Genomic DNA, 72,089 nt, shown 5'->3' on the forward strand with positions numbered 1-72,089 from the left:
GATACCTAAGGGACCGAAGGTGGCGATTTGTGTGCTTTTGTTGTACCTAAATTATTTTATGGTTTTGTTTCCCATGTCTCAAAACAGAGGTGAGTTTGTGGATATACTTTGGTTTTAATTGATTTAATTTATTTATGATTCCAACCAAGCGTGGCAAACCGGACGGGCTGGGCGGGTTAAGTTGACAAGTTAGAACGAGTTCGTGCCAATACAAGTCCTCAGCAAAAATTAGTTTGGGTCAAAATGAGTTGTTTTTAAAAATATGTTGATTTGGTTTGGATCAAAATGAGTTCAAGCCAAAATATGTTGAAATAGGTCGTTTTAGAAAGAGAGTATTAAAGTAGATTCATAATGCCCCGGTTGGACCGGGATTCGACCCTAACCAGTTCTATTGGTATGGGTTAAACCAACACCGGTTGAACTGCTGTCTTTTTACAAGTGGCGGTTTGATTGGTTGGTTTTGAATTTATTATTTTTTTTGTCAAAATTAATAAAAAAAATCATAACTCAAAATATAAATCAAAAACGAAAAATGTAAAAAAACAAAAACGTTTCCTTTGTAGTCCCAAGAAAAGGACCCGAAACCCGTTTTGACCCGTTCCGACCTTGACTCATTCCGACCCGGACCCATTCTGGCCCGAACCTGTTGCCCTAACCCGTTCCGCCCGAACCAAAACAACCATTTTTTAGTTGACTAATTCCAACCCTAACCTGTTCCGACCCATGACCTGTTTCGACCCAACCCGACTCATTTGCCACCCCTAGTTGTAACATTTGAAACCGGTACCTTTCGTACAATATGAAATTAATAAACTAATATTGCAGTTTCTGGTTAGTTATATTAAATTCATTTCTTTTCTTATTATACAAGTTGAATACTTTGATCACCCCTTTTTAGTTTTTAATATTCTTATTATACAAGTTGTTGACGTGGAAGTCGACGTTTTGACTCACAAAAAACAAATTATTTTTTCTTTTTAACAAACAACAAAAGACCGGCCACTCGGGTACGTTCACTGGCAAAAGTCCACCCACGCACACGATCGCAGACAGCGTTGGTGACCTGGCCTGCCATCAATTCAACTGGAAAAACACCGTCCGAAGGCCCACTTTGGTAAAACCCTAGCTCGCGTACGAGAATCTTTTATCACGAATGAGACTCGAACCGGCGACATTCCCTATAGCAAGTCACCATGGTACCACTAGAGGAAACGCATCGTCCGAAGGCCCACATTGGTCAAGCTCTAGCTGGCGTACGAGAATTTTTTATCACGAATAAGACTTGAACTGACAACATTCCCTAGAGAAAGTCACTGTGGTACCGCTAAAGCAGTGCTCCTTTGATGACTAAATCAGTGTAAAATCACTAAATCAGCAAAAAAAAACTAATTTTGGCTTAAGCTAACTCGCTCCTACAAAGTTTCGAGTTTAACTCGAGTCAATAAGATGTCTCTCCTTACCTTGTTTGAATATTAGATACCAAGTAAAAACTTGTATAAAAAAGCTTAGCCGTCTATAGGTGAGCTCACGTGACGAAAGCCAATTAAAATGCTTTATTCAACTCGATGTAAATTGTGAGACAGACTTCTCTCAGTTTTAACGAACCTTAATTTTAGTTGTTACACAACTACCTAAAGCGGCAACGAGATTGGTTGTTCACAACCTCCGTCTTCATTGGCCTCTTTCTAACCATTCCCTTTTAATGCAGCCCCAATGATCAATCCATCTACGCTCCTTTATCCCCGTTACCAAAAGGATATCAGTGTTGTATCTTATAGTTTCTTTCTACTCTATTCTCGTTTCAAGTTGCTCAGGTTCTTAACTCCCGTCTTCACGAACCACCACCAAGCGACCAAAACAATCATGCTGATTGGATTTTTTTTGTTTACCTTTTTTTTAAATAAAAATTAGGCCGTATGATTGAGTCATGAGTTGAATTGAGTTGTTTCAATTTACATGAAAACATTTACACATGAAAATCATTTTTTTTTATTTTTATATTATACAAAATTACTTCTTGGTTGATTATTATAAATTTTTGGCTTATTAATTTAAAGGTATACAAAACAATTGAAAACAAGTAAATATATTATTTTATAGATTATAAAAAAGGAAAAAGTAGCAACAAACGAAAGTGTTTTTCTGGCTTTGTCTTTCCATGAAAACCAGGAAAATGCTTTTATAATTATTATATCCAAACTTGCAATTACTAAATCTAGATTAAATGCTATAGTCACTTGTACAATTTGCTTTAGAATTTGTATTTTGCTTGATTAGCTCTTTAACTAAAAGATTGGGCCATGGGTCGCCTTTCATATTAATCATTATATTGGCCCAAAATATCCGTCCAAAACCGGGTTTTACTGGATTTTGGACATTTGGTCCCACCACTTATTCAGTTATTTGTGATTAGAGGTGCATAAAAAAACCTGAATTCGCAACTGGACATGGAAAAAAACCTAGAAATGGGTTCTTTTATACCCGAGTCCCAACCTGACTCTACCAGTAGGGTACAGACAAGGTTTGCATTTCAGTACTAAAACCCTTATTCGGAATCGGTCCTGATTTGTACCGGTAATACCCGAAAATCGGAACCGATTTTATACTCAGAACCAGGTTTTTCCAATACCCGAAACTGCAACCCCTTAAAAAACCAAAAAAAACAAATCTATATCTGAAAAATACCTAAAAAAAACTGAAAATAGAAATAGGGTTTTTTTCAATACCCAACAATATGGTATTCAAAACCCGAAAATAGGTTTTTCCAATACTCGGAATAGGGTATTCAAATATCAGGTTTTAGAATACTCGGTTCTATACCCGACACGAACATGATGCATAGGGTATAGCTTTTAGAGACAATATATGGATCCGGACCCGAACCCGAACCCAACCTGGGTATAGCCAATACCCAATTTTCAACACCCGCTCATATAGAAACCCGGCTCCATACCTGAAACCGGGTATTAGAAAAACCCGATTACATAGAATTTAAGAATAATCATAATGCTATTTTGTGAATTGGGATATCAAATGTATTTATTTTGTAATTTAAAGTATTATTTTATTTTGAAAAAAAAGGATAATTTGGAATTTGGGTTGTTTATTGGGTGTGCTTGTCTCTTGTTTTGATAGTACTTGGTGTTTTTATGTATATATATTCATCTTTTAGGGGTTTCCATCACTTTCTTTCAACCTTTTAGTTTATTTTTTCTTTTTCATATTTTCCTGGTTTGTATGTAGCTTTGGAACGAAGTTGTCCCCATTTTGTATATGAATCACATGGAATCCACGGAGAAAATAATTAAAATATCTATTCAATATTTATATATTTCACGTCTTATATATATATATATATATATAATGTTATAGATTTCTTAAAATATATAAAATTGAACTATTTTAGAAAAATACATTGATACGCTAAAGTTCACACACAAATAATTCTGTATGTCTACTTTATTTCACGTATCATCCATCATAAAAGACTCGAAAAATTTATGCACACCAAGTAGATTCATGAAAATAAACAAAAAGTAGGTTCAATATTGCATTCTTGAAAAAAAAGTTGACGCTAATTACACTTTCGTAGATCTACAAACTTATGTGTTTCACGGTATAATTACACTACCAGAAAAACTTAACACAATCATTAGTATAAAACTAAACTAACAAAATTTAAATTTTATAACATTTAATAATAATAATAATAGATACCTTTAATGATATAGTCCGTGACCTAAGAATGCTCCACGTGGGGTGGCAGAAGTGCCGATCTAAATAATATAAAATATAAATATTTAATAACTAATATTCTCATATTGCATGGAATTAAAGCATTTGATGGAATATGTTCCTTATTTATTCTCACAAAAAAGCCCCCGACAAGATTTGCATTTTATTAATTTATTAAAAAGCCTATATTTTAATCTCATTTAGAATATATCTATGAATGTTCCTATATTCTTTTGAACGGCTTAAATTTTATTAAAATCAACTACTGAAGAAACATTAACCGGACCCCGGGCAGATTACTGGTAACCTGGGGGTTAGATGTTTCCCACGAGGGGTTAGACCCTTGGAAGATGGTTCTTCTGATAACCTGCAAAACAGACACCGTGAGCTCGTCACTGAGAAGGGGGGGGGGTTCCTCCTTGTGACCACCCTCCGGCGTGAGAATCAGACTAGATTGCTCTTTAAATATAAAAGTATATTAAGAGATTGTTAGGGCAGATATCAGGTATATTATGATGATAATGTAGTAAGATATGATAAGATGAGATGGTCATACCATTTGTGGTATTTATAGCCGAAGGTAGGTTTCCAAAGAGGTATGGCCGGCTGCAACAGTGTTCCTGTTCCACCAACAGTAGCCTACGCACGTGCCCTGCTGGTAGTTGGTGGGTAGGTAGCGGCTGATAGCGACCAGGCCTGCTGTATACTATTCCTGTTCCACCAACTGACGGCTATGCACGTGGTATGGCAGTAGTTGGTGAGTAGGCAGCGGCTAATAGTGACATACAGTGCAGGAGCATGCTGCTCGCCATACTGTTGTCAATAAGCTGTCGTATCTTTAGTCAGATCTTTTTCCCATACCTCGTCAGGTACAGTACAGAAGATCTTCCTGTATCGTACGGACTGGCTTATTTGGGCGGGAGTATTCCCCCTCCCGCCCTTGTGCGGGATAGTTCCCGGCTTCGCTCATTCCTTCAGGTGACACTGAGTGAGTGAGAGCTAAGTGCCTTGTGCGTGTAGCCCTGCTGCGCGGGTGGCCTTCCCTGATGGCTTGTATCCGAGGCTGCGGGGACAGGCGGAGTCCTTCACCATCGGGAGGCATTTCCTGCGGGACCAGCTTGCGTACTGCGCGTAAGGACGTCACGTCTCTGAGCATGGTTGGTCCTGCGGATCCAGTTGGTTTCTGCGCAGACGTCCCTCTTCAAGGTGAGTCTTGCGGGTCCAACTAGGCTCTGCTGGGACCTACCTCTTCAAGTCCCCCCAGTCCAATGTTCTTCTCATGAGTGTTTAATAAAGTGAGGTGAACTTTTGGACTTTAAGCAGAGGGTTTTGAAAAGGGTTTTTTAAGGTTTTCCATGGGGATTCTTCCCGCGGATGTCCTTGTCACTTGCAGAAATTCCCGAGTTTCCTGCTTGGTCTTTGGGTATGATGCGGGTAGGCTGTAACCTCCTCGCAAGTCAGGAGCGTTGAGTCCCACTTGTGTGGATTCTCCATGAGGTTTTGGTAGTTTTGAACATAGTGATCAATTATGTTAAAACCACCAATTCCATCCTGGAGCTTCAAACAACGTAGTTCTCGACGTTCCCGCTATGCGGGGATGTTACTTCCGTTTCCGCAAGCATTGCCCAGAAGATCCTTCTTGGTTTCAATTCCCAGCGGAGCGCTAGGTATGTGAAGGGTTTTGCCTTAACACTGTACCTGCGCTCGTCTTACGGTTACTTTACTTCCAAGGTATTCCTGGCGTCAATTCCCTGCGGGTGCTAGGTATGTGAAGGGTTTTGCCTTTACACTGTACCCGCACCCGTCTTATAGTTACTTGGTTGCCGAGGTACTTGGCTTCAATTCCCTGCGGGTGCTAGGTATGTGAAGATTTTTGCCTTAACACTGTACCCGCATCCGTCTTACGGTTACTTGTTCGCCAAGGTTTTCTTGGCTTCAATTCCCTGCTGGTGCTAGGTATGTGAAGGGTTTTGCCTTAACACTGTACCCGCATCCGTCTTACGGTTACTTGTTCGCCAAGGTTTTCTTGGCTTCAATTCCCTGCGGGTGCTAGGTATGTGAAGGGTTTTGCCTTTACACTGTACCCGCATCCGTCTTACGGTTACTTGTTCGCCAAGGTAAGGGGGTATTTTCCCGCTTACTTTTTAATATTTTTAAATTTTGAATTTTGAAATTCGAAAGGTTGGTGGAAAGATAGGAACAGTCCAAACCTCTGAAACGTCGTGCGACAGTTTCTTCTGACTGTGTCAGGACGTGCAGGAAGTTATGGTGACGTGACATTATATGGTCATTCCAGACGCTTTTTACGGCGCGTGGGCGCGATTTTTCGGGCGCGTGGCCGCGAAATTACTGGCACACGTCCTGTCAACAGCTGTTGCCAGCCTGCTTTTTGCCACGTGTCATAGTTTCATTGCACCTTCGATTTCTCTCTCCTCCGCATTAAATTCACCGCATTAATTGCGATTAGTATATAAAGGGGGAGAGGCCTCTTTGTAATCCACACTTTCACCTTTCTTCTTCTTCTTAGTGATTTCCGGCAAATACTCCCCTTTTCAGGCAAGCATTTTCCCGAAATCACTTTCTTCTTTCTGCAAAATGTCTTCCCATGATGCTGAAGCTGTAGCCGATGATAGGAGTACTGCTGGCGAGTGCCAGTGTGCTCTACCTGTCGATCAGTACCTGTAACACCCCGACCAAAGGCGGATTATACATCGGGGCGCCACATATTGTTTCATTACTCGTGACACTATTGGGTGTCAATATTTAATAAATACATTCATTCGCGCACGCGCAGAGTAAACACAAGATAACATAAAACATCATAAATCAATATATTATAATCATAATATTCGAACAGCAAAAACTTGTCTTGATACATTTTAATCTAGGTCCAAAATAAAGAAAACTTCCTATGTGTCCACAAGCTCCAAAACAGCTACTGCAAACCTGAACATGTGTTAAAATAAACGTCAAACACTTGCGTGTTGGTGAGAAATCAAGTTTAATACAATACATAGATAACAATAAATCTGCGCGCAACACGTGTATGTCTGGTGTTTAACAAGGGTGCAATCAGATTGTGATCAAGCCTAGATAGATCATAGCTCATAGTTCATAGTTCAATCCGTGCTCCCAATTGAGCACAAAAACGAGGAAAACATCTGTGCAAGTGTAAACAAAGAAAACCGTAAACGATAGGTCTCCCGTGTTCATCTAATGGATCCATGAAAACTGCGGAATAGGCCGAACAAAGCGGTTAATGATACACACATACAAATAAACAGCCAAGTAAACGTCCTCAACACATGGGATACTGCGCGACTAAAGCTCATAAACAAGTTTAAGACTCTAAGTTTGTATGAACACATGAACATCCCAAAACATTAAAAGCAAAAAGGGATTAGGTACGAGATTACTCACTTGATAAACGATGCGGTGTAAGATAAAGCAAGAACCAACTTTAAACAAGCACAAGTTAACCTATAAATAAGATTATTGTTTTAATGATTTGTCTTGATTATAAGTTAGCATAAGTAAATTATTATATATAATATATATATTACCGGAAAAGTAGGACAGAACAGGGAGGAAGACGGAGGCAGAGAGGGAGGAGGCAGAGAGAGCAAGGAGAACAGGAGAGAGTAAGTGTTTTGTGTGTGTAGTGTTAGGAAAAATAATACTATTATTTATAGAGAAACTCTAGGGAACACAATCCCTAGAAAAAGGGGAAAAGATCTCAAAAAGCAAAAGGTTCCAAAAGCAAAAGATATCAAAAGATATGGCAGCAGGGAAAAAGAGAAAAAGCTGACAGGGAACAGTAAAAAGGCATGGGCAGTTCAGAAAAAGGTACTGGTCAAGCATGGAAAAAGCAGATCTCAAAAGATAATGTCAGTCACTTTTTCTGCCAACCAATGGGGTTGGTGCGCATGCTGCGCCAAAAGTGGCTTTTCAGACATAAAGCAGATTAGGTCAACAGCACAAAAGATAAGACAACACAAAAGCAAACGGCTAGATTAAACAGAAGAAAACTCAAAGGGTTTAGCGCGAGAAAGCTCGAGCGCGAAGGCAGACACAGAAGGTCAAGAGAGCGCGAGCGCGAAGGCAGACAGAACCAACCTTAACGCGTCGCGGAAAGAACTACATTTCTAAGCGCGCCGCGGGAAGAATCACATTTCTTAGCGCGCCGCGGGAGGAACTAAAATTCCTAGCGCGCCGCGGGAAGAACTATAATTCTTCGCGCGTCGAGGGATGAACTACGATTCTTAGCGCGCTGCGAGAAGAACTACAAATCCTTAGCGCGTCGCGGGAAGAACTACCGTTCTTAGCGCGCTGCGAGAAGAATTACAATTCTTAGCGCGCTGCGAGAAGAGTTCGTCTCGCGTATCGCTGAAACAGGTGGTCTTCACGCAGGATTCCTTGTAAGGGGTCTGGCGCGTGGAGCTGCGCAGACAACCTTAGGCGGGAAGGAACAAAGGACAAGCAAAGAGTTAGAAGAAAAAGAGGGAAACAAGGCGTAAGGGCGGGACGGCGACAATAGGGAAAAGAATGCGGAAAGAGAGGAGAGGGACGGGACGGCGGAAAGAAAGAGAGAGAAAGAGGCGGGAAGGAAAACATATATTATTATTAAAAGTAAAATATAAGTATAAATATTAAATTATAAAAGAAAGAGATCGGGTCAGAGAAACGGGTACCTGGGTCGGGTCGGATCGGGGCAGATGTCACAGTACCAGTACATCGTCAGGAAGTTCATGCTTGAGTCTCTTGAGCCTGAGTTTCCTGAATCCCACCAGACTGTGTACGATGCCCCCAGTGGCAAGATCGGGGTATATGCTGCATTCTTTGTCTATGGGAACCTTAGGTTTCCTTTGACAAAGTTTATGTAACGTGTCCTGGAGAGGCACGGTGTGCACCTGACCGAGGTGCATCCGATGGCGATTGCCAAGATCCGGCACTTCGAGTGGGTGTGCCGGATTCTGGGTATTGAGCCCTACGTGGACCGCCTGATGACCTTCTATACTTGGAGGTGCGTCCAGGGGTGGTACACCCTGACAACCCGTATTAAGGGTTTGAAGATCTGCGTGACCGAGCGCAGTCTCCGATCGTGGAAGCGGGAGTTCTTCTACATCTCTGCCCGCGCCATCCCCATTGCCATGAAGTTCAAGAAGGGTCAAGCGCTTCCGAGCCTTCACGCTTCCAGCTACCAGGAGGCGGAATGGTTCGCGAAGATATCCCGGGTCCAATCTCCGGTTTACCGGTTTGCGGAGTCCGGGATGGTGCTGCTGGGGATGAGCCGGGTATGGAAGGTGGCGTCTCGGTTTCCTATCCTTCTCGAATACGGTTTGAACTCTATTCCTTATGGTATGTCTTGTCTTTCTTGCTGATATTAGTTTATTTTCTAACTGTTTCTTTTCTTTCAGAGGGGAATAATTTGGAGTGGTATGTGAAGGTTCTCGTCGGCTAAACACTTCTTGAGATTGGATACATGGAACGTTGGATGCACATTACTGAGCGCGGGCGGCAGGTCAAGTCTGTAGGCAACTTTTCCTACACGCGCGAGAATCTTGAATGGACCAACATAACGAGGAGCAAGCTTACCTTTCTTCCCAAAGCGGACAACACCTTTCCAAGGCGACACTTTGAGGAGAACAAGATCACCAACTTGAAATTCGAGAGGCTTCCGCCTACGATCTGCGTAACTCTTCTGTCGGCTTCTGGCAGTCAGCAGATGATCACGGATCTTGGCGATTTTATCGGTTGTCTCTTGAACAAGTTCGGGTCCTGTGATTTGAGCTTCTCCCACTTCGTTCCAACAAATCGGGGAGCGGCACTTACGACCGTAAAGTGCTTCAAATGGGGCCATACCAATACTGGAATGATAGCTGTTATTATAAGAGAACTCGATCAAAGGCAGGTGTGAATCCCAATTACCTCCAAAATCAAGAACACAAGATCGGAGCATATCCTCAAGAGTTTGAATAGTTCGCTCAGACTGACCGTCAGTCTGAGGATGATATGCCGTACTCATGTCCAAGCGAGTTCCTAGCGCAGATTGGAGAGATTTCCAAAAGCGAGATATAAAACGGCCATCGCGATCGGATATGATGCTCAAAGGAGTACCATGGCGGCAGACAATTTCCTTGACATAAAGCTGCGCGAGTTGCTCAACACGGTAGTTTTCACGAATGGGCAGAAAGTGAGCAGACTTAGTCAAACGATCCACTATTACCCAAATGCTATCATGTTTGCTTGCTGTCAAAGGTAACTTGGTAATAAAGTCCATCGCTACACATTCCCATTTCCACGTAGGAATTTCTGGTTGTTCGAGCAAACCAGATGGGCGTTGGTGTTCAGCTTTTACCTTAGAACAAGTCAGGCATTTAGCTACGAACACAGCAATATCCTTTTTCATACCGGGCCACCAATAAGTAATGCGCAAATCCTTGTACATCTTATCAGCGCCGGGATGAATAGAATACCGAGATTTGTGCGCTTCACTCAGGATATCAGCGCGAAGATTCTCATCACAGGGAATCCAGATGCGATTAAGATAACAGAGAATTCCACTCAGATTAGGGACAAAGTGCGCTTCCGCGCCACACGCTAACTCGGCGCGAAGGTTACCATTACTGATGGATGCGCGCTGCGCGTCACGAATACGCGATTCAAGGTTGCTTTGAATCGGCGCAAAGTGAAGCTGGGTGCGCGGCAAGATACAGTTAAGCTGGCAGGGTTTTCGGCTGAGCGCATCGGCTACCACATTAGCCTTACCAGGATGATACCGGATCTCACAATCGTAATCGCTGATGAGTTCGTTCCATCGGCGTTGTCTCATGTTGAGTTCCTTTTGATCAAAGATATGCTGAAGGCTTTTATGGTCAGTGTAGAGGATGCACTTAGTACCATAAAGGTAGTGTCTCCAGATCTTCAAGGCAAAAACAATTGCACCAAGTTCGAGATCGTGAGTCGTATAATTCTTTTCATGAACCTTAAGTTGCCTTGATGCGTAAGCGATAACCTTGCCTCGTTGCATAAGAACACAACCGAGACCTTGGTTGGATGCATCGCAATACACGACAAAATCATCATTACCCTCAGGTAGCGCAAGAACAGGAGCTTCACACAACAAACGCTTGAGCGATAGAAAGGCTTCTTCTTGCTTCGAGCCCCAAATGTACGGTTTACCTTTGTGCGTTAGAGCTGTTAAAGGCAATGCGATCTTTGAGAAGTTCGAAATGAAGCGCCGGTAATAACCAGCTAAGCCCAGAAAGGAACGGATCTCGGTAGGAGAGGATGGCGTAATCCAGTTCTTGATTGCTTCAATTTTGGATGGGTCGACATGAATACCCATTTTGTTAACAACATGACCAAGAAACTGTACTTCATCAGACCAGAATTCACACTTGGAAAGCTTAGCATAGAGCTGCTCGGTTCGAAGCTTTTGCAACACCAACCGAAGATGTTGCTCATGCTCGGCCTTGGTCTTAGAATACACCAGAACATCATCGATAAACACAATCACGAATTTATCCAAGAAAGGCCTACACACCCGATTCATTAGATCCATGAAAACGGCGGGTGCGTTGGTTAAACCGAAGGACATGACCAAGAATTCAAAATGGCCATAACGAGTTCGAAAAGCAGTCTTCGGAACATCTTCATCGCGGATGCGCAACTGGTGATAGCCAGAGCGGAGATCAATCTTCAAGAAACAAGAGGCACCTTGGAGTTGATCAAAGAGGTCGTCAATACGCGGTAAGGGATACCGGTTTTTAATGGTGAGTTTGTTCAACTCGCGGTAATCAATACACATGCGAAACGATCCATCTTTCTTTTTAACGAACAACACCGGAGCACCCCAGGGCGAAGAGCTAGGGCGAATGAATCCTTTAGCAGTCAACTCTTGAAGTTGGCTTGCCAATTCTTGCATCTCAGCGGGCGCAAGACGGTAAGGAGATTTAGCTACGGGGGAAGCACCAGGGACAAGATCAATACGGAACTCGACTTCACGAGCGGGAGGGATACCAGGAAGATCATCAGGAAAAACTTCAGGAAAATCACGCACAACAGGGATATCGCGAAGCTTCTTTTCTTCAGCAGGTTTAACCACATGGGCTAAGAATGCAATACACCTTTTCAGCATGAGTCTTCGGGCTTCGGCGCAAGACATAAGTTTAAGACCGCGGGAGGGTTTCTCGCCGTAGATGTGAAGATCACCATTTTCTCGAGGAATGCGAATCATCTTCTTGGCGCAAATAACTTCGGCGCGATTATGCGTAAGCCAGTCCATACCAATAATAACATCAAAGCTTCCAAGGGGCATGGGGATGAGGTCGATCAGAAAATCGTTTTCGTTAAGGTTAAGCGTGCAATCTTTAATCACCGAGTTAATTAAAACAGTTTCGCCATTAGCCAATTCAACTGAAAAATTCTCTTTTAAATCGTTGCGCGGTCGCGCAAGCTTCTGCTCGAAGGCGCGAGAGATAAAACTTCGATCGGCGCCAGTATCAAAAAGTATAGAAGCATAAAATCCGTTAAGCAAAAATGTACCATTAACTACGTCATTATTCGCTTGCGCTTGGTGCGCGGTTATGTTAAAAGCTCGTCCGCGCGTTACTTGGTTTGAAATCTGGTTCACCGGATTCGCTTGCGTAATCTGAACTTGTAGTCTTGGGCACGCGTTCCGGAAATGACTGGGATCACCGCAGTTAAAGCACGATCTGGGTCGTGGGTTTTGGTAGGTTGGTTGTGGGTTCTGCGGGTAGACTGGTGGTGTTGGCGCAATTGGATTGGCGGGAAGGACTCTACAGTTTTCTGCAAGGTGACCAGCGCGGCCACATCGGGTACAAAGTCGACATGGGACTTGAGGTGGGTGGTGGAGTCTACATGTTGGGCAAAAGGGTTGATTTCCTGTGTAAGGTTTCTTAGGTGGCGGGGCAGGGAGTGCGGGATTGGTTAAGGCATAGTTGTGGACTACAGGAGGTGTTGGGTAGGTTGACAGTGGGTTAGGCGCGTAAACTGGAGGTTGATAAATGTGTTGCTGGACAATGGGCGGGTTGGTAAGCGCATAGGCCTTGCGCCTGCGCTTGAGGTTGTTACGGTTCGAGGGTTCAGGTTTGGTTTCTGTTGGTTCAGGGGCAGTCTTGGTGAGTTTGGTCTTTTCTGTTCCCCGCAGGAACAGGGTTCCTGCTCTGACATGGTTGTCGCTGAGCACAGCGGCCAACTCGATGGCGTCAGAGAGGGTTACTGGGTTTCTGGCCCATACAGAATCTTGAATTTCCATGGGGAGACCCCCAAGGAATTTCTCTATGGCTCGGCGGGAAGGGGTAACAAGGTGAGGGACAAGCAGGCTTAGTTCATGGAAGCGCGTCGCGTACTCGCGCGCTTCGCCACTGTATTGCTTAAGATTCCAAAATTCTTCCTCCAAGCGCTTAACTTCGTTGGGAGGGCAGAATTCTCGCGTCAGAATTTCCTTAAATTCCTCCCAGAGCATGTTGGAAGCAGTTTCTGTGCCACGCGCATGAGCTACTCCATTCCACCATGTAAGCGCTCTAGATTCCAGGACACTGGAAGCATATAGGGTTCGTCTGTCTGAGGGGCATTGGGTGTGGAGGAAAGTGTTTTCTATTTTCTCAAGCCACTGGAGCATCACGGTGGCTCCTTCAAGACCTGTGAACTTTGGAGGGTTAGCCGCGTTAAAGGATTTAATGTTGTAACCAGAGGTGTTGGTATTGTTTTGGCTCAAAGCTTGGGCTATTGCGGCGGCCATTTCCTGGGAACGTTGCTGCGAGCGTCTGCGCGCGGCTTCTTTCTTCTTGAGATGGCGAGCTGATAGCGGAGGCATTCTATAAAAGTTTTAATTTTAGTTAATATCTTGGTTTTAGCGCAAAGTATAACCTCGAAAAGCTTGGTTTCGCGGAGTCAGTTACTGTCAAAAGTTAAAGTAAAATAAATGACCCTAAATGCAGACTTAATAAAGGTAACAAATTCGAATCAAGAATCGACAATTCATGTATCACCATGACTTTCCGAATTCTCAATTTAAAATATACGAGCAAACGAGTATTGGAGATTGACGATTTATGTATCACCATGACTTTTCAATCTTCAATATAAAATACACAAGAAAATGAGTATTGGAAGTTGACAATTCATGTATCACCATGACTTTTCAAGTCTCCAACCTTAGAACATAATCGTAAATGGAAATTGAAAATCAACTATTCATGTATCACCATGACTTTTCGGATTTTCAAATCCAACAAACGAATATGTAAGTAAAATCAATAAAAATCGAAATTCAGCAAAAGTCGAAATATCGCGAAATAAATCATAAAATCATATACTGCGCAAGCGCGAGCATATTCTTAAATAACGAGTAATTAACAATAAGCGCGCAAACATGAGATTTCTCTCATGCGCGAGAAGGGACTCTTAGGTATTCTAGGCCGTTACGTCTAACCACCTATCCTAAAGTCAACGAGCTCTGATACCAATCTGTAACACCCCGACCAAAGGCGGATTATACATCGGGGCGCCACATATTGTTTCATTACTCGTGACACTATTGGGTGTCAATATTTAATAAATACATTCATTCGCGCACGCGCAGAGTAAACACAAGATAACATAAAACATCATAAATCAATATATTATAATCATAATATTCGAACAGCAAAAACTTGTCTTGATACATTTTAATCTAGGTCCAAAATAAAGAAAACTTCCTATGTGTCCACAAGCTCCAAAACAGCTACTGCAAACCTGAACATGTGTTAAAATAAACGTCAAACACTTGCGTGTTGGTGAGAAATCAAGTTTAATACAATACATAGATAACAATAAATCTGCGCGCAACACGTGTATGTCTGGTGTTTAACAAGGGTGCAATCAGATTGTGATCAAGCCTAGATAGATCATAGCTCATAGTTCATAGTTCAATCCGTGCTCCCAATTGAGCACAAAAACGAGAAAACATCTGTGCAAGTGTAAACAAAGAAAACCGTAAACGATAGGTCTCCCGTGTTCATCTAATGGATCCATGAAAACTGCGGAATAGGCCGAACAAAGCGGTTAATGATACACACATACAAATAAACAGCCAAGTAAACGTCCTCAACACATGGGATACTGCGCGACTAAAGCTCATAAACAAGTTTAAGACTCTAAGTTTGTATGAACACATGAACATCCCAAAACATTAAAAGCAAAAAGGGATTAGGTACGAGATTACTCACTTGATAAACGATGCGGTGTAAGATAAAGCAAGAACCAACTTTAAACAAGCACAAGTTAACCTATAAATAAGATTATTGTTTTAATGATTTGTCTTGATTATAAGTTAGCATAAGTAAATTATTATATATAATATATATATTACCGGAAAAGCAGGACAGAACAGGGAGGAAGACGGAGGCAGAGAGGGAGGCGGCAGAGAGAGCAAGGAGAACAGGAGAGGGTAAGTGTTTTGTGTGTGTAGTGTTAGGAAAAATAATACTATTATTTATAGAGAAACCCTAGGGAACACAATCCCTAGAAAAAGGGGAAAAGATCTCAAAAAGCAAAAGGTTCCAAAAGCAAAAGATATCAAAAGATATGGCAGCAGGGAAAAAGAGAAAAAGCTGACAGGGAACAGTAAAAAGGCATGGGCAGTTCAGAAAAAGGTACTGGTCAAGCATGGAAAAAGCAGATCTCAAAAGATAATGTCAGTCACTTTTTCTGCCAACCAATGGGGTTGGTGCGCATGCTGCGCCAAAAGTGGCTTTTCAGACATAAAGCAGATTAGGTCAACAACACAAAAGATAAGACAACACAAAAGCAAACGGCTAGATTAAACAGAAGAAAACTCAAAGGGTTTAGCGCGAGAAAGCTCGAGCGCGAAGGCAGACACAGAAGGTCAAGAGAGCGCGAGCGCGAAGGCAGACAGAACCAACCTTAACGCGTCGCGGAAAGAACTACATTTCTAAGCGCGCCGCGGGAAGAATCACATTTCTTAGCGCGCCGCGGGAGGAACTAAAATTCCTAGCGCGCCGCGGGAAGAACTATAATTCTTCGCGCGTCGAGGGATGAACTACGATTCTTAGCGCGCTGCGAGAATAACTACAAATCCTTAGCGCGTCGCGGGAAGAACTACCGTTCTTAGCGCGCTGCGAGAAGAATTACAATTCTTAGCGCGCTGCGAGAAGAGTTCGTCTCGCGTATCGCTGAAACAGGTGGTCTTCACGCAGGATTCCTTGTAAGGGGTCTGGCGCGTGGAGCTGCGCAGACAACCTTAGGCGGGAAGGAACAAAGGACAAGCAAAGAGTTAGAAGAAAAAGAGGGAAACAAGGCGTAAGGGCGGGACGGCGACAATAGGGAAAAGAATGCGGAAAGAGAGGAGAGGGACGGGACGGCGGAAAGAAAGAGAGAGAAAGAGGCGGGAAGGAAAACATATATTATTATTAAAAGTAAAATATAAGTATAAATATTAAATTATAAAAGAAAGAGATCGGGTCAGAGAAACGGGTACCTGGGTCGGGTCGGATCGGGGCAGATGTCACAGTACCAGTACATCGTCAGGAAGTTCATGCTTGAGTCTCTTGAGCCTGAGTTTCCTGAATCCCACCAGACTGTGTACGATGCCCCCAGTGGCAAGATCGGGGTATATGCTGCATTCTTTGTCTATGGGAACCTTAGGTTTCCTTTGACAAAGTTTATGTAACGTGTCCTGGAGAGGCACGGTGTGCACCTGACCGAGGTGCATCCGATGGCGATTGCCAAGATCCGGCACTTCGAGTGGGTGTGCCGGATTCTGGGTATTGAGCCCTACGTGGACCGCCTGATGACCTTCTATACTTGGAGGTGCGTCCAGGGGTGGTACACCCTGACAACCCGTATTAAGGGTTTGAAGATCTGCGTGACCGAGCGCAGTCTCCGATCGTGGAAGCGGGAGTTCTTCTACATCTCTGCCCGCGCCATCCCCATTGCCATGAAGTTCAAGAAGGGTCAAGCGCTTCCGAGCCTTCACGCTTCCAGCTACCAGGAGGCGGAATGGTTCGCGAAGATATCCCGGGTCCAATCTCCGGTTTACCGGTTTGCGGAGTCCGGGATGGTGCTGCTGGGGATGAGTCGGGTATGGAAGGTGGCGTCTCGGTTTCCTATCCTTCTCGAATACGGTTTGAACTCTATTCCTTATGGTATGTCTTGTCTTTCTTGCTGATATTAGTTTATTTTCTAACTGTTTCTTTTCTTTCAGAGGGGAATAATTTGGAGTCGCTCCTGTTCCCGCGGGAAGCTGACGGTCCCGTGCGGGTGGGCACTCGTGCTCTGGACGACAATGAGTTGCCCATCCTGGAGCAAACGGCGGATCGGTTTGTGGAGGTCTATCCGCCGGGCCAAGAGATCCTGAGCCACCGGCGGCCAGGTAAGGCGATATTCTATCCTCAACCCCTCAATGCTGTACCCGCTGCTGGATTTCCTTACATCCTGTCTTCTTCTGAGGAATCCGCAGATGGTCCTCCCCTTGTGCGGAAGAAGAAGGCTGCCGGAGGGAAAGGAAAGGAGAAGGTGGCCTCCACGGCTGATCCGGTGCTTCTATCTGACACCGAGTCAGATAGTGAAGAGGTGGCGGGGAACCCCGGTGGTGAGAAGACCACTGCTCCGGAGGCTACGACTGTTACCTCCGGAGAACCAATGACGACGACGGTGACCGGCGTCAAGAGACCGGCCCCATCGGGCTTGTCCCCGCCCCTCCGTACGTTCAGGCTCAAGAAAACCCGTAAGTACAAACATTCTTTTTGTAGATTTATCATACTTCATAAATTTATTAACACTTATCTTCTTGTGCAGGCGTGGATGTTGACGCATTCCAGGGTGAAGTACCGAGTAGTACCTCTCCGCCGATGACGGTAGGCTTGGTCAGCCTACCTGAGGCGTCGACCCAGGCGCCTGCGCCTGGTCCCGCTGGTTCAGTTGCTCACTCTGAGCCGACTGTTCCAGCCGAGTTTACGCCATCGCCGGCCGTGAGTGCGATTTTTACGGCGTCCTTCACCGAGCCGGCGGTTACGATTGCTGCAGATTCTGCGGCAGCGACTGCGGCGGCTGCCACCATGCCCCCGCCACCGGCACCGATGGCCGGCCCATCAGGTACGCATGGGAGTACTCGCCAGTCTTTGCCACCTTCCCATCTGCCTGACCTTTTGGATGGGTTTCCTTTGGGTTCAGGTGATGGGTTCGGCGGTTATCGGCCTGTTATAGACCCTACAGGTGCGTAGGGTTCCTTTGGCCCTTTTTCACTTAATTTTTTTTTTTATCATCTTTTTCCTAACTGCTTTTTTGTTTTTTGCAGTGTCGGATTCCGATGAAGTGTATGTTCCGCGATGGAACATACGCCGAGGAACGACCCTTCGTACCCCTGTGGAGTGCGTGGACTGGGCTCGCCACGCTGCTCCTCATGGTGCGTTGGGGGAAGCCATGGCTAGCTACCAGGAGGGTAGGCTAACCAATGAGCTTCGGGTTCTCCAGGCCCGGATGCAGCCGCGCGTCGAGCTGCTTTGTCGTGAAAACGACAAGTTGAAAGCAGCTCGCGCCAAGGACGTATCTCAGGCGCGTGCTCTTCGGGAGGAGAACCAACGATTGACCGCAGCTGCTGCGGAGAAGGAGAAGGCCTTCAAGGCCCTCGAGGTTGAAGTTCAAGCGCGACTCGAGGCCCGCTCCAAGGCTGCCCAAGCTGTTAACGAACAGCTTCGGCTGGCTAAGGAGACTGCGAGGAACGCGACTGAGAGGGCTACCAAGGCTGAAGCCGTTGCTGAGCCTTTACGCATGGAGAACGAGGAGCTCAAGGCCCAATTAGAGGCTCTCCAACGTGCTCATGATGCCTTGGCCATGGAAGATGCCAAGAAGCTCCAAGAGATCCTGGACCAGAGGGGCGTGCTTGACCACACCGAGCGGAAGCTTAAGGGCGTTGAAGAGGCTGCTGCAAAGGAAGTGCAACTTGCCAACCTCAATAAAAGCGAAGCCGAACGCGCCTGCACCCAAGCCCTGGTTGCCAAGGAATGGCTTCTTCGAGAAGCGTTGCCTCAGGTATTTTAGCTTTACGTCTTCACGCTTTCCTTTGTACATAGAAAATGTGTTTGACACTTGTATTTTCTTTGTAGGTTGTGCATCGGGTCTTCTCAGAGACATCCTACGACGATGCTATGAGTGCAGCCCTCAATGCTTCTCACGAGGATGGGGAACGGGCTGGCTTCCTGCTTGGTCTAGGGTTCGTTGAGAAAGGCTTCCCGCCTTCCAACTTCCCTTTGTACAATGTTGATACTGAAGCCATATATGACCAGGCAGTAAATCAATATGCCGCCTTCCCGCATCCAGTGGTGGAGAAGGTGAACCAAGTAGCTGCTGCTGATGATGGGTTAGCTGTCCTTAAAGCCTTCCTCGAACCGCCTCGTTCTTCTGATGGAGCGGGTCCAAGTGGAGGCGGCCCTGAGGCTTGATCCTGAAGATCCCTTCCCATTGCTAGGATAGTCTTGTACGGATGTATTTATTTTTCTTTTCGTAGGCGGGTAGTTACCCGGCCATTCTTGTAATAATTCATTTGTGAAATATTAATCTTTTTGCGTATGAGATTGTTATTTCCTTCTTTGGGTTCCTTGCTTTATAAACTTATGACTTGCATACTTAGTTTAAATTAGCAATTTTCCAAGTGTTTAGAATAAGTTAACCTGTTGAACGTGGTTGATAATGGGTTAAAGTTTTGCTTCCTCTTTCGTGATTGTGCGGGTAGAACCGTCACTTGCACTTAGTAGGATGGCTAAACTTTAACCTTCATCTGACCTGCGTGTAGGTTTTCCTCATCTTTTGAGGATAAGTTAACCTTTGAACGTGGTTGATAATAGGTGTGAAGTTTTGCTTCCTCTTTCGTGATTGTGCGGGTAGAACCGTCACTTGCACTTAGTAGGATGGCAAAACTTTACCCTTATCTGACCTGCGTGTAGGTTTTCCTCATCCTTTGAGGATAAGTTAACCTTTGAACGTGGTTGATAATAGGTGTGAAGTTTTGCTTCCTCTTTCGTGATTGTGCGGGTAGAACCGTCACTTGCACTTAGTAGGATGGCAAAACTTTACCCTTATCTGACCTGCGTGTAGGTTTTCCTCATCCTTTTGAGGATAAGTTAACCTTTGAACGTGGTTGATAATAGGTGTGAAGTTTTGCTTCCTCTTTCGTGATTGTGCGGGTAGAACCGTCACTTGCACTTAGTAGGATGGCAAAACTTTACCCTTATCTGACCTGCGTGTAGGTTTTCCTCATCCTTTTAAGGATTTTGTTTTGAACCGTTCGACGCGCGGTTGTCAATAGGTTAGTGTTCAGTTTCCTTTAATGATTCATGCGGATAGACCGGCACTTTCATTTAATGGGATAATTGAACTCTTCCCCTTCAACTGACCTGCGTGAAGGTTTGCCACGTTATTGGGTTCGTGCGGGTAGGACCGCCTTCCCACGCAACGACTTCACGTAATGTGAATGCCGTCACCGGTGTTGCATAGTTTAACCGTTCGACGCGCGGTTGTTGATAGGTTACTATTCAGTTTCCTCGTTATGATTGGTGCGGATAGACCGACACTTTCATTTTTGGGTGCTGAACTTTTTTCCCCTTCAACTGACCTGCGTGAAGGTTTGTCACGTTATTGGGTTCGTGCGGGTAGGACCGCCTTCCCACGCAATGACTTCACGTAATTATGCGGTGAAAACCGGCATATTAGTGTTCAGAAAAGTATAAATGTAAAATCATCAGCTTCGATGTTCTTAAAGAGAATCATTTCCATTAGAAGTGGCTCTTGGCCTTTTCTTTACAAATTGGAATTGATTTACATGCAAACTGTGTGAATGAGCTCCCTTCCACGTTGGGATGGGAGTGCCATCGAGCCGATACGCACCTGGTTCGGGATCTCGTTCTTTACGCAGCATGTAGTCTCGATATTGAAGCTGGAATTTTGATTCGTGTTTTCCCCAGCTGGGGTTCTACACGCACCCGCCTGCTCAGCCTTTATTGCGCCACGAGGTGCGCGAGCGTCCCATCTCTGACGAATGCTTCAACCATGTCTTTTACGTCTGTGCATTCTTCAGTGTTGTGGCCTTTTGTCTTGTGAAAGTCACAGTATTTGCTCCGATCAGCATCGTGACGATGTCTTATTATTGGAGGCTTTGGCCACGGGAGCTCTTCAGTGGCGAATATCTCAGTGACGCTTTTGCTGAGTGGCGTCCATCTGGAGTTCCGGTGCGGCTGTGCATTATCCCTTCCGCCCAATCGATGTTGCAAGCCGGATGAGGTGTCAAAGTTTACCCTTGACTGCCAAATGCCTTGCTTCCGCTTTTTATTTAGTCGGGCGGTGAGGACGTTGTCTTCTCTCGTCTTCTGAGTGTAGAGGTTTGTGCTCTGTGGGAGATCTCTACCCAGTTGCTTCTCCGTTTCCGCATAGCGTTTTGCTGCTGTCATGATGGCATCCCATGTGGATGGCATGCCATCTTTACCCGTTAGGGTGCGGATGAGCTCTGGGTCATGCGCGCCCTGGATGAAGGCAGCGCGAACAAGATCTTCGCTGATATTGCCCAAACTTAGCTTCTTTGAGTTGAAACGAGTGATGAAGTTTGGCAGAGATTCATCCTCTTCTCGTATGCATTTGAGGATTGTCCATTGCTCCTCGGTATACTTTCGTTGCTGGCTGAAGTGTTGGCTAAACTTCTGCTGGAAGTCTGCCCAGTCGTAGATGTGGTTGACCGGTAGACGATCAAACCAAGCTCTAGCAGCCCCAACAAGCGTCATTTGGAACATGTAGCACCACGTGGGTTCCGTCCAATTGCTGACGGTTGCCCCCGCTATGAACCTGTTCAAATGATCGTCTGGATCGGATATACCGTCATATGTGCCTATGTTAGGCATTTGTTTGGCACTCTTTGGGGCGATTGCTTCCGCAATGTCCCTTGCAAACTTGGACGTTCCTGCATTTGCAATGTTTGGTCTGAACGTTTTGGAGAAGTCTCGTGGACTTCTACCTGTGCTTTTTGGTTTGAAGGCTTGTCCAAAATGCCTTTTCGGTTGGGATTCCATTTCCTTACGCTTCCCTTTTGCCCTATGGCGACGGTTCGCGTCGGAGTCGGATTCCTCCGAGTCATCCAAGTAATCTTCGAATTCGTCAGCCTGTTGGACGGAACGCAGGCGTTCGTCCAACTCAGCCTGGAATTCCTTTTGTCGTGCCTCCGCCCATGTCTTGACTTCATCGAGAGTTTGGCGGGGGAGTCTTCGTCTCTCAAGCTGGGTATCAGTGGATCCCAGTAGGCGATCATTTACTGCACTTGCCCCAGCTTGAGTAACTGGGGTAGTGTTCGTAAAATTTACTTCACTTGTCCCGGCTTGGGTAACCGGGGTAGTGTTTGTAAAAACTGTGTTACCGGTGTTCACCCCAGTAGCTGGGGTTGTGGTTACCGGAATTTCTCTAACCATCTTTTGTAGAAAGTTTGAAAAAACTGGAGAGATAAAGTTCTAGCTTTATGCACGGATGGCGCCAATGAAGAAACACTAACCGGACCCCGGGCAGATTACTGGTAACCTGGGGGTTAGATAGATGTTTCCCACGAGGGGTTAGACCCTTGGAAGATGGTTCTTCTGATAACCTGCAAAACAGACACCGTGAGCTCGTCACTGAGAAGGGGGGGGGGGTTCCTCCTTGTGACCACCCTCCGGCGTGAGAATCAGACTAGATTGCTCTTTAAATATAAAAGTATATTAAGAGATTGCTAGGGCAGATATCAGGTATATTATGATGATAATGTAGTAAGATATGATAAGATGAGATGGTCATACCATTTGTGGTATTTATAGCCGAAGGTAGGTTTCCAAAGAGGTATGGCCGGCTGCAACAGTGTCCCTGTTCCACCAACAGTAGCCTACGCACGTGCCCTGCTGGTAGTTGGTGGGTAGGTAGCGGCTGATAGCGACCAGGCCTGCTGTATACTATTCCTGTTCCACCAACTGACGGCTATGCACGTGGTATGGCAGTAGTTGGTGAGTAGGCAGCGGCTAATAGTGACATACAGTGCAGGAGCATGCTGCTCGCCATACTGTTGTCAATAAGCTGTCGTATCTTTAGTCAGATCTTTTTCCCATACCTCGTCAGGTACAGTACAGAAGATCTTCCTGTATCGTACGGACTGGCTTATTTGGGCGGGAGTATTCCCCCTCCCGCCCTTGTGCGGGATAGTTCCCGGCTTCGCTCATTCCTTCAGGTGACACTGAGTGAGTGAGAGCTAAGTGCCTTGTGCGTGTATCCCTGCTGCGCGGGTGGCCTTCCCTGACGGCTTGTATCCGAGGCTGCGGGGACAGGCGGAGTCCTTCACCATCGGGAGGCATTTCCTGCGGGACCAGCTTGCGTACTGCGCGTAAGGACGTCACGTCTCTGAGCATGGTTGGTCCTGCGGATCCAGTTGGTTTCTGCGCAGACGTCCCTCTTCAAGGTGAGTCTTGCGGGTCCAACTAGGCTCTGCTGGGACCTACCTCTTCAACTACTAATATAGATTAAAAGTTGTGGTTGTATAATGATTGCAACTACTAATATAGATTAAATATTTATGGAAGTGTAGGGGTGAGTCAGTACAATAATCATTTAACGTATATTAGGTACGTGAAAACATTTAAGATTAAAACTTAAAACGTTCAAGGTTATAACCTTTAAATGTTCAAAGTTAAAACCTAAGACCTTCAAAGTTAAAACCTAAAACGTTCAATGTTAAAACCTAATAGTTTCAAGGTTAAAATCAATTATGTTCAAGCAAAAAATTGATTTGATTTAAGATTCAGATGTATTTGTTTAGATGAATTGATGAGTAATTGGATCAATTTCAAAGTTTAATTGATTAATTGCTTAAAAAAACCTACAAACAAAAGAAAGCATATGTTTTTTGGGCAAGAAAAAGTAAAAGTAGTTATAAGCATTTAACTTCTTTAAAAGAAAATGAACCAAAATCACTTTCCAATAAAAATTTGAATCTCAAATTTTTATTTTATTTTTTTTTTAAATTGTATCATTAAATCCAACACTTTATACTTTTTTTCGCTATAAAATCTCTCAAATCTTACACATATAAATATTTAAATTCATAATAGTTTTATAAAAGGAATATCATATCACTAAACCAATAAGTTATGAGTTAAACTTTATACCCTTACTAGATTTTATCCCCCCGTATTACAGAGGTTGTTTTACATTATTCGTTTTTAATATTTATATATGTATATTTGGATTTTAATTCTATTTATTGTAAGAAAGTTAATAATTAATATACTTGAGGTTTGATGATAAAATGGTTTCACAAATAAATGATATGTTATAATCCGGTTTAAAAGCTATCTGGGTTTGGTGATACCCATTACCTGTTTATTTTCTTTATTATAAAATTGTTTCTTAATTATAAATAATATCTTTTTTTTTAAATAAAATAGGATATTAATTTTTAGTATAACCCTATTTTATAGGATTTTCATATCAAATATTTTATGAGATTAATTTTTAATATAATGAGATGTTATAACCCGTTTAAGAGCTATCTGGGTTTGGTGAGACATTTACCCGTGAATTCGGGTCAAATGCGTGAGAAACCTGCATTTACAAATAAAGCAATCTGATGGCTTGAGATAATGGTTGTTTTACATTTTTCGTTTTTTAATATTTATTTTTTGGATTTTAATTTTCTTTATTATAAGAAAGTTAATAATATACTTAGGGTTTGATGATTAAAGGGTTTCATAAATAAATGACATGTTATAACCCGTTTAAAAGCTATCTGAATTTGGTGACCCATGACCCGCTTATGTTTTTTACTATAAAATTGTTTAACTATAAATAATATATTTTTTTAAAATTGGATATTAAATTTTAGTATATCCCTATTTTATAGGATTTTCATATCAAATAATTGGTAAGATTAATTTTTAATTTAATGAGATGTTATAATCCGTTTAAGAGATATCTGGTTTTGGTAAGACTCCTGTCCATAATTTGGGTTAAATCAATGAGATGCCTCCATTTAAAAATCAAGTAATCTGGTGGCTTCCATAAAAAAGGGGGAGCGACCACATCACGACATGTAAAATTTTAGGGGTTTTGTTTATATAGATTATAGATACAAGCCTTACTCTATGAAAAATTTCAAAATAAAGCTTTTTATTATTATTGCGCACCACACTATACAATACAACAATGATCAACCAACTACATATTTATCATACATAGTTTGTGTTTGGTAGATAAAATTTTCCCAAGTTATATATATTTTTTCTAATATTAAAAACCATTGGGATAAGCATGTGCTAAACATTAGCAGATCATATTGCCCCACATCTATAAATAAACACAATTTAGATCTAAATCTTGGCACTAAACAATAATTAATTTCCATTCTTCTATCTCTTCTTTTCATTTTTTAAGTCTTATTTATGATGCAAAGATAAAACAATTCACCGGGATTAGGGTTAATTCTTTGGCATCTTTTATGACCAAATCTTCCTTTTCAAATCTATATATCCACCACAATACATAAAATCACCCTTTTTAACCAAAGTAATAATAATAATTAATTAATTATGTGTTAGGTAAAAATATAAACAAAAGCTGATGGTTTGATTTTGGTTTTGGTTTTGCATGTAATAAACATTGAAAAAACCGAACCGGATTTTCATATTTCCATTTTTAATTTTAATTAATTTTCATTAACTTAATAAATATGTAAATAAACTATTTTAGCCTTGATTTGTAATAATCAATTAGTTTTAAATTAATGAAATGATTTATGCCAAAATTCATTGTTTTGTGTTATTTTCTTTTTGGATTTTACATGATAGATTTTCAAGCTCAAATGACAAAATTAAAAAAACCAAACTAACAGGTTTTCAAAAATCCAAAAATCAAAGTTTCGGTTTTAGCCAAAACCGACTCAAGCCGACCCGTGTACACCCTACAGTTCGACCTAATTGAATTTTATATTAATCATGATATTCAACAATGGCCATTTTGTTAGTTGAATTAATTGTTTGGTTGATCTATGTGGTTTATACTTTTTACATACTTGATCCTCCCAATTCATTAGTTACAAAATTGCTTATTGGTAGAGTCGTTAAAAATACTATACTTTTTTTCTAATATAAGTGGTTGAATTTGAAACTTAATTGTTTTTCTTTACATTTGGATTAATAAAATAAATAAATAAATAAAAGGTGTGAAACATAGATTTGTGATAAAAGACATCTAGGCTGTCTTTGTCTATTGGTTCAAAGCCAAATTCAAGTACTTATCAATGAAATAAGCCTAAAATATAGTAACATGGGGTATGAACCCCCCTCTCTTTTGTTGTGGGTTGTTTGGGTGGTGACCACACTACATATACATTTTATGGTCATTGGACCACCACACCATTTGGCTTATTTAAGCTTTCATAATTTCATTTACAAACAAAAACATACCATATCAAACTGGACCATTATTCCCATGATATTCACAAGATTTATCGTATCGGTTCGTTCTTGTTAAGCTGCGATGATATCAACGTGGGCACGATTCGTGATTTTGTTTAGATAAAGGAAACGAGGGTTAGAGGAGGTTAGGAGGCCAGATGATCTGATTGAATATGTTATATGAGTTTAGGCAACATAAATTTCGTTAAGTATTTAAATTGATGTTATAAAATTAGCTACTACACTAATTGTACGAGTCAGAATTCATGTTTTCATGTGTCCTTTTCTTATTGTTATTATTTTTCCTTTTGACTCCTTTAATCAATTTAATTAAAAATTAGTGGTGCGAGGGGCTACCAGTAGGCAGCCCCTCATGTATGAATACGAATTCCATCATTGTATATTTTATTATACTGGTTAACATTGCATTGATGAGACTGCAAATTTTCAGATAATGAGTTCTTCACGATTTTTGGTGTGCAAGAAACCGATAAAACAGATCCAAAAATCAAAAAGCCGAAAAAACCAAACTGAAACAAACACTGACGGTTTGATTTTATGTTTTTGTAAAATCCGAACTAACGGTTCGGTTTTGGTTTTGCATGTAATAAAAACTGAACCGTACCGAATTCCTAAATTTTTATTTTTTATGTTATATTGTAAGTAATTTATAAGAATTTAATAAATATGTAACTCGTATATTTTTGGTCAAATGTATAACAGTCTATTAGTTAACGATTAATAAAATTATTTATACATGAATTCATTATTTTTTGCCAATTTTTTTTGGACTAAAATTTTCAAACTCCAATTGCAAAAACCGAAACCGAACTAAAACCACAATGAAAACCGAAAAACCGAAACTGAAAAAATCGAAACCGAACGGTTTCGAAGAAATCCAAAAATCGTAGTTTTGGTTTTAGTCCAAACCCGTACTGAACCATACCACACACACCTCGTTCACGTTGAACAAAAATTAAACTTTATGGAAATTTAAATGGAAATTATATAGGAATTTGAGAATTGAAGTAAAAAACATAGTGGGGGTCATTGAACTACATGTCTATTGCTGACATTTACTTCCCATGGAAACTATGCAAGAAAAGATACCAAACCCCTACATTAACATGCATAAAGCTAAGTGCCAGAATACCTTTAATTTTCATGACATAAAAGGTAAAAAAAATTACACACATATCCACCTTTTAGTAACTTTCATAACATTTAATAAAGGTACATCACATTTGGTGTAAATTTTAATAATAGAAAAGTTACTCTTTATAATGTATTAAACGGTTTTCCAAAAATTAACCTCAACTTATAACTTTTTTTTAACAATAGTCGCCGATTAATCCCTATTCAGCCAAAACTGAAAACTTATATATAAACTTTAGTGTGTGTGTGTAATGTATATTTGAAAAGTAACATGTATATTGCAATCCAATTAATCCCAATAATCGTTAGTCCCTACCTCGCCGTCCAACTAACGCCTAACGAGTTCTACAACGTAAAAACTAATTCATAAGCAACATTGGTTATCAAAATAGTAAGATATATCAACAACCATTTAGAACAAAATTCTAAACTTATTGATTTTGGTGGACGATCATGTTTGTCTTAACCATTAACACTACTAGAAAACAGGTTAATTTGCGATAACAGTTCATAGCCACAATTTTCCGAAAAAGCAGGTTTGTGATAAGAAAAAAAAGCCGTGAAAAATCTAGTTTCTGACAATTTTGCTACAATTTTTGCTACATATTTACGACAAATATCGGTTATCTTAATAATTGTAAACGAACGACCATAAACAAACATTTTTAACATAAAGAAACACCCGCACCACGTGTTAACCAATATAAACTATATACTAACTTTTCAATTTGTGTACAAGCCTAACATGCTACACACACCACTTTATAATACAAAATCATTAAAAGATAGAGTAAGTTGTAATTTAAATATTGGATAGTAAAGAAAACAAAACATATAAAAACACAAGTGCAATGTGATCTAGATCTCTTCTTCCACAATCCTTCTATATACAAAACATACCTCAACAATCCCCATAAACACACAACTCTTCTCTTCTCTTCAATCCAATAGCACCAATGCATGCACCCTTAAGAAACCCTAATAATAATATTATTATTATCACCATTACTTCAATCCTCTTCTTCATCTTCACATTCCCAAATCTTTCTTATGCCATTGAGACACAAGGCCAAGCTCTTATCCAATGGAAGACCACTTTAACCACTCCAACAAATGTTTTAAACTCATGGAACCCATTAGACTCAACCCCATGCAATTGGGTTGGTATTACATGCAACTCAAATTCCGATGTTGTAAGTATTCATTTAAATAATATGAATATTCATGGGCCATTGCCTTCCAACCTACACTCATTAAATTATTTAAATTCAATAACCCTTTCGTCCTCGAATCTCACTGGGAACATCCCGAAGGAGTTCGGGGACTTTCTTGAGCTTACGGAAATTGATATTTCCGATAACTCGATTACTGGATCAATCCCGAGCGAAATTTGTAGGTTGTCAAAGCTCGAAACGTTTGCGGTTAGCACGAATGCTATCGAAGGTGAGATCCCGGGTTCGATTGGGAATCTTTCGAGTCTTAAGAACTTGATTCTCTACGATAATCAGTTGTCCGGTGAGATTCCTACGAGTATTGGCAAATTAAGGAATCTTGAAGTGATTCGGGCGGGCGGGAACAAGAATTTGAAAGGAGAGATCCCGGAGGAAATCGGGAATTGTAGTAATTTAGTTACGTTAGGGCTGGCGGAAACCAGCATTTCTGGCCAGCTTCCCAAAAGCATCGGGAAGCTGGCACGGGTCCAGACAATAGCAATCTACACATCACTATTGTCTGGACCAATTCCCGACGAGCTCGGGAACTGTTCCAATTTAAGGAATATTTATTTGTACCAGAACTCGATTTCCGGGTCAATCCCGAGCTCACTCGGGAACCTCAAAAGGCTAGAAAGCTTATTACTGTGGCAAAATATTTTAGTCGGGTCAATTCCGAGTGAGCTCGGGACCTGTCCCGAGCTCATAACAATTGACTTATCCGAAAACTCGTTAACCGGAAACATTCCAACAAGTTTTGGGACCCTGGCCTACCTCCAGGAGCTGCAACTATCCGTCAATAAATTAACCGGTGAAATTCCGGATTCGCTCACGAAATGTGTTTCGATTACTCATTTCGAAATCGACAACAATCAACTCGCCGGCGAGGTTCCGAAATCCATCGGAAACTTACAAAACATGTCCATATTTTTTGCATGGAATAATAATATTACTGGCAACATTCCAACATCTTTGTATAAATGTCACAATTTGCAAGCAATTGATCTTTCATATAACCAACTGTACGGATCAATCCCAAGACAGTTATTTTCCCTCCAAAATCTAACCAAATTGTTGTTGATTTCCAACGGGTTAACGGGTTTTATCCCGCGGGAGATTGGAGGCTGCAAGAGCTTGTATCGATTGCGAGTTAACAATAACCGACTTTCGGGTATCATTCCATTGGAAATTGGGAGTTTAAAGAGCTTAAACTTTGTTGATTTGAGTAACAATAAGCTCGTCGGATCGATTCCAACAACCCTTTCAGGTTGTCGGAATCTTGAGTTTCTTGATGCGCATTCAAACGCGTTATCTGGTGGGTTCTTGGGTCAATTTCCTTCAAGTTTAAAGTTTTTAGACGTGTCTGATAATGGGCTCACGGGCCCGTTGGGCTCGGGTATCGGGTCGTTGACCGAGTTGACTAAACTTAATTTGGGGAAGAATGGGTTTTCGGGCGAGTTTCCGCCCGAGATTCGGTTTTGTAAGAAGCTACAAATGTTGGATGTTGGGGATAATGGGTTTTCGGGTGAGATACCGAAAGCGTTCGGTCAGATTCCGTCGTTGGAAATCGCTTTGAATCTAAGTTGCAGTCAGTTTACCGGCGAACTCCCGCTGGAGTTCGCCGGGCTGAGCAAGCTAGCAAGTCTAGATCTCTCCCAGAATAAGTTATCCGGGGAGTTAACCATTCTCACAAGGCTTCAAAACCTAGTATCGTTAAATGTGTCCGGTAACGACTTCACTGGGAAGTTACCGGACACTCCATTTTTCTGGAACCTTCCAGCTTCTGACCTCGTTGGAAACCGTAACCTTTACGTTTCTAATGCAGTCGTGAACCCAGCTGACAAACTGGGGTCCACTGGCCATGCCAGATCATCAGCCAGACTGGCAATGTCAATCCTAGTCAGCATTTGCGCGGTCCTCACCCTTCTTGGAATCTACATTTTGGTCAGAACCCGTTTAGAAAAAAGAGAAATACTAAACGAAAAATGGGAAGTTACATTTTTCCAAAAAATGGACGTTTACATCGACGAAATCGTTCATTGTTTAACGTCAGCGAACGTTATCGGGACCGGTAGCTCGGGAGTCGTGTATAAAGTGACGACTGTAAAAGGTGAAACATTTGCTGTTAAAAAAATGTGGGCAGGGGACGAATCGGGCCCATTTAGGTCTGAAATCGAGACGTTGGGCTCGATTCGACATAAAAACATTGTTAGATTGTTGGGGTGGGCTTCTAACCAAAGGGTTAAACTTATGTTTTATGATTATTATTGTAATGGAAGCTTGAGTTCATTACTACATGGTATTGGAAAACATAAAGTAGAATGGGAGACTAGATATGAAGTTGTACTAAATGTGGCTCATGCTCTTGCTTATTTACACCATGATTGTGTGCCATCAATTGTGCATGGTGATGTGAAGGCTATGAATGTGTTATTGGACCAAAAGTTGCAACCTTTTCTTGGGGATTTTGGGCTTGCAAGACTTGTTACAAAGGATGGAAGTGATGGGTTGGGTCGAGCCCGCAGACCGCAGTTAGCGGGTTCTTATGGATATATGGCGCCCGGTAATAAACCCTTTATTTTTTTTAGTGTGTAAATTTATGATATGACACGAACCTATCATGAACAGTGTAGGTTTGAGTTTAATCTAAATGGATACAGGTCAAACCCATGAGCATGCTTAGGTAAACGGGTTCGAGTTGACCTGACAGGTTCACGGGGTGGAATGCTTAACTCATTAACTTTTTTGTGTTTTTCGGTCTTACTTAAATAAGTTGGGCGGGTTTTTTATATCAAAATTTACAAATGAAAATAGAAACTTATATCAGCTTTATAATTAAAACGTATTTTTTAATATATTTGTATTTTTTGTTTATAAATTTTATATTTAAAGTATCTCTACGCATAATTAATTCGGGTGAAATGGGCTGTGTTTGTGTCAAACAACAAATATTTATGCCGCGTTTAGGTTCTTGTGTCTAACATGATTTTTTGGTTGGTGTTGGATTTGACTTGTGAATTCACAAAAACGACCCGCTTGTCACCCTTTTACTTCTTGCCTTTTTAGTTTATGTCAACTTTAGCTGATATTGTTACTTATATACAGGTCGATTTTGAGTTATATTTTACCAAATAGCGATGTATCTTACCACATTAGGTTGTTTTAACTATTGTTGCTAACCGGGTATATGTTTTATATTTTAATCAGAGCATGCGTCGGCTCGATGTATCACCGAAAAAAGTGATGTATACAGTTTTGGAGTAGTCCTATTAGAGGTATTAACTGGAAGACATCCACTAGATCCAACTCTACCTGGTGGTGCACACTTGGTTCAATGGGTACGAGACCACCTACACGCCAAAAAGGACCCGATCGACACCCTTGATCACAACCTCAAAGGACGTGCCAATCCTCAAATGCACGAAATGCTCCAAACACTTGCGGTTTCATTTCTTTGTGTGAGCCCACGGCCCAATGACCGCCCAACCATGACCGATGTGGTTACAATGCTCAAAGAGATCCGACATGATGATTCTGTGATACCAGACGCCAATCTAAAAGGGAAACTTTTGGCTAATCCTCCGTCCCCGCCTCCTACAACACAGATGGTTTTACAAGGCTCTTCGAATTGCTCATACGCGTTCTCTGATGGATCCGTCTAACTTTTAGATGTTTGTTTTAGATAACCAACTTACTTTGTACTAGAAAAAAAAATTAAAAGTATATTAACTTTCAAAAAAAAAATTGTACTATGTTTTTAGAAGTTTATAATAAGTACATATTTTAGGTTCTTCTAATATTTTTGTACAAGTATATGTTTGGATGTATATATTATTATTATTATTAGAAGTTAATGCAAAATGATCTGGATATCCACATCAGTCACACTTCAAGGCATATTAGCACATGGGCCCAAGGCTCCTATCACATGCCCATGTGACCTTTACAGGTTACAGCAATGCAATAAAGTTATGTACACACACATGAATCACATGACATCTACATACATAATACATGTATGTATATAACTAAAGTTATATGCACAAATGACATATACATCATACATGCATGCATGTATATACTATATAGTTTATGATTCTTTAGCCACATGAATATGGGTTGAGTGTGGATTAATAACATTAATAATTATTGTTATAAGTTAAGAGGTTTAAGTTAAATATGATTTTTGTGTATGACTTTGGAATATCAGGATTTATTATTAATCTATATAAAAATGTTTGTTTTGATTCTTTAAAACACATAAATTAAACACGCATATTTGGTTGTCATGATAGAAGACAGTATTGGAGCTTTATACACCATCATGGATCTTTACACACCATCTTTCGCTTATGTGGCTGGTATTGGGCAATACAGGCCGTATAGGACCTAAGTTGTTGAAGACCTACGCGGTTTGTATAAGGCTATACGGGCCGTACAAGACCTGAAAGATTTACAAGCCGCAAGAAGCTCGAACGTACAAATAAAGAAAATGGACATACATCGAGCTAAAAGCCTTTACAAACTGCTTAAATAAGAAAATTAACGAAATTAAACTTGCACAATTTCTCCCACCCCAAACCCGCATGTTTTCCCTACGCTTCAACCAAAGGGAGCCGTCTTGATGCCATTCACCAAATTTACCATCGAGAATGGTTTGTTATTAAAAATCATACCATTTCAGGCTCTCTAAAACATCCAACACGTAACTAACGAAATGAGGGCTGTAAATGAACCGAACGAACACGAACAAGGTTTTGTTCATGTTCGTTCGTTAAGAAAATAATGTGTTCACGAACGGTTCACGAACACTTACCGCATGAGATTTTATGTTCGTGTTCGTTCATTAAGGAAATTAATGTGTTCACGAACGGTTCACGAACACAATCGAACACAAATAAAATCGACAGAACCTAGAGTTGAGACCGATATATTCATCAATGTGAAAAATGAAAGCCTATAAACGAATAGAATGAACACGAACAAGGGCATGCTTGTGCTCGTTCATTTAACTTTAAAAGAACACAGACACTTAATCGAACAAATATTTATGTTCATATTTGTTTGTTTAAATGGGCATTTGTATTCGTTTGTTTAAAATCTAAACGAACATAACTGAACAAAGATAAACAAAAATGTATGAACAAATGTAAATGAACACAAATATAAACGAACTTAAATGAACACAAATTAACAAATATAAAACCTTTAAGCAGATGACCTATCCATATAATATTTAATTATTTTCTATTAATACATAAACGAACATAAATAAACAGACATAAACGAACGTTCATGAACAAAAATCAACGAATGGAACATGTGTTCATGTTCGTTCGTTTAATTAAATGAGCACAAATTTTTTGTTCATGTTCGTTCGTTTATTAAATAAACAAACATAAACGAACTTCCCGTCGAACGGTTCACGAATAGTTCACCGAACGTTCGGTTCGTTCACAGGCCTAAACGAAATTGCTTGGATTGCTTCCCGCTCCTTGTTATTCTTATGTTTATTTGGATACTCCAATATGTCCCTCACGATGCCAAAGTTATCGGGCATGGGTAATTTAATCCAATCGTGAATAATCGACCAAACCCAATTAGCCACCCGACAATGAACCATAAGATGCTCCGACGACTCTGGAAACATATTACACAACCCACACGTATTGTTTCCAACGTTAATACCTAGTGTTAATAGTGCAACTTTTGTAGCAATCCGATCAAGAAGTATCTCGTTAACATGTCATTTTACTATTTTACCCTTTTACTTGACTACCATAATAAGTTCCAAATAAATATCATAGAAGAGTAAAACATACTTCAAACTTTGTTGATGATACATCAAATTACAAATGTAATAATATAGGAAAATAAATTACAAATGTGGCATGCTTTATAAAAACAAACTAGAGAGATTCTCATGCTGCAAATCTCCTCTTGGCGGTATCTGCGATGGTAGTCGAAAAAAATCAAGGGCTATGCAATACAAAAAAACTAAAAACAATAACGAAAATGAATGTGAAAATAAACAAGTGTGTATGTAGGACGTTTGATCGCTCAAGGTTGAACCATGAATTTTCCTCGAGGAGTAGAACGACTCCTTATAAACTTAGGAACCGAGGCATTGCTACCTTCGTTCGCATTCTTTGAGGATTTATTTTCATTTCTTCCAGGTTCCCTGTAGTAGACAAACATAGGGGTCAGGTGGGTTAAATTCGGTGTAAACGAGTTGGGCTGCACGTGAGCTACTCGAGCTCCGCTCGCTAAAACTTGAACCAAGCCAACTTAAACGAGCTCGAGCCCGAGGTTGAGCATTTATTGAGGCTCATCTAATAAACGGGCTCGAGCAGCTAGCCAGCCTAAACGGGCCTATTATTTATAAAAGTTTTATTTAATATATTTATATAACAGCTATTATTATATACAAAACTATGATAAAGATAATCAAATAATATATATTATATTATATATATATAATTTATAATTATAAATTTTTAGATAAAATAATAAAATAATTAATAAATAATAAAAGAGCCGACCTCAAACTTGAGAAATAAAACGTTAAACAAGCCAAGCCCAAGCCCTCTTAAGTTAAACGAGCCGAGCTCGAGCCCAAACGAACTCAGGTTTGGCTCAACTTGTTACACTTAAGTTTTGTTTCTTCATTTTTGTTTGTATCCTTGTGCTTAATGGGCTCTGGCTACTTGCGGGAGTTCCTTTGGGTTTTTCTTTTTTTAATATAATTTGGCCTTTTAAAAAAATGCCTAAAAATGTTATACTATTGCAAAAATAATCTAATTTTTGGAATAAAATAATGGGCAAAACTCGGAAAACTATGGACTTCTATTTGACCAAAAATACTCTTAGGGTAACTTTTGATATGTTTTGACACTTTGACTTGCTATCGATAAAACACAATAACCCGCATAAGCCCAGTTATATAAAAACGGGTCAAAAGCGACACCTTTAAGGCTCTAAATTATTAATTAAAGTACCTGATTTCCACAGTATGCAAATTTCTTGAAGAGCTTCGTTGCAGCTTTTTAGGCCCAACTGGAATATGCAACCTAACCGAACAATGCTCACTTTCTGGCTCCGAAAAATCGCTTCTTTGACCTTCTTCAACAGTTTGACCAGCATCCATATCAGAAAACACTGTCTGCTTAACTGAGTGTTGACTTTTTGCTTTGACCTGACTATTCTTGACCTTAAGCATTTGCTTAAACTGTTCTTCTTCTTGCTCTTGATTATTAACTTTCCTAGAACTAACTCTTGTATGATTATGTAATGCCTCAGAAAAGTTATCTTGTGAACTTAAATACCCTTTTTTGTTATCGGTGGAGGGTAAATTCGGTAATGTGGCTAGAGACCTGTTGACGAAAGCCCGTGTAGGATATTGTGGTTTTGTGATCGGAGGGTTAGTGATTGTGTCGGGCTTAATCTTGGTTTTTATGACGTCCCCTCTATCGGTAGATATTGATTTTCTTAAAGGAGGAGATGGTGATCTTTCTTCAGCTAGTAGGGGCATTTTGGGAATATAATCTTTGTCTGTGAACTTCAAAGGGAAGCGAGCCCGCCTTTGCCTACCAGATGAACAGCTTCTAACCTGCTATGAATATATAAAAAAAAGAACTTAATATTAAACAACCGAAACGAAACATAACAATATTAACATTTAAAATTATGGGAGGTGATGTGCACAACAACAAAAACGTAGCGTAAAGGGTAAAACGGTCAAAAAAATAATATTTCGATGGTGTACAGTGTACACATCAGAAAAGATGATGGGTTGCATTTTGCTTCAAATGGGCCAGATAAAAAATAGCTGAAAAAGTAACGGGTCAAACGGGTTGAAAGTCAACCTAAAGTCTGTTTCCAGTGCATCCTTCCCAAATCATTTATTTAAAGATTTACATTTTCAGAACAATACCTGTTTCCCTTAATTATTAATAAAATGGTTTAAAATATGAAGAAAAATGTTTGAAAGGTCAACCCGACCCGGCTTGTTTTGACCCATATTGTAAAAATAACCTCTAGGACCAACCTCGGGAAGCTTATTATCATCAACAAAGCTCTGACTATTATCGGGTCTCAAATTGTTTGTATGATTAAATCTTGGCATGCGAACGGGTGAAACAGCAACTCTTGCATTCCCACTTCTTAACTGCTCCAGCTCAGCCTCTTTTTTCTCCAACAATAGCTTCATATTGGATATCTGAGTGAACAAAGAAAACAGGTCGTAAAAACACGATTTTTTTAGCAAGTTAAAACATGATAATCATACCACCAACTTAAGTATGCTGATATAAAAGAATAGATAAAAGCGAATGTTAAACCTCTTCTTTCATCTCTCTGATTTCACCGGTTTCTTTATTAGATTTAGCAGCACCTAATTCTATTGAGGCAACCCTTTCAGCAAACTTTAAGGTGCTAATTGTCTCTCCAAGTGCATTACTCTCGGGATTTATATGCACGAACATAAGCGTTTTAGCATGCCCGCCTACAAAGACGAATAAATAACAAGTTAAATATGTTACAAAACAATACGGTTATCATCTAAATATAATTGTATGCATAAAAAATAGACTTTGGACGTCTTCGATCCCATAAAACACAACCTGAATCTACTCGTTTAAATAAGTAGACTGAAAGTAAACTCTTACCCAAAGAATCTTGCAACACTTGAGTAAGTTTACTATTTCTGTAAGGAATGTGCGTGCTCTTCTGCGCAAGAGCCGAAATGACATCTCCGAGTGCAGACAGGGATTTATTAATATGTTGAGCTTCTTTTAGTCGGTCTCCAGTGGCCTCCGATTTGTCCACGCGCTCACTGCCAGCTAGATCTACTAAATGAAGGCAACCCTTTAAGGTTGATCCAGAAACTAGTTCTTTTCCTCGGATATGAACCGTTAGAACACTGTCAGGATATTAAGAAACTTATTAAACTCGATATTTTTGAGATGCAAACAAATGGGTCTAAAATGTCAGATGTGATTCTGTAAAATAAAAGAAAACGCACATTACCTATGTGAACGGCTACTTCGTTCGTTTAAAGCAGTAGCGCCAACTGCACGATTTCTTTGGCCAATTTTCATTAGATCAAGAACATCTTGAGTGCATTTAACAGAAACTAAAGATGCATCAGGCACATTGAGACCGTTTAGTTGGGAATTATTTCGTATATCCAATGTTTTAGTTGTCAAGGTGTAGCAGGGGGCAATTTAGTAAATTCACAAGAAGATGCACTTGCATCGGTCTAAAGAAGCATTTTATCACATTATGAGATATAAATATAGTAAACTTGACGGGTCGGGTGCCGTTTCAAATTGGGTTACTTTATGTCCAAATTTTTTGTGCCAACTCAAAACACTTTTTGTCCAAAAAACTTAGAACTCCATAAATAATTAGCGTGCTAAATACGATTATATTATAATTTTTTAAGTAAAAAACTAATGATTTGAATAAAAATATTACGCGTTTATGCTTTATAAATACATTTTGGACAACTTGCAACCCATTTGACCCGTTAGAGAAAAATAATAATAAGCATTAATAAATAAGTAGTGGTAGTAGTAGTAGTAGTAGTAGTAGTAGTAGTAGTAGTAGTAAGGATATCTTCTGTTGGAGCCATCAACCACCAAGAGATCTCTCACTTGTTCATTATAAATTTCAATCATTTGAACTCCAACTTCATACTTTATAAAATCCTTCCTTGTTTCCGTTAACTGAAACAGATCTCGTAGGGCCCGGTAGTTCACGCCCCACGTTTCCTTTGTTGTTATGTCAGGGCCACTCTACACTTATGAAAAAGATAATATGTTAGTGTCAGTCTCATGTAAATGCAAAAAACATGAAAATGTTAACAAACTTAACCGATTATTATCTTACCATTGTGTATGTCTTCCCTGAGCCAGTCTGGCCATATGCAAAGATACACACATTATAGCCATCAAGCACAGATCTAACCAATGGCTGTGTATCTACATATATTTGCTCTGCATTTAAGTTGGAAATACATTAAAAGTCATATTTGGCCATTTTTATGTAAGTTGAATATGCATTAGAATATAATGATGATTAACTTACCTTGAGTTGTTTTTCCTCCAAAAACCTTATTAAACGCGAACATTTTCCTAGAATCTTTGCCTTGCTTATTACGGTTAACAATCATAATATTTCCATTTTCTCCTATGTAATCAACCGTTGATTGTTCATCAGATTGCTCAGGCTGAAATGGTTTCACTCTGCAGTATACTCTTATTGCTCCTGCAATAAAAAAAATGGCCTGTTTACTTATAAATGCTTGAGATTGTAACCTCTAATGATGACTAAGAACAAAATAACTGACCTTTTAAATCTTGAACTTGATTGTAAAGCTGTCGGTTTTCTTCCAAAACCTTGTGGTATGAAGAAGATGCCACTTCAAGATCCTTAGTGTGATGCACTGAGAAAGATAAAAATGTTAGTTTTTCCTGGTCTTAAGAATAAAAATGTAGTAGCTTTAAAATAATAATAATAATAATAATAATAATAATAATAATAATAATAATAATAATCTATTATAATAATAATGATATGTAGAAAGTAGTCGAAGAACGCACCAAGTTTCTTAAGTTCTTGTTCCCAAGCTAAATGAGCTTGTTGGACTTCTAGTTTTGTCAAATGAAAGCTAGCTTTTAACTCCTGTGAAACATTCAAGACATATATTTGATGGCACATAATAAGATAAAAATCCAAACTACAACTTTAATCCCGCAATTACGTGAAAACTGCAGATTTTATCCAAACCAAATTCAGTTGCAGTGTTAGTCCAAATAGTTTATATCACATCATGAAGTCCCTCCTTCATTAATATTGACAATTTTCATACTTTTTGTTTAGCTAAACGAATTGAAAATGTTTTAAGGGCATTTTCGTCTTTTTGCCTTCCAACACTCGTTTTCTTCAACATCATTTTCATGTACTTAAAGTTTTTTTTTTTTGTAAAAAATCCAAAATGAAAATCCAATAATACCAAGAGTGACATTTACCTCAAGTTGCTTTTGTTGAAAATCCAATATATTTGTATTCTCACATGAGTAATCAATATTATTCCACATGCTTTTACTCTTGCCACCACATATGCAAAACTTTGAGAAATCATTTGATACAAAACCAGATCTTTGGTCTATATATTTCGAAATGGCTTCTAGAAATTCATGCTTCAGTAACGGTTTGCAGTTACTCTTTAACATGTTCTTCAAAAAACTACCAAGCTGAAAAATCAGAAAGTGATCCATTTAGTGATTAATTTATATTTGATAATCAAGATTTTGGTTTCAATGCAAAATGCAAATAAACTTTTTGCATATTACCTGATTTCCCTGAGAAATAAGCAGTCCCGAGAGATCTTTAACGGCCTTCTTGAGTACTATATCGATAACCTATAATAAATTACCAAACAAATTAACATTATCCAAGAAAATTATTACAAAGCAACAGAAATAACCGTTTTCAACCTATTTGGTTAAGAAGTGGGTTGACTCCTATTATTTTTATCGCTAACGGGTCAAACACAAAAAAATAAATATGTTGGTTAAAAACGGAACATTGAAAGTCGCCCAAAGTGTAATAATCCATAGAACTCCTAACTTTAGTAGACTATAACTTATACTTCAAATTCTTTTTCATGAAAATGGGCCCTTGAATACTAGTGCCTTGTCATATGTATTTCAGGTCAACCTGAACTGACCCGTAGCAAAAATTGACGATAGAGACGTTTAAAATAAATATGGAACAAACAAATACATAATGAAGCTTACCTACCATTGAATTCAAAGGGAAATCATCAAGTTCATTAGTCTCGGTTAGATACACTTGTAAAAGCCCGATACCAAAACGGTCAAACAGGAAACTAAATGCAGTCAACACTTTCGATTCTTCAACAGCTACTTCACTTGATAAATGTAAATACTCCAGTAATTCTTCAAACTGTGACGACTCGGACTCGTCTAAAGATTCATCAGCACTTTCACTGCCAATTAAAGAAGAAGGTGATCCTTTTGGGAAGGATGTGATTCTCACGGTCCCACCGTATTTCCATACACCAACCCCGCCTGATTCCCGCCACTCGTGATAACCTTTTAAACATAAAATGCAGTCTACAACTTTGCCAGATGACCCGCCCTGCAAACACCACCAAAGTTTGTTAATTTAGTTATAAAGATATTTTAAATAGGTCAAGTAAACAAGAATATTTCAAATGGCTTGAAAGTCACTCAAAAGTTTATATTTGATGCATACAGTCTCCTAAATTATATTTGTCCAAAGATTTAACTTAAGATAGTAATATCTTGTTTTTGTAATCATATTTACACATTAACTATGAGTGATGACCAACATTTTCTTTATTCAATAGGTAGTTTATACCTTTTGATACTTAATTATACAAGCTGGTTGCATTATTTAAATTAAAGTACATTGTAAAAGTATAAGTTACAACTAGAATAGGAATCCTTTGCAACTAGGGGTGTAAACGAGCCGAGCTGCTCGTGAGCTACTCGTTAAAAACTCAAATCTAGCCGAGCTTAAACAAGCCCAAGCATCACATGTCGAGCTCAAGCCGGCTCCCAAGACTAAACAAGCTTTAATTTATATAATTTTTATTAATGTATCTCTCTATATATATAAACTTATGATTAAAGAATAATTAAAAGATACATATTATGTTATATATAAAAACTATAATTATAAACATATATGTAAATAATTATAAAAATATATAAATAAAATAATCAAATAATTAAAAAAATAATAAGCAATCCCAGCCTGAGCCTAGCTCGAACTTGACAAATTACTCACGAACCGAGCTCGAGCTCGAGCTTTAGAAATACAACTCTAAATGAGCCGAGCTCGAGCTTTAAAAATACAACACCTAAACGAGCCAAGCTTGAGTCTTCTTAAGTTAAAACGAGCTCAGCTCGAGCCCAAACGAGCTCGGGTCAGCTCGGCTCGTTTACACCCCTAACTACATCATGAGTAGTTTGTCAAGCTCGGGCTTGGCTTGGGCTGAGATTGTTTATCATTTATTAATTATTTGATTATCTTATTTATATATTTTTATGTGCAAAGATTAAAATATGTAATTAAATTACAAGTTTTGTGTTATTAAATACAAGGAAGAATTCAAGAACATAATAAAAGACAGAAATAACAAATTAAAAGACAAACAAACCTTTTCAAGATCAGAAACCTCAAAGGTAAGAAGCTTCATTCTCCCAACAGCAACTAAAAAATTCCTCATATTCTCAAAATACTGTATTGCTGTTTGGGCTGCCCCCTCTGTATCTATTACTGGAATCTCCACCACCTTAACAATTCCACCAAACCATCAACAAATAATAATAATAATAATAATAATAATAATAATAATAATAATAATAATAATAATAATATGTTCATATGTTGTTACTTTATTTCAAAGATTTAAAAAAAAAAGAGTTGCATTAAGTGTACTAATAATAATAATAATAATAATTAGTATTATTATTATTATAATAAATAATAATAATTACTTAACTATTATCTGTTAATAATAATGTAACAAAAAAAATGAGAGTAACTGATAGGGGTGAGCAGAAAACCGAATTAACCGAATCGAAACGAACAAAATGAAAAGACCGAACCAAAAAAAACCGAACCAAAGCATTAACCGATGGTTAATTTTTTAGTTTTTTGAAAAACCGATTTTTCGGTTTAGGTTCGGTTATCCATTTTAAAAAAACCGAACCGAACCGATTAACCTGACACGGTATGAATCAACGGTTTTACAAAATTCTAATGTGTATGGTCAACAATTTGAGACTTTGATTGAAAAGTTGGAGAACATAGAAATTGGTAATAATGTTTATTTACGACGTGTTTTGACTGTTCAATATTTACTTAAATATTAATACAATTGTACGCGTTTTTTTAGATGTTATGACCGGAAACAAAACTCCAAAAGACACTACCATTGACGGTGATGAAGATTATGAAGATGATGACGATTGGGTCTAAACACTTTGAAGATGACTAAGATAATGAATGAAGATTCAAACCAAACTTTTAGTGTTTTTTTATTAAGAACTTTGTTTATTTTGTTTAATTTTAAATTCTACTACTCAAGAAACTTTGTATTTGTTTGGTTCCACGTAACACGTGCCTATTTTTGTATTTTGAATTCAATATATATGTGATAATCTATTTTTGTGATTTTTTTTGCAACGTCTACATGCAATACAAAAACCGAAAATAACCGAAACCGAAAATAACCGAAAACCGAATAACCGAATAACCGAAGAACTGAAAACCGATTGGTTGGTATTATAAAATAACCGATGGCTTTGGTTTCGGTTTGGGTTTCACCCAATAACCGAACCGAACCGAACCGAGCCGTGCTCACCCCTAGTAACTGACCTTTGGTATTGCACCAGGGTTGACTTTGTTGAGGACATTGCAGAGGATGAGACCGTTGCGAAGTGACTGACAGAAGTGTTCCTCGGACGGTTCGGTTGGTAACAGTTCTGCTGCACCCTGGTCCATTTGTCTTAGCCATTCTGCTGCTTGGTTCCTCCTTGCAGCTGTAACAGATGTTCACAGATTTTGAATATAACTAGTATACAAAGATTTGCATTGGACTCTTTAACGGTATAACTAGTTTTAGCTCAAATAATTTAAAACTCATAATCTTTACATTAAAAACCAAGTCTTGGCTGCGACAAATGTTAAACAGACTGGTAGATTTATTTTGGAACGGTCAGCAATGCCCGGTCATCCGGGTACACACACTCATGGGCAAAAGGCCACCTTCACCCGTGATTGCAGACAGCCTGAAGGTCACTGTAGTAAAACCCCGCATGGCAATTTGTCAACGAGACTCAAACTAGCAACTTCCGATAAAAGCCATTGGGCTACCATTGGTTACAATAATAAAAGGTTAAAAGGTCACGGAAATGGTTAGCCCGTTGATGTGTTAACGGGAAGGCGTGACCGGTTTTTTTTTGTCTTTTTTAATAGCTTTTATCTTTTTTTTTTCAGCAACCTTGTAATTCTTTTTTAGTTTGCAGTTTCTTTCGTCTGTTTCGTTGATGTCATAGGGGTTCTACATAGAAGTGATAGTTTTCGTGATATGTTTGTCTTCGCGTTAAGGTTTTGGTTCTTTTCAAATATTTCAAGCATGTTAATATTTTTCATGATTTAATGCGTCACAACGGGCACGGGTGAAGATCTTTGCTTATAATAAGTAAAAATTGCATATAAGATAAAATCATGAAATAATAATATTATTCATTGGTAACTCTCAAATTTTAATAAAGCTCTAAAATGTTATAGTATTATGGTGTTTTTATAAATCATTAAACTGAATAAAACATTCGTTATCATTTAATAATTTTGTTCCGTTTATGGTTAAATGTAAAGAAATAATCATGAACGGGAAAGTTAATGTACAAATTAAATTAACTTGCTATACAAGTAGTGTAATTATGTAATTACATCGTAGTGTAATTACAATATGTTATAATTAAACTACACTATGTTGTATATATAATTAAACCACTTGATTTGCATAGTTAGCACGTTAATATAATTTGTATTTGATCCAGACCCTAATCATGAAATAGTAATATTATTTTAACGGTAATATGAAATAATAACTCACATTTTTTTATATTTTAGAAAAATAATCACAATATAAGATTAAGAACTATTATATATATGTCACTTTTTTACCAATAACATATACTTTCAATATACATTTATTTTATATTGATAATAATAATAATGGCTATGTATCTTACTTTTTTTTTAAAGAAAAATATAATGAGGCCATTAGGGTGAATGTGTACGATTTCAAAGTCTAGTATTGGGCCTCTTGATGGATATCACAAACGGCCAGGCCTCACGGGAGTGTCGGGAGCTGAACAAGATAATTCAAGACTTTTTTTATAAGCAAAAACCCTACGTTGTCAATATGGGCCTGGCCATTATTTTCCAAAGAAATTGTGAACCAACAAAAATCAACTTTTGTAATTTGATAGTCATTCTTGTCTTGAGAAGGCCCATAAATGTGTTTCAAATTTGTGATTATCCAATATTAATTAGAAGCTTGGTTCCGATAATTTTATGATAAAAAAAATTAGTTTTAAATTTTATTACAAAATCTTAAATATATATATCAAAATCTTTAAAATCTCTTTGGTTGTTCCCTAAATTCTCTTAAGCCAACAGATTGCTTTATTTGTAAATTGAGACTTCTCATGCTTTTGACCCGAATTCACAGGTTTGGCTCACACCAAACCCAGATAGTCCTTAAACGAGTTATAATATCTCATTAAACTACAAACTAATCTCACTAAATATTTGATACTAAAATCCTATAAAATAGGGATTTACTAAAAATTAAAATCCGATTTTTTTTAAATATTATTTATGATTATTATTTAAAAAAAAAAACGCGTCATGGTCTCACTAAACCCATATAGCTTTTAAACTGGGTTATAACATCTCATTTATCTTTGAAACTATTTCATCATCAAATATTATTAACTTCGTTACAATAAATAAAATTAAAAACAAAAATATATATATATATATATATTATAAACGAATAACTTAAAACAACCCCATAATACTGGGAGTATATGTATATGTATATGTAGTTCACACGGATGTAAATGTTACTACATTGGATTCTTGTTACACAAAAGCTATTTAAAGAAGCAATCAAATCAACAATATGGTGGGCTGTTTGACATCACACCAGAGATTTTTTTATAAAAAATGTATAAAATAGTTAGCATTTTAATTTAGTCAATCCATTATACAAAAATAACAAATAAAATAAGGTAAAAGTAAACGAGTCTAAATGTGATAACGATTACGATTTTCTACTAAAAAACAAGCATCGCGGCGATAAGATCACAAGTTTGCATCACACAACCCTCTATAACGATAATTCTTGAAAGACAAACTTAAAATTATGTTCATTTTGAAAGGGGGTTGGCTTGACTTTTAGTAGGTTTGACTTTGCTATTCAAAAGGGGGTTGTGGCGCAGCTTTATTATAATCATTTTGAGTTTAATAAAAGTTGATTGAGTTTGGTTTTGAATAAATTACGTTAACATAAAGATGTCTATAAAATTAAAAATATTACCGTTCATATATTTACATTTAGTATCATGATAATGATTAGCTGTCCATTAAAAGAGACAAACTTTTTCTTTTAGATTTATTCTGGGCCGGGTCTAACGGGTATTTTCCTCTAAATGTTAACATTCGACTTTATTAAAGCAACGATCATTATGAAAATTGGTCCTCTTAAGCATTAAGCATCATCTAATCAAGTGTGTTTTGCTACTTTAATACAAAGAGTGCTTAGTGATGGGCCTGGGTTGGGCCCACTATAAGAATGATCACCCTCTAACTCATTATGCGTACCCATTCTTTTACCATTGTTATGTTACTTATGTTATATGAATTTTATTGTTTATATGTTTAATAGCATAAACATGTATAATGCTTTAATAGAATATGTATATATGCATTCAAATAAAATCCTATTAATACTTAATTTTATTAAAATTAAACCTCAAACCAATTGACACTCAAGTTCATTCTAGTCGATTTATATAATAAATAGGAATCGTGTAGTTTTCAGCATACTATTGATTATGTTTATAAGCGTCCCTCTTAGATATTATTTGAAGATATTACAAACAACTATTGCATAAATTTTATGTAACTAGAGAAAATTAAGAACACTAAATCTTAATTAAATTTGCTTATATAAAACCTGCACTTTTTTAATCCCTCTCAAAAGAAAAAAATAATGTAATTTTATTTTTTTTATTTATTTATTCTGTTTTTTTTTTAATGTAATTTTAATAAATGAGAAAAAAATGAATGACTACATTTTTCATGATTTTTATAGCTACATAAATACATTATATGCCATAATTATAAAAAGATAAATAATATTTAAAACTGACAAGATCTATGATTTTCTGCTTATATATATATTTTAATATCCGTCCAAGAATTTTGTTTTATATAAGCAACAAGAACGATTAAAAACAAAAAGAAATTTAAGTTTCCTGTTATCATCGATCTAAAGTATTAAATTATTAATATATTTTAAACAAATTATTGACAGGCTCTGCATTTTTTATGATTTCCACAATGCCAATTCAGATATGCAGAAAGATAATTGCAAAATAATAATAGTAATAATAATAAGGGGCAAGTTTATTGTATAAATGACGCTTAACGTACAAATTCTTAAATATAAGTTGTGTAATTATTAACACAGATTGCGTGCTTATGTTATAAGTTGCATAACCTTTTATTGCGTAATTTATACGCGTAATTTATTTACTTCATGCGTAAATAAATAAATAAATACTTACCAGCTTCTTCAGCTTTTCGCTGTGCTAACTCACGATCATCAATAAACTCTTCATTGCCATTTGTAAACGAATTTAGGGCTTTAAGTCCTCTTGAATTCTTGCTAGGTGTGTTTAATATCACCAGATTTGAACTAATTTCTTGTGGCATTATATCCGCCTGCACACCGAAACTTCAAATTACAAAGATTAAGAGAAGTAGGGTATAAATGAGCCAGCAGAAAAGGCTTGAATATCAAGCTTATATATAAGTTTGCTTAGTAAACGAGCCTGAACTCAAGCCTGCTTGGGAACCTAAAAATGAGCATATTCTTTATATCATTTCATTTAATATTTATTTATTTAATAATCACTATTATATATAAAAATTATAATAAAAACTACTAAATAATATATACTTGCTATATAAATTTATACTTTAAACATATATATATATATATATAATTATTTTATTATATATAATAATTACAAACTTTGGTGCCGCTAAGTGCCGATTGGGGCACCGTATTGGTTCTTGGATTTTTTTTTGTTTTAGTTTCACCATGACAACATAACGGAACCCGAATTAATTCTCATACACTCACTGCATTTTGTTTTAATTTCGGTACCATAACCATCACAATCAACCGAATTTGCGTAGACTCACCGCCTCAACCTCCGGAATCGGCAATGCTCGGATCTTCCCAACGCCCGAGTGTTACCGACTGACGCCACTCAATTGATCCACATCAAATTTTAAACACGTTTTTGTTTTATTTTGGTTTTTCGTTCCGGTATTATAATCCACTTAACCGAAACCGACCGAATATGCGTCGACTTACCTCCTTAACGACCGGGACCGACAAAGTTTGGGTCTATCATCGCCCGAGTTTTACCAACCAGTCCGGCACACTTAACCGAAACTGATCGAGCATGCGTCGACTTACCGCCTCAACGCCCGGGACCGACAAAGTTTGGGTTTATGTATAAAACTAGTTTAAAATAATAGGAAATGAGAGCTCGAGCTTGAATAATTTATCACGAGTACGTATACACCCTACGGATAGTTACGTTAATTGAAAGGAAAGAACGATAATGCAATTCATTAATAAATAGGAAACGAGCCGAGAAGTCGAGCTTGTAAAACTACTCATAAACCGAGCTCGAGCTCTCTGTAAGTTAAACAAGCCGAGCTCGAGCTCGTTTACATCCGAAAAGGAAAAAACGATGATAAATTACGACGTAAACAATGCAATTGATTAGGTCAAATAGAAACAAACTGAATTAACTGATAATTAACAGTATCCTCACCGGAAATTGAACGAGATCGGATTCAGGATCGCCGGAAACTTGTGACGGTGATCGGCGGTGTGATCGATTGACGAAAGTGATGAGAATTGAATGCGATTGAAATTGAAATTGAAATTGAATTTGAATGAATAACCGCTGCTTCAGGTTCCGGTTAGTTAATGAGAGAGAGAATGAGAAAGTGGAAAGTGTGAGTGAATAATAATATTATTTGAAGCGGAGGGAACCGTTGCAGAGGAGAGAAGGAGAAATATGTCTTTTACATTTATTATACCCAAGCACTCGGAGTTTACCGACTCAACGTCGTAACGCTGTATTTTAACGATTTATTTATTTATTTATTTCCGTTACCGTAACGAAAGCAGTCTCCGATTGAATTCGCGTCGACTTGTCACGCAACCTTGGGACCGACAATGCTCGGGTTTATTAACCCTTTTGTTTTAGTTCCGGTACCGTTAAGAGCGTAACCGAAACCGAACAAATTCACATCGACTCATCGCCGCAACGCCCAGGACCGACGACGCCCAGGTTTTACCGATTCAATGCATGTGGACGACAACGTTCGGATTTACCGACCTTTTTGTTTTAGATTTAGCACCATAACGAACATGAGTGAACCAAACGAATTCGCGTTAACTCATCGCCGCAACGCCCGGGACTGACAACACTCGGTTTTATGAACGCCCGGGATTTACCGACTCGCTGCCGCCATGCCTGGGAATGGCAACGCTCGGTTTTAATTATTATAGATATAGATTGTTAGTTCGAATCCTAAGCTCACCCGAGTTTTTGTCTCATCGTGTGTTACGTTAGAGAGTTTTGCTATTATGGTGGCACAACGATTGTCAAGTGGTATGCGGTGGCAGTATTGCAAATATCCCGACTAGGCACCGATTAATCTCCAATTAATCGCTAGTCCCCACTTCACTGATTATTTTTGGGCTAGTCGACTAATTAATCGGTCAACGGTCAAATCCGGCCAAAATTGAGGTTTCCGGCGAGATTCCGACCAAAATCAGCGGTTTCTGGTGAGATTCCAGCAAAAATCGGCGGTTTCCAACGATATTCCAGCCAATTTTCGACCAAAATATGTTTGTGTATGTATAAAACTGGTTACCTATAAAAATGTGTGCGTGTATACGTAAAACTGAAAAATATATATTAAAGTCCGATCCAATTAATCCCGATTAACTGCTAGTCCCCACCCCACCGCTCGACTACCGAATAACGATTTTTACAACATTCGCGGTGGCATGGTTTCCCGCAAGCCAAACTCTGAAGCCAGCATGGGCCCAGTTAAGTCAACGTAATCTGGTCGCAGTGGGGTAATGAAACTCTCTTAATTGGAAGTACGGTGGCCTAACACACAAGAAAGTTGTCATTCTAATAAAAAAAACTAGTTTTTAGGATCTGGACATTGTTCCATGACCGTTAGACTGAACAGGGAGGGGGAAGAAATGACGTGTTGAATCACGCATGCATGTTAACTGGTAAAACGTAAGTTAAATATCAACTTATAAAGTATAGACCGATGAAAACTATTAAAACGAATACCTATATCGGTCCTAATAATAACGACACATGTGGTTATGTCAGAAAAGATATTGACACGTGTTTTACTTCAAAAACCTTAAAAACAAATAATGTTGCGCATTGCGATAGGGTTGTTAACCTATGAGGGTTATATTGTATTTTAGTGTTACTTTCAGATTTAAGATAAGAAAGCTGAAACTTCTTAAAAAAAATTGAAAACTTACTAGAGTTTAAAGAAATAAAACAAAATTCATGTACAAATCAAGTAGCACAGTGTAATAAAAAATAAAATAAACAAAAAAGGATGGTACAAAGTGTGAATATTTGAAGCAGAGAGAACCGTTGCATATGGGAAAAGGAGAATATATCTTTTTTTCTACACTTAATAATAATAATAATATCAATTTCAGTTTTCTTTATTTATTTATTTTTTTATTTTTTATATTAGTAATATATAACAGCTATAAATTAGTTATGAACTCTTGTTTTATTAAGAAAAAATTACAATAAATTAGTTGTTATCTATAGCTTATAAATGTTACATACCTAATGCATGATGTTAAGATAATTAAAGTAGTGTTAGTTTTTAAATATTTATCTTTCATTTTACCATGTGTCTTGACTCTTGATCGGTGTTTACTCTCCATATAGTTTGGAGAAGGTATTATGGGGCGACAAAAGTGATGTGGCCCAGGTTAACATCGAGCAAACCACAACGGCACGTTACAGCCTGGGCATTTCAGACTTTAGTTGGCCGGTTAACGATCTTTTACAAAGAAATAGTAGGTCTTTATTGTTACTTAAACCAAAGTGCGGTTAAGGCAATTATCTTCATAATGCTATAATTATGTGTCTCATATGACCAAGGCTCAAATATAAGAGCAGTCACGTCCAATGACATCTTCTTAACAAAATACTAGCACCCGAAGGTGTACCTTAATGAAGAAGAGCATGATGATCAAAGAATTACTCGAAAAGAGATTTTGCGTATTCTAGTATTTAATGTTTCAAATAGTAGTAAGAATCACCTAGGTATTCATAGTGAAAACAACTCGAAAGAACGACATTAAGTGGTTTATCAAAACGTAGCAGCACATAAGAATGACATTGTATTATGTTTAATTGTTTATGATACAACCCGTTTATCTTTTAGTTTAACAGTAGTGCATCAGTGGAACTAAGCAATGCGTAAGGTTCCTTTGATGGCATTATCATTGGAAAACAACATATTAGTGGAAACACTTAACCAACGGCAAGCATGACATAATCATGAACATAAAGTCCCAAAGTATGAAAACCCAAAAAGAGGTTGCATAAGAGAATAACAAGTTACAAATTCTTCAAATAGATAGTGGAGTTCTGAACCAGTAGCAACCCCTTTCTCTTTCTAATATCCTAGGCGAAGACAGTGGCAATTCCACCCAGAAGGTAACAGGTTACTCCTACAGCACGTCCTTATACAATGCTTAAGGCTCTGGTTGGGTAGCACGAGCAACTTTTAATTTATTATAAGCCAAAACCACACCCATCAATGAAACCCATGACCTACCCAACCAAACTTCAAAAACATAAAGGAGGCACACAACGATTGGAGGTGCATCATCAAGCATCACATTGCTAATCATCAGGGAAACGGGTGATGTGCTTGGGAAGATGGATGGTGGTCTACTGGTCTATGGTTTGGGTAGGGGCGAGCAACTTAAACGCCATAACCTTAATCGAATCATAACCGACATAACCGAATCGATTTTAACCGATAACTGACATAACCGGTGGATAGGTTTAATGAATTTTTGAAAACCGCCAAATGCGGGTCGATTTTGGTTAAAGATAATTTCAAAACCGTCGTAACTGAACCGACCCATTTATTTAACCGACAAGATCCTTGAGATTAATTTCCACAAAACATTCCGGTTATACCATTTTGATGCTTTTGGTTTGACTTTAGTTATCAAATTAACTTGTATTTCATTATTGGATTTCATAACGCCCTTTTTTTTTAATATTTTGTATTAATTTTATGGATTAGATATTTTGTTGGATTATGCCGTGTCATTTTTTTATAATAACATTTTATACCAAACTTTTAGGACCAATTACATTTTTTGGTTACGGTAACCGACCAAAAACCAACTCACTGTAACTTTCAAAACCGATTAACCGAAACCGCTATAGCGGATTGGTTATGGTGATGGATTTGAACAAAAACCGTCCTAACCTGACCCGTGCATATCCCTAGGTTTGGGTATGCATGGGTTTTGTGAAGTAGGGAAAAAGTTAAAAGAGGTTTCCAAAGAATTGGAAGACACGCAAAGGTAACTATTATAAAACTTGATAAAAGTTTCAGCAATTTATATAAACTATTTGTGTGATGGCTTTTGTGATATAAACAATCTCATGTTACATCAAATGGCATACATTTGTAAAACTGCATAATAGTATATAAACTTTTAAAATGTTTCATTGAAACAATGATATTGTGATGGGCTTTTGTTTTATATGCGAAAAGACAAAAGTAAAATGGCATTACTAATCGACTCGTTAAAGAGCTGAGATGCAAAGAATGAAGAAAAACGATCGAAAATACTTGTTCAAAGTTCTAAATTCTCGAAGACATTCGTAAGGCATTACACAATGACTCGTCACATATTTCCGTCTTAGGAGTGGCATAACACATGTATATAGTTAATGATAATAGCTATTCGAACTTGCTAAAACTAACAAAGAGTGTAAATTCAAGACAACTAAATTTGGATATATATAGTTTAATATTTTTTATTATTCAAACATGTTACAACTTTTTCTGTAAATATTTGACTAAATATAAAGAAACTGATTTAATATCAAATGTAGAGTTGTGTAAGCGTATTGTTGTTTCTTTGAACGACCAACAAAGATTTTTTTATTACAATAAAGCAACAATTGGGACTAGTAAATTACTAGACCCGACCAAGTAAACCCAGTACACCCAACTATAATAACATACCATCCCACCCAACCCACTACTAGTCTATTACAATACAAAATCGAAGTCATACCACCTCTCACACGACAAACCACGTCGACCAATTGCGGACCCACAAGAAGCTCGATGCTTTAACTTCCCCAACCATATTGTACACCCCGACCAGTTTCCTTTCTAACACAACAATATTCCTTTCATTTCAAATACACCAAATCGTAGTTAAAATAAAAGTATTTATGCAAATCAAATATATCCTAGATCAAAAAACCAAACAAAGCCGGCATCTTACACCAAATAGAAATATGTGTTGTCTAACCTATAGATAACATGAAATGATCATATGTATTCATAACTTTATTTCTTTTTGTCTTTATTTTTGTCACGTGACAATATTCACAATCAAATTATTTTAAAATAATTTAACATCTTAAATATATATAAGCGAAACCTTTAAATGGAGATGCAAAAAGCACTTATTGTTAATTAATGAAAGAATCTTTCATGTTCATTTGTTCTGTTGTTGATTTGTGGCAAATGATGTGGGAGTCGAAGATCGTAACAACAATAAATGTGATGTTCGAAAAGTAGTTTTTAAGGACAAATTTTATATAAAAAAGAAAGCTAGCGGAAAACTAGAAAAACCACAAAATAAACAACCCCCGAAACAAAAATGAAACAGACTAAACACCGTAATAAACCCCTAAGTTACTTGACACTAATGTAAACTAGAACGCTAATAAGAAAAATGAGAAAAAAAGTCAAGTAAACATCGGGGGTAGGTTAATTAAAAAACAATACTAAAAATCTAATTTTTTATTTATTAAACAAACAAAAAAGTGACTTTGGATCCTTAATTACTTCACATTCAAATGATTTTGGGAGGCAACCTTTGTATGTCTTTACAACGTTTGTGCCCCTGTATAGGACCACCACGTATTTAAAGAATATTTGCTTTTCATTTTATTTGTATTTATAATATTTTGTTAATAAATATCCTAAATAAATTAGTTAAAAAAACAAACTGCATTGAACCAATTACATAATTTAATTATATTGCAAAAAACGTTAAAATTTTATACACCACTAATATATATACTACTTAAATTTGTAACACATATTATTTTAATTTACAAAACCAATTTATCAAATTCTTTATTTAAAACCGTTTCTTCTATCAAGTAAAAACAGTCCTATGTGATTTTGGGTAAATTTCCACTTCTATGAAAATACATAAGGACCATTGGAGGTGCATAAACCTATTTAAAAAAAAAAACCGGTTTGGTTGATACTGGTTCGGTTTGGTCAACAAAATTCAAAACCGGGTTATGATCGGTTTGGTTTATTGACCAGGTTACGATCGATTTTGGTTCGGGTTTTGACCGGTTCCGGTTTGGAACCGGTTTTGGCGAATAAAATTACAAACCGTTTCCGACATACGGTTTCAATCGGTTCCAAACCAGTTTCTACATAATTGGTTTCAACCTGGTTCGGTTTCAGTTTAATTTTCGAGTCGGTTCGGTTAACCGGTTCTTTAACCCAACTCTGCATTATGCATGTATCAGTCTATTAAATAAATAACATAAATAAAAGATCAGCATTATACTTTAATATATGCATGATAAGTTTAGTTAGGTTCACTCATCAATCTTTTTTTCTCATATATTTTATAAACAAGTAAGGTGAAAAGTTTATGAAAGGAGATAATATGATTGCACCCACCAGGTTTTTAACAACTTTATACCACGTATATATACATATGTATATATACATATGCATGCATGCATACATACATACATAGTGGTGTATCCGCAATTTTCATCAATAAGGATATAAAACATGTCGGGTCAACACAAATCGGAACTATTTTCATATGACAAACCGTGCTAAGACGTTTTTTACGTCATCGAACAACACTTCTACCTAGTAAAATTTTACCATAGCAATCATTGGTAGAGTTTGTGGAGAATAAAATGTAGGCAATGGTAAAAAGTAACACCAAAAACGATATATGGTAAAAAGTATATTAGAAACATAGCATGTAAATAACATGAATCTTCACAAAGTCTAGTATTGGATCATATCTTCTATCAAATCATGCATAATCCATCCATTGCAAGTCAGATTGGGTGCCGTTGTCGATCTCCTCTTCAGGTGTTCAAACTATCTCGATCTCTCAACCCTTCTCTTATCGATCTGATATCCTAGCAACCTCTAATGTTTTCCCCAAAAAACCTCGTTACCGATCCGGTCCAATCTCGTGTTTCCATACATCGACCTCAACATACTTATCTTTGATACCTCCAACTTACGTCTGTCTCTTAATGGCACAACAATCTGTTCCATATAGCGTAGTCAGTTGAACTACAATTCTATAAATAATTCCTTTAGTTTAGTTGGGAACCTCTTGTTCTACAATAACTCTGTACGTGGTTGCTCTCTACCCACTTGGATGTTGCGGGTCATGTCGTTATCAACGTCTAAATAATTTTATGCAAACGATCCTAAATACTTGAATCAGGTAATTATGAGGTCAATGCCCTTGTCAACACCATTCTTATAAATATCTTTTTGATATTAATGAACATTAAGTGTGTATTGTATAGACAACCTTTTTAAAATAAGTGGCTTTATCTAATAATCAACTACTAGTAATGTCGTTAGTTAAACCGAAACAATAAACCATATGAACTGTAGTTTTTATGTTTACTTTTATAGTGTTACTCAGTAGTCTTCTAATCAATATAGGTTGATAAATAAATGAGCCAAGTCATTGTGATCGGCTCGTTAAAATTTGGAAATAATACAAAAAAAAAAACAGGTGCTAAGACTTTTAGACCAATTGTCTGATTGACACCGAACATTGATATTAGCTATGTAACTTCACACTATTAAAGTGATTTTTAGAACCTATAACATGATAAACCAATAGGAAATGACTTGTTTAACAAGTTTGTAACCAACAACAGAATATTATTAGCATATGCCACCTCTTTATCTCAACGACCCTGCCGCCTCGCATCATCCTGTGTCACGCTCGCCTCATGCCTGCAAAAACCAAAAGATTATTTTATTATAAAGTAGTATGATAAAATAGTTACATATATGTGTATATATGTGTGTATGTATATGTATATATACTTGGATTTACAATTTGGATTTTGTTAACCTCTTAAGGTGTATAGCAGCTATCCAGTGATGCATGCCTACATAAGTTGCGCGGCTCGTTGTATCACACATGATGACAGCATTGTCAACTGGAACGACATCGCTGCAATAATGGTAGACACATTGTTAGGGCTCGAGAATTGAGATAATCTTAAACCTAAGATTTGGAATAAATAAAAAAGGAAAAATAATCAATAAACAAACTTATAATAGAATGAATTCAAAAGCTAACCTTTTGAAAAGTCATAAGTCTATGCATTATTTTAACAAAAAAAAAATTAGAGTTAAATAAGCAAAATCCCAAATCCCCTCTAAGATGGCTACAATATATAACAACTATACAGACATATATCAAGGAAGAAAATAATCACAGTAAAAGGTGCAATAAACATAAATATATCTTTAGGCATGATGTGAGAGATTTAATTCAAATATATAAGATGAAGTTACTTACATGAAAGGCGTTCGTAAATGTCGGATGTTGAACGCATGTGAGATGGCGTCTACGTCGTAAGAATACAATGAAAATCGGCCAATGTTGGTTTTAAGCCGGGTCATAGCCCATGTAAAGCCACTGTTTATAAAGTAAAATAAAAACAACCTTTGTCAAATCGGTTCATTTGGAAAGCAGTTTGAGCCGAATCAATGTTGACCAAGTACAACTCTTATAAAATCTGGTTTCTAAATCAAACATGTTTGTATCTAAAAACCAATTTTATGCACCTCTAGTTTTGATGTATAGAAAGTATCTAAGACAATGTTAATAGTTAGACCATGCGTAGTGAAACGTCATAAGACGTATTGTGAATAAGTTACGTAAATTTGCTATCACATAATTTAATAAATATATCATGAATAATTTTCTGAGCAGCAACCATTAGAAATTCATTATGGCATACATTATTTGTGATGAACATTACTTTATCAGTTTATTGCAAATTAATTTAAACCATATAAAAGTCTTATCATCTGCGTGTTTATAAAAAATTATAATATAATTATTGCAAATTAATTTAAACCATATAAGTCTTATCATCTGCTTGTTTATAAAAAAGTATAACATATAAAAATTAGAAAAAGTTAAAATACAAATATAGACAAAAATAAACATGAGAAGTGTGAAAAATGATTTATGACTTAAAAAAACCTCTCAAAATAAATCAAGAAAAATAATAAAAAAATTATAACTCAAAATATTAACTAAAAAAAGTAAAAACACTAAAATGTTTCCCACGTCTTTCTCTTTAAAAAACAGAGACGAAAAAGACAATGACGAAAAAAAGACACAATCACAAAAAATAAACAAAAAACACGATGATAAATAAAAAAACACAACAGATGGCAAAATATAACACAATGTTGAGTAATATAACACAATAAAAAAAAAAAACAATATCTAGGGAAAAAACACATTCGATGACAAAAATAAACAAAAAACACAATGATATTTTTCCTTAACATTGTCTTTTATTGTTATTATTTTATTTTATTGTTAATTTTTTAGGATGAGTAAGATGGGGAAAACATTTTGGTTCTTTTATTTATTTATTTTTTTTTTGTTTTTTAATAGTTTTGAGTTATGATTTTTTTATTATTTTTTTTTATGTTTTTTTTTCCATAATTTTTTTTATCATTCTCATTTTTTTTCTATTTGTCTTTACCCTAATTTCGTATTCATGTTTCAATCTAAAAGTCAGAAAAAATAACTATTTTTAGTTTTAACATTAAACTAAAACGTAGAAAAGCTTTGGTACAATCTTTATGTAGTGTTCTACAGACTAACCGAATATTCCGTCGGTAAGCAAGGACACATCACCATCAACGAATGCGACAACACTATCTCTCTCTGCCCTCTCCCTCTATAAATTAAAAACCCAGTCTTTCCTCCTATTTCCACCATCTCTGGTTCGTGTTGAACGAACCACCGATGGTCACCGTCGACTACACTTCGGAATTCTAGATATGCATAAACCTGAGGTATTTTTGAATTGCTAATTTAATTAGTACGTGCATTTAAACTTTATAATAATCACATTTAAATGCTTGCATAAAATTATTAGTTAATCTGAAACTCAGCAACGAACCCGAATATTAGAACGTGGATATATAAACACATCATAATGAATATCACTTGACGCAACAAAAAAAGTTTATTTAAATTTTAAAAGAACCTGGACAGTATCGGTCTGACTCATTGCAATATTGATGCAGGAAAAACAAACAAACAAAACCAGTGTTAAGACTTTCAGACTGATTGTCTGATTGACACTGAACATTGATATTAATTGTGTAACTTCACACTATTAAAGTGATTTTAGAACCTATAACATGATAAACCAATAGGAAATGACTTGTTTAACAAGTTTGTAACCAACAACAGAATATTATTAGCATATGCTGCCTCATTATCTCAACGACCCTGCCGCCTCACAGCCTCCCGTGCCATGCTCACCTCATATTCAGCCTCATGCCTGCAAAAACCAAAAGATTATTTTATTATACAATAGTATGAAGTTTATTTATTTCCTCGACCCTTAGTTTGCAACTCTATGTTAACCACAAACCCAGGCTCAGGCGGCACACTAACCTGGGGGCTTCAGCAAATTCGATGTTATCGTCCCTCATACAAAAAAGATTTAGCATAAAAAACCTTCGGAGTAACAAAACTAAAGCTTACAAAAAGGCTTACCTAAGTAGGCGGATCAACCCAAGAAGTATCTTTTCGATATTATAGTTTGCTTTTGCTGAGATTTCAAAGCATGGTCTTGGAGAGACCATCGAATGCATAGCGTCAGGAATGTGTTAGGAAACTAAGAAGAAGAAGAAGAAATGTGGTGACGAGTAAGGCCACTGCACAGGCGGTGGCGATTGCTTCCGCCATTGACAAACGAAGGATGATGATGGTGATGATACATGTCGGTGAGACGAGAGAGAGAGAGAGAGAAACGATGCTACAGTAGTGATAAAAGGCCGTTAGTCAGGTGCGATGTGTTTGGACCGTAGATTCTCAATACCTAACTGGATGATTGACAAGTGTAGTAGAATTTCAACAAAACATTGAAAATCATTTGAATTGTTTTTGTTATTGTTATTGGTTAGTTAGTTTGTTGGTTGGTTACTTTATGCTATTTCAGTCCTTCCAAATACTAAGAATAATAAGTCAGCATATCATGTTATAATAATAATAATAATAATCTCTTTCATCGGATTGGAGCCGGAACAATGGAGAATTGCAACCTCCGATGCTCTATCCAACTATTCAAAAGAATTTGTGGAGCATCTACTTATTTCTATTTTATGTTAGTCTCGGTAATTTGACAATTTCTAAGTAGTTGATGCGACATCAACCCTATGTATGTGTTTGAATACATTCAACATTCACCATTCTAGCTATCATGAGAAGATAACAAAAGTGAAGCAATAAACGAATTTGATAATAAATGGGCTTCGAATCAAGCCTGGTATAAAAAGACTAAGCTATTTTTATGGGTTAACAATAGGGGAAAACACGTTGGAAAAATTGATGTTCTTTTTCGTTTTGAGATTTTTGTGAACTTGGTGTTTCGATGCGGTCTAAACGGATCAAAATCAATATAAACCCAATTGCCAATACTGAATTGACGAACGAAAAGTAGGTCTTTAATTATCAAAATCAACATGTTCAATGCGTTGAAAGCTGCCCCAATATTAATTGGCTCAAAAGTATTAAAGTGGGCTTGTTGGCTTATGAATTGATCAATTAATGTCATCTTTTAACTCTAATGGAGTAACCAGTCAAACTTTAGCTTAAAAGGAGATTGGTTAAGTAAGTCCTAAGTCCCCCAAACATCTTTAAACCTTGTTAAGTTTTAAGAATTTAAAAATTCTATTTTTAATCACACATTTAATTAAATATTTTAGATAATGTAGTTGAGATTAATTGTGATTAAAGAATTAAAGTAGGAGATATAATAAAGACGTACAGTGATTACACTAATTTAAACGTCCATTACACCTATGTAATATGTCGACTCGGTGCATAAAAAATTATGTAATTTTTTTTACGTACATGTAACCTACATATATTACGTATATGTAAAAAAAATTCAAAAAAAAAATTTGTTACGTTGAGTTCTTAAAAGGGTTCTCAAAAGAAATCTCCCCCTGTATATATATGTGTGTGTAGAAACGAAAGTGTACGGTAATTATAGACGCAGTGATAGCTTGTGCGCCTAATTTTAACTTCTTTGCTTATTTTGTTATTGCTATCAATGTTGGTGCTCGGGGGATGTATTTTGTTCTTAGTTGGTACTTAATGATCTGCAGTTGTTTAGCTTTGTCTCTTTCACATAACTTCAGTAAGATTTTTGATTTTATATGTTTAGACATGTTGAAGCATTAATTATTAGTTGTAATCCGAAAAGAAGTGGTCTAATTAGCACTAACAATTATTAAAATCTGCTTGGTCTGGATGAGAGTTTGGTTTGCTTGGTATAAAGTTAGTCTTGCATCTATGTGTATTTAGTTAAGGTTGAAAAAAGAGAAGGAAACAAAAATATTCAAAGCAGAGGCTCATCTGTACGCTATCAGGGTGTTCAAAGTCGGATATCCGGAGTTTTAGATATCCGAATTTCAGATAGTGGATTTCAATATCTGAATCTGAAATTCGGATTATTATTCGGATATCCAAATTTTAAAAAACCAAAAAATATAATAAGAATGCCTATTAGTTTAGCTCAAAATGTGTTTATACCTTTACTTTTCGTGTTAATAAAGAAAGGATCCTGGGCATTTAAAATTATAAATTCTCTTTTAAATGCTGGTTTATACCTTCATTTTAGCATATTATCATCCATCCTTTTCTCTTTCTCCTTCCATTGTTAAGTCCAAAATCATATACAAAAGAAATGTATTCACAGATCCCAAAAATGACGATGCTATAACACGATCATTCATTGTCCCTTATTGATTTGAATCCAAAATATCCTCATGATGAAGTAGTATACAATGACAAGAAAGATTTGATAATCAAACAATCCTTTCAAAGTTTATGTGATCGTTGTCATCAAAAAATCACCTATTACCGTAAGTATTACTATAAATGTGATCAATGTGATTACTCACTGCACAAATTATGTGGAGAGATTCCAAGAGAATTGCAACATGCTTCACATAGCGCACATACTCTTACCCTCTTTCTAGACGAGTCGCAAGGCGAGTGCCATATGCGCAAAAGTACTTCTCAGTATAGTAAACTCCGATATCACTGCTCTAAATGTATGTTTAGCATATGCTTAGATTGTGCTATGGATGTGGTACAATACCATCCTATTTATCACCCTAGCCACCAACACCCTATAATTCCCTGTTGTCGGAACAGACATATTCTAGCATAATGTGATGCATGTGGAGAGAAACATAATGGAGTTTTCTATGAATGCTCCACATGTTTTCGTTTTCTTATCCACAAGATTGTGTTTTCCAGCAGAAAAGATTGCTAATTCAAAATGTCACAAGTGGACATTTCTTTCATATTCATCCACTTATCCTTGGGTACTCATTTCCAAGAGCATACCAAAAGGAAAAAATTGATCCTACGTGTATGGTATGCGACGATTCTTTTATTGATAGTGAAAGTCTTTGGGTTTATAAGTGCGAGAAATGCAGATATTACGTTTATCTTAAATGTACAGATTTAAGATGTAAACCCTCCTATTCAGTTAAATACTATCTAGTTTTCTGATAATTTGTGTTCCATTTTTCATACATTTTTAAATATAGGTGAAGCGTTTTTACTTATTTTTATTCTACGTGAATTTTGACTTGATATTTCTATATGGTCTTGTTTGCATTTTTATGTACTTTTATGTTAATTTCATGCTAATATTTAAACTATATTAAAAAAGAACAAACATTAAATTAGCATAAAATATTTTCTAACTTATTGTTGTTATTGCTTCATCAAGAATTCTATAAATAGGGAAAACATTGAAAAGGACGAAAAGCATTTGTGGCAGAAAAAAAACACTCTTTAAAAATAATAAAAAATTAATATAAATAATCATAACTCAAAATTAAAAAAAGTAAAAAAAAGAAAACAAAAATCTTTCCCACCTCTTCCTCATTCTAAAAAGAAGAAAAAAGATATAATGTTGACTAAAAAATATCATTGTGTCTTTTTATTTATCATTATGTTTTTTGTTTATTTCGTCATGTCTTTTTTTCTTAATATTGTGTTATATCACTCAGTATTATATTATATTTTGCTCGACATTTGTGCTATCTTTTCCGATATATGGTGTTTTTTTTATTTATCATTGAGTTTCTTGTTTATTTTCGTCATTGTGTCTTTTATCGACGTTGTGTCTTTTTCGTGTTGTTTTTTTAGCATCTTTGACGGGGAAACATTTTTTTGTGTTTTTAATGTTTTTTGCTTTTTATTTATATTTTGAGTTATGATTTTTTTTAATTTTTTAGGAAAAGTGGAAATAAATAATCCCACCTTTTGTGTATTGGCCGATAATAATCTCACATTTAAAAATCACTAGCAATGGTCCCACCTTTTAACTATTTTTGTCTCACTGGTCCTCCGGTCATTATGTTTTTTCCCTAGTTTCAAACCGATTTTTTAGGGCTTTTGATTGGAAGAACGATATGAGTCGACTGATGTAAAACTTATTTCGAAACGGTGATTCAAATGGCTTGATTTTTGTTAATTGGAAATTCAAGCACCCGAATTGAAACATTGTTTCGTCGTTTGGACCACCATTACGAGATAAGTTTTACATCGGTCGACTCGTATCGTTCTTCCGATCAAAATCCCTAAAACATCGGTTTGTGTAGGGCCAATATTGTATATTGTTTTTAGGATTATATATGTCGTTTTAGTTTGCTTTTAGTCGGTGTAGTACGTACTCGGTACGTTTAGTTTGTACGTTTATTTTGTAAGTTTTGGAGAAATGGGGACCCTATAAAAGGTCACCTACCCATTTCTTCATAACAACTCTTCACCTATTGGAAATAAAAAGAATTTCTCTCTCTCTATCTTCTTCTTCTTTCTTTCAAGCAAATAAACCAAACAAACTAAGATCCGAGATCCGAGTGTCGTTGGTGATTTCCGCTAACCAACAACACGGATTGATCCGAGTCAAGTCTTGAGATCCATTTAGAGGACCTACAAGTGGTATCAGAGCTTTTGGCTCGACTTTTTGTGGTTTTCGGGTCAAACTTTTCGGATTTTAATCTTAGTTTTTGTTGGATTTGAGGTTGATTTCGTGTTACTCACCTCTTTTGGAGTCCCTTACTCCTTGGAAATACACGAGAATCACCAAAAATCTAAGTTTTTGTGTCTGAGCTCAGATTCAGCTTAAAACTCAGATCTAGGCCGATTTATTGATTTTTAGACTAAAGTCTTTTTGACTTTTTGGAAGTTTGGGTGTTATATTCTCAAAAATAAAAAATTTCGCATCAGTGTACTATAGCAGTCGCTTCCGAGGTACTGTAGCAATCGCGCGGGGGGGGGGGGGGGGACTGTAGCAAATCGTTTCTCTTCGCACGGGGGGGGGGGGGGGGTACTGTAACAACCGCTTCGCTTCGCACGGGGGGTACTGTAGCAATCGCTTCGCATCGGTACTATAGCAACTCATGCGAAACACTGTAGCGACTCGTACCTGTAGCAATTCATGCGAAACACTGTAGCGACTCGGAACTATAGCAACTCGGTACTGTAGCAAAAAAAAAAATCTAATCGAGTAAAAATATATATATATATATATATATATATATATATATATATATATGTCTTACGAACATAAGCTTGGAGGAAATCTGGATATGGGAGAAAGCCGAAAGAAAATGTTAAAAGGAGAATTCGATATGTTTACACATATTAAAGGAGAATCGGTTGCCTCTCTCATCAACAGATTTGAGTCGCTCGTCACCAAAATGAGAAGTGTCGGTATCATCAATGGTTTGTTTCAGATCAACATGAAGCTGTTAAATTCACTGCCTTATACATGGGGCATCAATGTGGTTACCATCAAAAGACCCACAAACCTGTATACCATGATACTCTCAGAGTTGACTTCTACCATCAAGTCTTTTGAAATAATGGAAGATAAGCTCCAAATGAACAATTAGTCCAAAGAAAATAAATTTGGGATAAGTAATAAAGTTGGGACAAGTGCTGCCGGTAAAAGCAGTCATGCATGTCCTATCATTCCCGACACATCACCAGCTGATGAGGTAAATCACAATCTTTGTTCTCAAGCATGCATCAACAAAGTCGCATACTGTAGATATCTTCAGGACGAAGTTTTGAAAGAAAATGCAAAACTTCGTCAATTGAACACTGAATATGTAAAAGCTGACAAGATCTACATTGAAAAGATCAAAACTCATCACGATGATGTAGCAAATCTTAGACTTGAAATTTTTCGAGAAAAGCATAATGTCATTTATTATAAAGACATAATTAATGATTTAAAAGAAGAAATTAAGAAATTAAAACTCGAAGTTTCTGATAAGAAAGAAAAAGAAAAACAAGTTGAAAGATTTGAGGCATCATCCGAAAAATTAGATGATCTTATTGGAGCCCAGAGAAGCGCTAAAGTTAAAGCGGGGTTGGGGTACGATTACACTGCCGTACCACCACTATTCAATGATAAATACACTAGTTTGCCCTACTTTAGCTATAATACTTTTCCAGATGAAGAAATGGAATACGGGGTTGGTAGAATACCAACGCCTGTGAAATTTTGTTCCTGCTGCCTCTCAAACTGCTGCTCCAGTCCCATCATCTGATAAATCTGACATCAATGTGTCTTGTGTATCAGCTGGTGATGTAAATGGTGGTGAATGTGGGACGGTTAACCTGGGTTGTAAGCTAAAAAAAAGTTAGAACCACGTTTTGAATCATGTGTGGATCTAACCAAAACTATTAACAATCCAGTTTGTAATAAAGTTTGTGAATCCATGTTGGGAAGTTTAAAGTTAGGGTCAAATTATGTATTTTGTGAAAATTCAAGTGATGATAGTTGTACAAACGTTTGCAATGAAAATGAATGTTCTTCTTCTGACTCATATTATGAAACCGTTTGTGATGAAATTTTTGTTGAAAAATGTGTCAACAAAAGTAGGCCTGTTGAGGTGAACATATCAAGTTGTTCATCATCAAGTTGTGAGACTGAGGATAATTCATGTAAAAGCAAAGTTTTTGAAAATGAAAAGACAAGTACTTCGTGTAAATATGTTCCACCAAATAAACGATCATTTTCTCAAACAACCAATCAATTTAGAAATCCTCAGCCATACAACTTCTGTGACAACAACTACTATGGTCATTATCAACAAAATTTTGTTGATCCATATTACACAAATGTGTTTTATAATCATGTTCCTTTCCAAGGATCACATTTCCAACCGCACCAACCACATTATAGTTTAGACGAGTTCTATGACACTCCTAGGAGAAAGTGTTGTTTTGTGTGTGGTCACTCTTCTCACCTTGCAAGACATTGCAAGCACTGGTTCAAGTAACAGCTTGATATTCAAAGGCGGCTTAGTCAGTCCCTAAAAAGAGCTTTTAGTAGCCCTGATTCAAGGACTGATCAAGCTGATAGTGAACCTAGTGAAATGGATGTGAGATCCAAAGTAAATAAAGTAAAACACAAAAAGAAACCTTTTTGGAAAACCAAGAAGGATAAAATCAAAAAGGATCCTAAGACTGTAAAGTCTGAGGATTCACAAAAAATAGTTTCAAAATCAAGAAAAGAAAAGTCCAAAATTAACAAAACCAAGGAACAAGTTTTTGCTTGGATTCCTAAGGACTGTTCTTCATCAAGTGAGGCTCCACCAAGAAATAAATGGTTTTCAGGAAATAAAATCAAGTTTGGTCGATTTACGGTTGACCTTCCCGGGACAAAAGTGTGCCAGGAACCCATGTCTATTTGAACGCTTAGTACATGCAGGGTCAATCAAGGAGGACTATCAATAGTATTAGGTACTTAGATAGTGATTGCACCCGGCATATGATGGGAGACAAACCCTTGCTATTTGATGCTAAACCATTCGATGGCGGATTCGAGTCTTTCATAAGCGACATGGGAGAACAAACTTCAAAGAAGGGAAGCCTTATTTAAATGGTTCAACAACAACTTTTCGAGCGTTTCTCAAACTAACCTCGTCCAACTACTTCTCTCAAGTGATGGATCATGCATCAGCTGTTGGGTCTTGGTTTGAATCTCTTCAACTTTGTCATACAATGTGATAATGCTTGCTTAATATAGTCCATCTGACAACAACTTTGCTGACCTTTTCACTAAAGCCATCAATCATACCCGATTTGAATTTCTGGTCGAATTGTTCGGCATGATCAATTTTGATTAAAACAACCTATCTATCTTTTTGTATATAAAATTGTAAATATTTTTCAAATATGTCATAATTTTAGAGGGAGAAAATGAGTTAAGTTTAACTCACCAAAAAGATTTTCAATTCATCTTAAGAAAAGCAAAAACAAATCATTTGATTTACCAAAAATATTTTATATTACTTTTAAGAAAATCTAAAAGGAATTGTCCCGTTTAGAGGGAGCTCCTGCTTAGAGGGAGTCGGATATTTAAAATTTTTAAAATTTTGAGAAATTGATCCGACCATTGGAAAATGATAAGAAATTATCTCTAACGATTCTAGCACATGAAAAGAGTAGATCAAAAGCCAACAAGATCATTGCTTGATGTGTAGATAGGCTTGACAAATGAGTAAGTGTCATAGTGATATAAACTTAAATATCTGCCTATGCTAGTAGTTACACGTTATAAAGCAGTTGCCGACTCCAACTAAAGTCATATTAATGAAGGCTGAAATGCAATTAACATGTCATACCCAAGCCTCTCTTTATCTTATCACAGTTGTCTTATGAAAAATCAGTGTCATTTTTAATTTTTATTGAATCTAGAAAAGAGTCAAGTAAAGCGTCAAGAAAAGCAAGAAAAAGAAAAACAAAAGAGTCAGAAAAGAAAAAGAAAAATCAAGAAAAATAGTCAGTTCTAGGAATTTTAACTTCTGCGTTATTTCTTCATTTATTATGATTCAAGCCTTGGACTTTCTCCTGCACGATAATATGGTATTATCCGACCTGATTGTTAAGGCCCTGAATCTTCTGCTTTGTTTTATTTTCTTTCTTTTGTTCAAGCATTGGACTTTCTCTGCGCGATAATATGGTATTATACGACCTGATTGTTATGACCTGAACTTCTGCTTTATTTTAATCTTTCTAGATCGAGTTAAGTGTACAAAGTTTCAAGTGCACAAAGTCAAAGTGTCAAGTGTGTTAATAAGATTACTGTGATCAAATAAGAAAGGTTTAAGTCAAGTTGAGGTGACATGTGAAAGCAAATTAAGCCCGAGGTATGATGGAGTCTGTAATTTGTCGGATTAAATGGGGACCACACAAGCATTGTGCCTAATTGTACCTTAACGTATCATGTTGACATCAAAATACTTGTTAAGTTTAAAGTGGACAAATTATATCTACAATCGACTTTGGGTTCTTGGCATAATAATGTTCAAATAGAAGTGTGATCTAGAACGTTAACAGATAATGTGATTCCCTGTTGTGATCTTTCTCAGAAAAATAATTTACTAAACGTTTAAAGTAAATATTTTTGATATATAATGTTAATTTTATCTTTACTCCTATCTTACTTTTGTTTTATTTTTTGTTTCAACTTCAAAATATTATGTATATATTTTCGTTATTTTTAAAATATATGAAAATGCCAAAAAGATTTTAAACTTTTATTATATTCGTACATATTTTGTTAAACTTTGCTTCATTCAAAATCATGTGTTTTGTTGTCAAGGTCGTTCATGCAAAGTTCTTTGGAAATCTGGGACTTAAACAAATCATTTACAAGTTGAGAGACTGAAATTGGTAGGGTCTGTGAACAAATTCTTCTTTGACCCTCGAGAGGGTCTGTGAACGAATCTTATTCGTTCTAAGTTTTGTGCAGTTATACATGGACAGGTAGATCAAGATCAAGTCTGCTTGGAGTTGCAGATGTTGAAGCACTTAAAAGAAAATGAGAACGTGAAAGTTGGTGGTTGAACCTAAAAAGGAACTGATTGTATCTGAAGACAAGGAAAGAAACCAGTCGGCTCAAGAAAGTTAACAAAAGAAAATTAGATGTAGAGCCTCCGACATCTGATGTTTCTAAAATTTGTTGTTGCCGATCCTTCCCAGAAAATAAGATAAGAACTGGAAAATAAAGAACTGTTCAAGATCCAATCTGGTTCAAGATCCTGGATCAAGACAAGTATTAAGTTTCAAGAAATAAAGACGAAGCAAAGAACTTGACGAAGGTTCCTCGACATACTCAATCCTAGAGGGAGATTGTAGGGCCAATATTCTATATTGTTTTTAGGATTGTATATGTCGTTTTAGTTTGCTTTTAGTCGGTGTAGTACGTACTCGGTACGTTTAGTTTGTACGTTTATTTTGTAAGTTTTAGAAAAATGGGGACCCTATAAAAGGTCACCTACCCATTTCTCCACACCAACCCCTTTTCACAACTCTTGGAAATAAAAAGAATTTCTCTCTCTCTATCTTCTTCTTTCTTTCAAGCAAATAAACCAAACAAACTAAGATCCGAGATTCGAGTGTCGTTGGTGATTTCCGCTAACCAACAACACGGATTGATCCGAGTCAAGTCTTGAGATCCATTTAGAGGACCTACAGTTTGAAACTAGGGAAAAAGCATAACGATGTTATGTATTTTTTAACGGAGGACCCGTGAGACAAAAATAGTTAAAAGGAGGGACCATTGCTAGTGATTTTTAAATGTGAGATTATTATCGGCCAATACACAAAATGTGTAATTATTTATTTCTAATTTTCCATTTTTTAAAAAACTTTTCAGGGTTTTATTTTTTTTACCACAAATGCTTCTCACATTTCTTATTTTTATCTTCATTTACATTTTAACTTTTCCCTACTATATAAACTTGTTTACCACACTTTATTTGGTAAAGAGAAAAAAAAAAGCTAAGTTTTAGTAGTAGCGATCTCTCTATCTTTTAGGATACATGTTTGTCTTCGTTCTACCCTTTCAAATCATTTGAGTGGGATTATACTGGGTATCCTTGTTTATATGTTTTTCCATTGTGAAATCATTTGACATGCAAAAAAATCTTTTTAAAGTATTTGATCAAAATTCAACTTAAGTTATTTAGTAGAGTGAAGTGTCATTTTCGTCCTTATGGTTTGGCAAATAATGCAAATTTAGTCCAAAAAGTTTATTTTTTTGCATATGGACCCTCCACGTTTCTCAATTCTTGCCAATTACATCCAAATCACTAACCTCGTTAAATTTAATCGTTAAGTCAGGGGTAGACATGTCTTTTCACTATTTATTTATTATATGTGTAAAGTGCCAAAATCGACCCTGAGGTTTGGTCATATTTGCGAATTTCATCCAAAATTTTTTTTTCGCAAGTAGACCCTCGATTTTTCCCAACCGTTGCCAATTTCATCCAAATTGTTAACTCGGTCTAAATTCAACGTTAACTTATGGGTGTTACTGTCATTTTACATGTTTGTTTGCATTATTGTTATTATGTGTTTGTTTGATGACATATATTTGGGATGAGCTCGATACCGTACCGGTACCAGTACCGAAAACTCCGATTCCGAAAATCGCAAATGTTTGGTACCGGTACCGGTACCGAAATGTTCGGTTTGGTACCGGTATGGTACCGGTATTTGAGGTAAAATTCGGAAACTACCGGTACCGTACCGGCCCCGAAAACTCAAAACCTAGGTACCGACGGTACCAAATCGGTACCGATTTCGGTACCGGTACCAATCGGTAACGGTACCGATTTTGCTCATCCCTAGTCATATATAACATTTCACGATTCCTATGTTTGAATCCAATATATTATCCGTTTGTTTATTCTTCTTTATTTTTAGTCATATAAGGGGTTTAGCTCAGCGTAATAATAATAACAATGCAAACAAATATGTAAAAGGACAGTGACACCCCTGAGTTAACGTTAAATGGCACTTTACTCAAAAAAAAATATTTTTGGACGAAATTCGCAAATATGACCAAACCTTAGGGACGATTTTGGCACTTTACTCATATAATAAAAAAATAGTGAAAAGACATGTCTACACTAACTTAACGATTAAATTTAACGAGGTTAGTGATTTGGATATAATTGGCAGGAATTAAGAAACGTGGAGGGTCCATATACAAAAAATAAACTTTTTGGACTAAATTCGCATTATTTGCCAAACCACAAGGACAAAAATGACACTTTACTCTTATTTAGTACGATACTGTATTATTTAGAATTTCAAACGATTTAAATATTTCTTCCATTCATTTATTTGGTTCTTTTACGAGCTCGTTTTTTTTTAAGTTTAATTGTTTGTACTCAACTTTTATATACTTTTCATATAATTAAGTTTAATGTTTTAAAAACCGGTACGTACCGGCCGGTTGAGCCGGTTATACCGGATTTTCGTAAAGCAACCGGTATTTAAAGCCTGCATTTTTTGGACGGTTTATTAGAACATCGTACCGCCGACTTTTTTTAAAATACCCGTTTAAACCGGCAAACCGGTTTTTTCAAAAGATTTTTGATATTTTTTGCTGCCCATATTTTTTAGAAATGGCTTTTAACATAACAAATAAAATTAAAACGAGTAAAATCAGTGAACGACGATTCGTTCAATCAACCAAATTTGTATCATGCAAATCCATTATTGGCTTGTTTACATCTTTTGTAATTGACAAATTTCATATACAAAGAACAAAGTTTCTATCTGACTCGACCATTGCATGTGTAATATTTGGATCAAGTTTGATGTTTGTTAATCTACTTTTGGGTTATTCTTTAAGTTAAAATTGTATTCATATGGAACTACAAGGTAAATTCTTCAACCTGGTTGAACCTCCCGGTATTTTTCTGTTCAACCGGTTATACCATTTTTGAACTAAATCTGATACGAGTAAAATATCGGTTTTTAAAACATTGGTTTTACATACAATTGCAAAGGTATATGTAAACCTAAATTGACTGGATACGAGAAAACGACCAAAATGTTTATTTAACTGGACAACATTGACAAAATGCCTATTTAGCCGGCCAATTCTCATATGGTCCATCATAAAACTCTTTGACCCGATCGCTTTTTGATAATTGCTAACGATATTAGCATGTCAATTGTCCAAAAAATCTCATTGGAAGCAGGATCTGGTTATAAGCTAAAATAAATCTAGTGGGGTGCCCAAGTAAATCTCGTCGGAAGCCAAAATAATGTTGTTAGATGCCTAAATAATCTTGAACAAGGACCTGCAATGGTTTAATAACGCATGGCAGAATGTGGTTGGTTAAAAATTCCTTCGAATAATGATTAAAAAGTGATTAGGTCGACGATGATAGGGGTGGACATTTTGAGAATTGATCGTTCAACTTCAAATTGACATTTTGTCAACATTGACCAATGAAATGAAAATTTTATTTATTCTCACAATAAATAAGCATTACAGTTTTTATGTAGTTAACTATTTTCGTATCCGTTTGTTATGGTTCATAAGCAGATACAGTCGAAACCTCAGAAAAAAAGTATCAAGATGACGAACCTAGTATGATTTTACATCTCCCATTCTTTGATCAAACTCAAAACATGTTCACAAAGCTCTTTTCCAGAGAAACTAATGCAAAGAGCATAACTCATGAAAGTCATCAACATCCACTCGTTCTTGTGAATACAATGAGTAAGGTTAAAGATTTATGTAATGGGTGTTTGAGACCTATCATGGACGTGCCCTTCTACAAGTGCAACAGATACGAATGCGACTTTTTCTCCATGAGTTGTGCACCCGGTTGCCCGAAAAACTAGAAGGCCACACAAATTATACAGAACACGCCCTTCGTCTCTTGCAAGAGGCACGTCGTCCTAATGTGTTCTGTCGTGTCTGCAACCATTTTTGCAAAGGATTTTTTTATAGTTGTATATACTGTATTTATTATACAGTGGACGTTTCTTGTGCTCTCAGAATTGAAACAATCAAACACAAATCTCATTCATATCACCCACTTTCAAGAGCTGAGAAAAGATTGCACAAAGATTATTGCCGTATGTGTT

At 37.2% G+C, this 72,089-nt stretch overlaps 3 protein-coding genes across 3 annotated transcripts in view; 2 read left to right on the forward strand and 1 right to left on the reverse strand.

The window, feature by feature from the left end:
- LOC143612913 (calcineurin B-like protein 3) overlaps positions 1-99 on the forward strand; it is a 5,409-nt gene extending 5,310 nt beyond the window's left edge. The window contains exon 10 of the mRNA XM_077086772.1: positions 1-99. This exon is cut by the window's left edge and continues 49 nt beyond it. Coding sequence (XP_076942887.1) covers positions 1-9 — 9 coding nt within the window. The 3' untranslated portion in view covers positions 10-99.
- Positions 100-28,321: 28,222 nt separating this feature from the next.
- On the forward strand, positions 28,322-32,238 carry LOC143612910 (leucine-rich repeat receptor-like serine/threonine-protein kinase RGI4). The gene is made up of 2 exons (XM_077086768.1): positions 28,322-31,139; positions 31,784-32,238. Exons 1-2 carry the CDS (start codon positions 28,322-28,324, stop codon positions 32,236-32,238), a joined length of 3,273 nt encoding a protein of 1,090 aa, XP_076942883.1.
- A 2,305-nt stretch (positions 32,239-34,543) lies between these two features.
- On the reverse strand, positions 34,544-47,168 carry LOC143612911 (kinesin-like protein KIN-14F). Its single transcript, XM_077086769.1, has 17 exons — positions 47,005-47,168; positions 43,016-43,179; positions 41,793-41,927; positions 40,385-40,744; positions 39,934-40,002; positions 39,610-39,834; positions 39,181-39,262; positions 38,928-39,023; positions 38,666-38,845; positions 38,468-38,574; positions 38,195-38,373; positions 37,604-37,768; positions 37,243-37,496; positions 36,916-37,079; positions 36,624-36,794; positions 35,575-36,185; positions 34,544-34,757 (listed from the first exon to the last, which is right to left on the reverse strand). The coding sequence occupies exons 1-17, from the start codon at positions 47,150-47,152 to the stop codon at positions 34,637-34,639; spliced, it is 3,231 nt and encodes a 1,076-aa protein (XP_076942884.1). The 5' UTR covers positions 47,153-47,168; the 3' UTR covers positions 34,544-34,636.
- Between the last annotated feature and the right edge of the window lie 24,921 nt (positions 47,169-72,089).

The sequence above is a fragment of the Bidens hawaiensis genome, unplaced genomic scaffold (assembly GCF_021521415.1).
Source record: "Bidens hawaiensis isolate Kalapana, Puna unplaced genomic scaffold, B.hawaiensis_p1.1 tig00036023_1, whole genome shotgun sequence".
Classification (NCBI taxonomy): Eukaryota; Viridiplantae; Streptophyta; class Magnoliopsida; order Asterales; family Asteraceae; genus Bidens; species Bidens hawaiensis.

Coding starts and splice junctions, on each gene's coding strand:
- LOC143612910 (XM_077086768.1), top strand. CDS start 28,322: ATGCATGCACCCTTAAGAAACCCTAATAATAATATTATTATTATCACC. Junction 31,140..31,783: donor TTATGGATATATGGCGCCCG/GTAATAAACCCT, acceptor TATTTTAATCAG/AGCATGCGTCGGCTCGATGT.
- LOC143612911 (XM_077086769.1), bottom strand. CDS start 47,152: ATGCCACAAGAAATTAGTTCAAATCTGGTGATATTAAACACACCTAGC. Junction 41,928..43,015: donor ACCCTGGTGCAATACCAAAG/GTCAGTTACTAG, acceptor GGAATTGTTAAG/GTGGTGGAGATTCCAGTAAT. Junction 40,003..40,384: donor ATTTCCCTTTGAATTCAATG/GTAGGTAAGCTT, acceptor AATTTATTATAG/GTTATCGATATAGTACTCAA.